Source organism: Mya arenaria, chromosome 5 (assembly GCF_026914265.1).
Source record: "Mya arenaria isolate MELC-2E11 chromosome 5, ASM2691426v1".
Classification (NCBI taxonomy): domain Eukaryota; kingdom Metazoa; phylum Mollusca; class Bivalvia; order Myida; family Myidae; genus Mya; species Mya arenaria.
The window spans coordinates 17,512,103-17,584,191 of record NC_069126.1 but is presented as its reverse complement, the minus strand read 5'-3'; the positions used below and the strand labels follow the sequence as shown (position 1 = coordinate 17,584,191).

Below are 72,089 nucleotides of genomic sequence, written 5' to 3'. Positions count from 1 at the left end.
TACCAAACAGTTTATGCTCAATTGCTTTGAGTTAACATACAAGATATGAAACTTGGAATACTAGATCTTGGTGGCATAAATAAAAGACCATGTTTTGTCACATTAACTTGTAATCAACCACTAACTTCCTCTAAATTCTCTTCAGGTGATGGTTGGGCACAAACAAGAAGACATAGATCACAGGCGTCTAGCCATATGAGTAGACAGGAGTTTCACACTCTGCCAGACTTACTTCATCAGACGAGCAGAAGGCTTCTCAAGATCCCGCACTGCACACTAACAAGGGGATGAAAGTACAGAGAGCTCCAATTGAAATCAATTCTGTGCTGCGTCATTTCTTCATTCTGGAGGTTGATGGACATGATTTATGGAATCAAGTGTGCAGTTTGTCAACTAACTATCAACACAGCAGTCTTGTTCACCAGCTGTGCAACTTGAGCTTTTAGCTTTACTTTATTGCTTAAAGCCACTGCATAAGAGGAGGGAAGGTGCAGGCTCATCAAAAAGTCTCCAAGTTGAAACTAGGAAAAGAAGTTTGTCAAGAGTGTGAAATTTTGCTTTGAAAACAATTGTTACAATGATTTGGTTTCCTTTTAAACTTGATACATACTATGTGTATGTTGAATGAATTGAGATGCTTAAATAAAGAACTGCTATTCAAATTCAGGAAACTGCATTTTTCATACTAAAGGGTAAATGATGTTGCCATTTCCGGTATGTATTTAAATAAGATATGTTTCCACAATTAATATTTTTAGGGACTATTTCTCAACCTAATGAATGAGCTTAATATGTGTTTTTTGTTTCCTTAAAATTGATGAAAAATTGTCAGGAGGTAATTGGACCAGTATCCATTACTGCAATCATACAATAAAAAATACAGAGACAAGCCCACTGCTCATATAATATGATTAAACCCTGTTTAGGGGCATGAGGCAAACAGAGTTACTTTCAAATGTTAAAGCTGCACTCTCACACTTTGGATGTTTTGACAACTTTTTTCATTTTTAGCTCTACTGGCCAAAGGCCAGAAGAGCTTATGCAATGGTAATGGTACGTAGTATGTGCGTCCGTGCGTCTGTAAACAATCCTCGTTAACATGATACAGCCTTTAATTTTGATCGTATCTTGATGAAACCTGTACAGTATCTACATATCCATTAGAGCTCGGTTCCTTTCGAAAACCAGCCAGATCTGCCAATGCATGCCTACATTATGGGCCTTGATAGTATAAAAAATTATGTAAACAATTGCTCGTTAACAAGATACAGCCTTCAGTTTTGATTGTATCTTAATGAAACTTGAACAGTATCTACATATCGATAAGAGCTCGGTTCCTTTCGAAAATTCTAGATTATGGGCCTTGATAGTATACAAAAATCAGTGTGTCAGTAGGCAATTGCTCGTTATCACGATACAGCCTTCAGTTTTGATTGTATCTCGATGAAACTTGTACAGTATCTACATATCCATAAGAGCTTGGTTCCTTTTGAAAACCAGCCATATCCGCCCATGCATGCCTAGATTATGGGCCTTGATATTAAAAAAAATTAGTGTGTCAATAAACAATTGCTCGGTAACACAATACAGTCATCAGTTTTGATTGTATCTTGATGAAACTTGTACAGTATTTGGATATCCATTAGAGCTAAGTTCCTTTCGAAAACCTGATCTGCCCATGTTTCCTGGATTATGGGCCTTGAAATTATTAGATGATGGGCCTCGATAGTATAAAAAATGCTATTTTGTAATATCATGCTTGCGAATATGATACAGTCTTCAGTTTTGAGTATTCAGATACCCATAAGAAGTTAGTTCTTTTCGAAAACAGTGATGTTGACCACACAAACCCAGCCAGTAGAGCATAGGCCCTTTTGGGCCTCTTGTTTGTTTTGGATTGGTACCATCCAATCTTTACGAAAGTGCATGGAAACCAGTAATATAAGACTACTAGCAAAATATTCAATCGCAGACTTTTCTATTTAAGTTAAATCATTGATGTTTTATGCACTTTTCTTAAACCGTTAGTAACATTAATTTTCGAAGGAAATATGAAATCTGCGATCTGATGTTTTGTCAGCAATCTTTTACCATTGGTTTGCAGATATTTACGCAAAAATTTGCTCATTCTAAGTGAAACAAAAATTGTTAAAACGGTATATCTGTGAGAATCAGCTCTAAATGTTTTGGCAAACATGTTTTTGATTTGGCAGCACAATCATTCTTGAAAATTGCTTGATTTTACTGCTGTATGAGAAATTACAGGGGTAATGGGGGATTTTTTTAGTGTTTTTATTGCTTTTTGTGATTCATACAGTCATACTTCATCCCTCAGGGCACAACTTACAAATAGACAGAACAGGAAAATGGTCATTTTAAAAGGTCAAGGACAATGCAAGTTGAACAATAATATTGTTCATGGCTTGTATTTTTGGTTTATTTTGTTGCATATGCTATAAAAAAGTTGAAAGTTAAAAATAACTTCATAGTTGAAATGATGGCTTTGAATGGTATTGTCAGATGAGAAACAGCACTATTAAGAAATATGTTAATGGTACTTTATTATTTTATTCAATTTTAGATATTGTATGAAAAATATTATCTTATTTTGTACATGAGACCTTTTAAACAGTTATTGACAATATAACAATGTGTTTATGAAGCCTTAGATCAAAACTTAAAACTGCACTTTCACAGATTGTCATTTTAGACACTTTGAAAAATTTGTCTCAAAATTAGCTGATTTGGTTATCATTCCCTTAATTCAGTCATATTAGATAATTCACAATAGAACCAATCAAAAATGTTTGGTAAGACTGCCGAAAAGTTCATTTACATTAAATTGTTCGTAATGCTATTACCCATAAAACATCATTTTAGCCATAAATATGACAAAATGCAATCTGATCTTTTTTCAGCAGTCTTATATCACTTAAAATTGGGTCTAGATATTTCTTAGACCAACAATAAAAGAGTACCGGTAGTCAAAACGATCAATTAGTGAGATTGCAGCTTTAATTACACCTTTTTAAGACCGCTGTAAAATTCCTATGGTTTGCCTCAATCTTTAAAGCTAGCATAGTGTTTAATTGACGACATACTTTTTGTTTATAAGTGTCATGATATGTTTGTACAATGTGTTTATATAATTCATTAAAGAAGTCAAAACAAATTTGTTTATCTTTTATTTCTTTTCTATTATTTAAATGACCCATGGGAACGTCAGTGCTAGTTCTGTTACTTTAAACATCCAATGCAGTTTCTATTGGTGTAGCAGCAAGGACTTGTTACATTAAGGATGCATCATTTAAACCAAATTATACATACATATGCACAACATACAGGCGTGTAGCCGCCTATACGTGAATACGCGGCTGCAAAAACATGGTTATGAAAAACAAAAAGTTGCAGTATGCGAACTTGACGTCATGATCCAAAAACTGGTTATTTTCCAGTACTAAATAATGCACATCGGAACGCCCAGAATGCACTAGATTGCACCATGGTTTTCAAAATTTTCTTAGGTGGGCATGCCCCCGAACCCCCCAGCACATTTATGAATCCACATGAATAGAGGGGTAGCTACGCCCCTCACATTATTGAAACCACAGTGTGGCTAAACAACACTTGTAAGTTTATCCTACGCAGTGATCTCCCATGGAAATGCAATCGTCAAAGAATCTGAAGGGGATGTTTATATGGACTAGATCTGAAATACACCAAGTGTTTAAAAAAAGTGGATTTCAGTCACGAAGAGAATCAACCATACTCCTCACTTGTTGGAGTAAGATGAAAAGTCCACTTTCCGCGGGAAAGAAAGTACATTGAAAATGTTCATTTGATTCAATTGACTTTATCTTTTTATAAATATGATGCAATACATAAAATACGTTATTTTTTATAATTGTTTACCCATGTTGAATTTTATTTGGCAAATTTATTAGAGATTTATATATTAAGAAACTCGGTTTTTTAGTACGTGAATGGTTTGGACGGGCTTCCTCAGCCGCTAAAGAGGATATGTTTATGACATACTTTTTTAAATCTTTCGAACTTGAGTTTTTGAGTGAATATAAGCGAAGCGTTCAGGGTTTTGAAAATGCATCTTTTACTTGGATTTTATAGATTGTTATTACGAAATAAAGTATTGTGAGTCAAACGAAGTGTTAAAGCTTAGCTATTGATGGCTGGAACCCTAAATGTTGTGCTAAAATATATAGTCTTTGAAGTCCAAAATTTTGAAATGCGTTACTAACAAGATTCAACAAAAAGCTGTTGCACAATCAGTTGATTGACATAATCTACGAGTATGTGTTATCTGCACCGGCATGGGCTTGCTCCCATCTTTAACCAGACTTATTTTTAATACTATAATCGTTTTTTAAAAATGCAATTGAAGAATAAAAGAAAATCAACTTGGTTACTATGATTTCTGCAATTTCAGTACCAAGGAGTAAAATAAATATAAGTGTTCAGATGCATTACGAGAAAAAAAAATGTCTGGTGCCAAAACATGAGAGAGTCTCTTTAAACAGAAAAGTTTTGGCAGATACTCAGTCAGTTAGGTGATCATAATTAATTTATAAATGGTAGCTTTTAAACGTTGTCATTCCTGTTCATCAGAGGTCGGATGATAAATATAATGCATAGCATCATCGCTCTGGGGTACGAGAACGTTGTATACAGAGTATGTTTAAACTGAACATGCGTCTGTTTATTTCGATGTCATAAAACGTTTAAACTGTTTAAAGGAACTATAACATTATGAAACAACAATTCTAATTACAGAAACTCATTGGCTCAATCTTTCCACATCCGCCCCTCCTTCAGAACAGAAATTGAATGGCTTAAAATGTTGGGCCGGGTAGGTGTACTCCTCTAATTTATAGTCCGAAATAGTGCATTTTTATCTTAATATTGTATTTTTCCCGATATTGACTGAGAATGTATAAACGGACGATTCAAAGGGGTGGAGGGCGGCGCGCGCGCGCTGGGACCGACCCCCTCCCCCTGAATCTGCAATTGAGTACATGCATTAATACCGTCTCCGTAGCCTATTGGTTTGCCTATGGAAGTCGTAGTCGTGGGTTCATTCCATGGTACATTTACCTCGATCCCTTTGCAGCGTGATGCCTGCCTCTCGGTACTTTAAGGATGAAAGTGGTTTAGTGGTGTAGGTTTCTGCTTCTAACCCACGACGATGTGGGTTCGATCCCCACCAGGGGTACTATCTCATGGATGGCCTCTCAAAAATGACACAGTAACAGTTTCTAGCCAGGTTAACGGACTCGTGAGTGATTTTATCAGCTATTCACCTTGAGCAAAATCGAGCTTGTTTATTTTAGTGAGATTTAACCAATGAAAGTTGTACCCGTTCATCGGTGCTTTGAAAAATAATTAAAGGACCCTGTTTGAAGCAAGTGCTTGCAAGCGTTTTCACGGGTAATCCTTGACCGAGTGGTCTAAAGGAATACATTCAGTGTTCTCTAACCTTTAAGTCGATTAAAAAGTCAATATTATAACCAAGTACCACCAGGAAGTATCTTTGGAAAATGCAAAATTAAGCAAACAGTTTGATTGTTTAGATTTATTAGTGAAATATGCATTTTGATCAAACAGTTTTCTGAAAAGGAATAATAAAACTACACATCTGACGCAGTTGTATATAATAAAACTGCTTTAGATTGCACACAAGTTGAAAATGCCGATGGTATACGCGAAATCAGGTAACAACTAACATCTTGCATTGGGGTGTTATTTTCTTGAACATTCTATCAATATAAAATTAACTAGCAATTATATGATGGCATGTATATATCCCAACTTTATTTTTCCCCAGCAGCTGTAATACTGTGGAATTCTCCAACTGGTGATTTCTCCAACTTCTGTGTTCTCCAACTTCTGTATTCTCCAATTGGTGAATTTTATCAATAGAAATTGACTGTGGAATTATCCAATTGGAATTTTCCCCAATTGGAGAGCCGTTTTTACAAAACCATAATTTTTTATTTTTTTTTAGATTTTAATAAAGGTAATAACTCAAGTACTCAAAACATAAATACTGTAGAAATGTAATTTTCTGTTCCAAATTGTAATATTTAATTTTTTTCAAATTGCTGATTTTTTCCCCCGTTTCGGCTCATATGGAAAATTCTCCAATTGGAGTTTGCCAAAACCCCGCGGGGGACCTAAAATCCAATTGGTGGCCAACGGGAGAAATCAATTTTGGAATTAAAATTTTCATATTTCTTAAAACTTTTTTTTTAATTTTACTTAAAATATTTCTTATTTAATGGGCAAACTTTCTATGTGTCACTTTTGAAGTTGATATCTAAGATAATAAAAAAACTAAGTTTGCAAGTAAACCAGATTTGCAAACTTATACCGGATGCTGTTCTTAACGCCCTTCCCTAAATTTGCCACGAATTGGACGTGGAAAATGGGTGGCAGTTGGTGGAGTATTGGAACGGGTGGCACTTGGTGTAAAACGATGAAAAACAGAATAAAATATGACTTTGATCTAATTTTCACCATTTTCCACCAAATGCCACCCCAACGTGGCACTTGGTGGAGTATTGGAACATTTTCCACCAAATGCCACGTGGCAATTTTTTTCACCAAATGCCACCCCAACGTGGCACTTGGTGGAGTTATGGAACGATTTCCACCAAATGCCACGTGGCAAATTTTTTCACCAAATGCCACCCCAACGTGGCAGTTGGTGGAGTATTGGAACGTTTTCCACCAAATGCCACGTGGCAGTTGGTGGCAAATTTTTCACCAAATGCCACCCCAACGTGGCAGTTGGTGGAGTATTGGAACAATTTTCCATCAAATGCCACGTTCAGTTTCTTTGATCTTTTTTCACCAAATGCCATGCCAATGTGGCACTTGGTGGAAATTACGTGGCACTTGGTGGAAATAAAATCATGGGATTTATGAAGTATGCATACAACAACCTAAGAACAACAAAAAACATTTCTTTGCAGTCATTTAGTTTCATATGTACACAAAATTACAAAGGATCACAGTTGATGGTGAAGAGCTGTCTGCATTTCTACATTTGGAGAAATCCTGAAAACAGTTTTAGTATTATTTATTTTTGAGGTTTCATTTTAGCTATCATTATTCAAAATATATTTTAAAATTAGATGCATAAATAAAATGACAACATTAAAAACATACTCTTAAATAAGTTTCTTCAGCTTTGGGCCTAGCCAGATTAATACCAAGTATAACAACAAAATGATATACCATAACTAATTATAGAATTCAGCCTCATACATTGAATCATTGCAAATATGTTTTACAAGAGCACTCGTCTGTTGTATTAGCAATGACAATACAGGTAAAAAATTAATTTAACTACCGGTTTTGGTATTTTCAATATTGAAATGTCAATAACCTGTTTCTTTTCTTTAGTGATGCAGTCATTCGGTTGTTGTTTTCTGCAAGTTTGGCTATACTTCTTCTGCTATAGAAGTCCCCTATTCATATTTCTTTCTGAAAAAAGCGATCATTTTAATAAATCTGTTCAATATAACAGGGTTTGCCTCACAGAAGAATGTTATTTGTTCCACAATTTGTTCTACAAATGTCTTGGAAACATGTGTACACCAAGATTCACTTTAATATCTTTATTTTTTCAAAATCATGCAGCCAACAACATGAATTACACCAAGGCTTTGTCAATACCTCAACGATTTTTCTTAAACACACACACACCCTTTAGATCATATACATCTTCTACATCTTTTCTTGACTGGCATTTAATATTGTTTATCTCACCCTTCATAGCACTTAGCACTTTTAAATAAGTATAAGCTAATGAAATATGATAAAACTATGAGGTCAGTCTTCATTTAAGTTATTGTAATATTCTAATATTTACCAAAAAGGTCTTAGAATGTTGTCCAAGTACATTGTCATCCTTATGGGGGGGTTTTGTCTGGAAAAAATGTGTATAACATTTCTTTATACATCTTCAACTTCATTGTACAAATTGAATGATAATTTTTAAACTTAGTACATTGCTTGACTGAGTATATTTGTCAATTATTTTAGAATAAAGTCAAACATACTTGACAGTACATGCATAAAGCTTATCTCTTAGTCAAACTTTAAACAAAGACAAAGAGCCTAATATGTGTAAAAATAAAATAAAATGATAAGTCATGATCTTTTTTGGATGTTAATATGATAAAAAAAATAAACATTTACCTTATAATCAATCCATTTTATTAAACAAAACAGCACATTTTTTTTCTCACTATTCAAAGTTCCACAAAATTAATGCTAGTAACTGTCAGAAGATTCAAATATTTTGAGGAGATTTTCCAGCAGAGAGGTCATTCCGAGTTTAAATCAAACATTAATGGGACCCTGTACCTTTGGGGAAATAGCAACAGAGCACATGTACACAGAAAACTTAGTTTAACTCATCATTATCATGATCATGATAATCATCATCACATTGTTGTTGTTGTTATTATCATCATCATCATCATCATCATCATCATCATCATCATCATCATCATCATCACCACCACCACCACCACCACCACCACCACCACCACCACCACCATCATCATCATCATCATCATCATCATCATCATCATCATCATCAATAACAACATGTTGTTGTTGTTGTCACCACCACCACCACAATCATCATGATCACTATCACCACCACCACAATCATCATAATCACCAATACCACCACAATCATATTCACCAACACCACAATGAACTACCAACAACAACACAATTGTTAAAATCAACCACCACCACCACCACCACCACAATCATCATAATCACCACCACCACAATCATCATAATTACCACCACCACCACCACCACCACCATCATCATAATCATTATCAATAGAACCACCAACATCATAATCATCATCAATAGAACCACCAACATCATAATCATCATCAATAGAACCACCAACATCGTAATAATTATCAGTATAACCAGCAACATTACCAGTTAGTTTTAAATAGTAGCATATGTAATGATGCTAAAACAGCAGCATGAACAGCAACTGTCGTAAATGCTATTATTATTCCATGATGATAAGTAATGGTTCCATTTTACAGAACTCTTGAGATTCTTTTTTCACCAAATGCCACCCAAAAAATTAACTAAGTTCATTTTTTCACCAACTGCCATATGAAAAAAAAACTGAGTTCAATTTTACACCAACTGCCACCTCCAGTTGGGTGGAAATTTCATGGCAGTTGGTGGAATTCTTGATATTCCACCAAGTGCCACCCATTTTCCACCAAGTGTATATTGTAAATATGTGATGAACATGAAGAATAATAAATAAATATGAATATAAAAATGGTAAACAGTAATCCCCGGGCGGCGAGAAAGTAAAAGAAAGTAAAAGAAAACGACATCTTTGTTGTGAAAAAGTCGTAAGCGAAGGGACACAATAACGCGTACGACCCAAAAATGGTAGAACCGAGAGCGTATGCCCAGTAGGTTAATACCGGAAAGGGCAATCAAGCAATACTTTAGGAAATGTATCCGTATAAGTTATGAATAAAATGTTGGTTTTATAGATCAAAACGAATATGTCAGCGATAGAAAGGGTCTTATTCAGGTGCCAGAGGTGCGACAAATTTGGCGCTGCTACCATGTTGTGGCAATATCCTGAAAACCCATATCCCAATAGAGAGTGTTGTTTTGCACGCGATGCTTCTTCATGTGCCAGGACCGGAAAAAAGTTGTGGAGTTATACTAAGGGGTACAGGGGGCACCTAAACGAGGTTCGGAAAAATGGGCAAACGGGGAACTTCAAGGACATTAGAGCTATATTGCATCAGTAGCATACTTTTTCATGATGGCTGCCATTTATTTCTTTAACGTTTTGCATTTTGTGGCGGTCGTTTTACTGCCATTCAAATTATTGGCACTGGAATTATACTGGTTGTCACAGCCAATGTTTTGGGTGCCATTTCCATCATTTTTCATGGCAGTAGCGTTTTGCCAACCAACGGTTGATGTGAGAGTATAAAAGCACCACGATGTTTGATGGCAGTCGGTCTGAGTCAGGCATTTGTTTATAGCCGAAACACGTTATGTTTGATAAAGAAATAAAGCTGAGTTTTAACCGAAAAAATAACAATTGTTACATTATTGTACGGCTTGATATAATAAATACTCAGAAATCATATAACTTAAGTGAACTTGCATAACTTATACGTTCATATATATTTTTACAAACGTTCAAATTTGATAAATTGATATAAAGTATTTACAGAACATACATGTATTGACGATAACAAGTTCAGATAAATATGGTGAGCATGTAGTGTCATATGTGTGTGTTATCTCGCTTATATTGCCATACCAGAACAATATTCAAATCCCGTTATACTGTATGAAATAACATCGCGAGATTCATGATTAATATAAAAATATATTATATATGATATAACATGGTTTTTAGGGTACGTGCGCACTAGCGAAGGACGTAGTTTAGGGACCCTTAATACATATTATGATTTAAATGCATAGTATTACTGTATGAACAAGAGATGTTTGTCAAACATTATGCCCCCCCCCCTCCCCTGAGCGCCATGTTGTCAGGATGTTTTGGAGAATTGAATGAAATGTGCATGAACCGAATTGACAGCTGATTTGTCATTGACATTGGATGTCTTTGAGGCAGTTTTAAGATTATGACCATTCAAAGTGTGAGGATATTAGGTACAGTTTTGAATCATGTTCAGATGATGACTGATATTTGCAGATAGAATTGTATAACTTCGCAGCATGGAATAAGTAAATATGACAATATTTTAATGATAAATATGAGTTATGACCATGACCTTTGACTCTATGACCTCAAAATCCACAGGAGTCATCAAATGGTCACCAAAAACCTAAATGTCAAGTTTGATGGTCATGGGTGCAGGCAAGTTATCCCACAGACAAGCTATCCCATTCAAGGTCACTGTGACCTTTGACTTAATGACAAGTAAAATCAAAAAGGGTCATCTACAGGTCAGACTCGACCCCCAGGTCAAATTTGATGGCCATGAGTACAGGCAATGTCGAGTTATCTCTCGAAGAACATTTTTGCATTCAAGGTCACTGTGACCTTGATCTTTGACCTGATGACTCCTAAGATCAATAGGGATCATCTACTGGTCAGGTTCAGCCTCTGTGTTAAGTTTGATAATCATAGGTTCAGGCATTGTTAAGATATCACTGGAAGAAGCTTTGTTAACTTTTTCGCGTTAAAGGACACCTAACCTCGAACTTTGGCCCGATGACCCCTAAAATCAAAAGGGGTCTTCTACTAGTCAGGGCCAACCTTCGTGTCAAGTATGATGATATAGGTCAATGAATTGTTAAGTTTGCCTTCAATGTCACTGTGACCTTAACCTTTGACCCGAAGACCCCGAAAATCAATAGGAGTCATCTACTGGTCAGGCCAAACCTCCCATTGAATTTTGACGGCCATGGGTGCAGGCATTGTCGAGACATCATTAAGGCGATCATTTATCATTTAAGGTCACTTTGACTTGACCTTTGGCCAAATGACATCTTAAATCAAAAAGGGTCATATTTTGGTGAGGCCCAGCCTCCATGTCAAGTTTGAGGGCCATGGGTGCGGTCATTGTCGTGTTATCACTAGGACAACGTTTTATCATTCAAGGTCATTGTGACCTTGAACTTTGACCCGATGACCCCCAAAATCAATAGGGGTCATCTACTGGTCAGGCCCAGACTACAAGTCAAGTTTAAGTTGCACCATGGGTGCAGTCATTGTCGAGTTATCACTAAGACAACCTTTAATCATCAAGGTCACTGTGATCCCAATAGGGGTCATATACTGGTCAGGCCTAACCTCCATGTCAAGTTATCACTCGGACAAGCCTTTATTATTCAATGTCACTGTGACCTTGACCTTTGACCTGATGTCCTCTAAAATATTTAGGGGTCATCTAATGGTCAGGCCCAGCCTTAATGTCAAGGTTGATGACCATTGGTCTAGGCATTGTTTAGTTATCACTCGGACAAGCTTTAAAATCCTTTACCATTAAAGGCCACAGTGACCTTTGACCTTTGACCCGAATCCTATCACCAATAGGGGTAATCTACTGGTCATGCCCAACCCTCTTGTCAAGTTTGGTGACCATAAGTTCAGGAATTGTTAAATTATCACTCGGACAAGCTATGGTCTACTGATGGACCGACCGACCGACTGACATGTGCAAAGCAATATACCCATCTTCTTCGAAGGGGGGGCATAACAATTGTACTCAGTTCTAGTGTTGTTGTGCTTCATATAATAAAACTTTCGGATGGGTAAAGACCATATAATTGTCTAGTTAAGATCAGAGTTGAGTAGGTCACCAGATATCTTAATTGAACTTGTTTGCAGAGCTCACAAGGAGTGGAAACTGAACATTTTGTTATAGCGGGTGTCCACATATATTTGTGTCAAGTACATTTCACAACATTGAAACTAGGGTAATCCTCAACAATATTCGTTTAAGTTGCATTTGATGTTTCTCAAAATGTAAGACTTGCTTATCAATATTTAACTGACACCGTACCTACAACCAGCATTACTAGGACAAATGTGTAAGGTGCACCACATCACACTGTGTTACATCATGCCTTTATAAGAATTGACTCTCGATGAAAAATGTCGCAAGTAAAATATAGAAACAGTATGATAATAATGGACAGAAAAGGGAATAATTCAAAACAGAGAGTAGGTCAAAGACTTCATTTTAACTGTGATAGAAATGTATGCATAAGTATTTAATTCTTCTGGTCATGTACAGGTATCATTTTGTCATATATAAAGCTAATTATATATAATGCATTATAAATAGACATATTAATATGATTATCATTTTCATTCGATTGTATAAAAATGAGTATTAAGATATAACGTCTTGTTGCCTAAATTTCCGATAATAACCATTATATCTATTTGTAGTGTGGGTTGTAAAATACGAAACCACTCAACTTCGGAGTTCGAATATTTATTAACGTTGTCGAATGAAACCTAAAACATATAATAAAACATATAAAAGTATCTGCTAACGTAATCATATTATTAATAACACAAAATACAAAGACAATGGACAGTGATCCGTAAATATATCAAGGGAGACTTCGTGGTTAAATACGTAAACATTCCAAGAACTATGAGTAATAAACGTACCAGGCACGTCTAAATAATAATTATATATAAAAGAATATTTCAGCTCAAAGATGAGAGCGAATATTAAATAAATAGTAACAACTGTTACAATTGCAATCTTGGCTTGCGTCGATGACGATTCAGAACGGAATGATATATGTGTATATGTAAATAAAGGCGTGTGCAATGAAGCGGGAAAAAGGGGAAAAGGCAATATGACATAGACGGACATTGACTAACATTGACGGACAGTAACGCAAAGAGGACAATAACCACGTAGCACAACACTAAACACGACGATACACAAACAATACAAGACAATATACAATATAGAACCATACCAAACACACAAACTGATAAAATACTGAAATATGCACCTTGCTACACATTATTATCAGAGCTGCCTAGGCACACTGTTTTCTTTTTAAATATATTACATTTGTATTGATATAACAACATATTACAAGTATTTTGATCAAAACCTTATGTGTTTGATATAAGAAATGCTGTCTCGACATTTCTTCTTTAATACTAAGTTCCTTACTTAGACGCAGATAATTTACTGAAGGACTAAGTTTCCATATGTGTAATGAGGTACGTTTAGGTTATGCGAATAGCTCATATCAGTCACTGAGTAGTTATGCGTATGTATGGTTAATTGTCCAAACATATAAATTTAATTGAAGTCATAAACTTTTACAGAATCCCGTTTGAATTTCTGACAATCCTTTGACTTTGCATGATGCCGCCAAAGAAAGATACACAAAAGGCTGAAAAGGGTGCCTCTTTAGAACAATCAACACATGGTCAAGCGAAACCTGTAAAAAATGATAAAAGGGGTAATAAAGATAATGTTGAAGGAAATGGACAAGCCTCCGATCAAGATCAAGTTGGCAGCACAACTGAGGAAGAAGGTCCATCTTTAACTGATATGGACATAAGTGATGCAAACGATGCATCGGTAGAGACCGATACTGACAGGTACACTCTTATTATTTACCGTGATTCAATAATTTTTATCTTGTTTTTGTTTTGAAGCGATACTTAGGATTTTGCTGGTTATTACAGATAGTATTGATTAGTATAATGATTCGATGAAAACAACAGGGACAAGCCCAATATTGAATAACAGAACCAAAGCTCTGAAATAAGGTAAAGCCCTAGGTTTCAATAGACGAGAGGAACAAAAAGTCTTAAGACATCACAGACATACTTGACATGCATCAGCATAACTTTCTTTTATACACGTTTGGGTTATTTAACATATTAACTGTTCACCAGTAAAAATCAACAATACGTTATATAATGTTTACATACACAGTCACTTTGCAGAGAGGCTATTATATTGGAGTACTGACTTATTTGGTCAAAATCCATATGAAGATATCAAGACATTCACAAACAACCTTTGACTCAAAAGAATTATTTGTTATCATTTCAAGTGATATGGACATTTCGATATAGAGGATATTTGTTTATTTCAGTGTAAGATCGTATTTTATATCACGAGTGTCATATAAAAACCTATTTCCACTCGCAGAAAAAGATTGTATATATGCATTACACATTTTGTACCTCTTGCATACTTATAATCATTAAACTAAATCAATTAGAAAAAGCACATAGTAAGACATAGTAACCTAGTTAAGGAATAGTACATGTATGTAAATTCTAATTTCAATAGGTTTAAAGTACGCTCCTTGTCGAAAATTTGGGGACAAATGCTAGCACAGAAAACATTAATGTATATTGACTTACACTAATCAGAAAATGCATGACCTACCAAGGCCGGATAGTCAATTTGGTAGAACACCTTATTTGCAAGCAGTGCCCCAGGTTCAAACCCTGGACTGGCTACATACTTTTCTTAGGCTATGATATCACCATTAGGTTTTGTATTACTTGCACACATTTTAAAAAGAAAAAACGTTTGACTCTATTTCCTAGTGAATAAAAATTATTTGAACATCAATTTTTAGAATAAAACCTATATTTTCAGCCCCTGAGTTTGCAGATAATTAAGAAGGCTTTTTTTTTCTTTTTTGAATCACTAATTGGTAAAATTGTATTCATAAAAGTACATACAAGTCATGAAAAGGAACAATATTGAACAAAAGATCATGCTATACAACCATTTCATCTTAAAACATTGCATATATACGAGATAAATATAACTTATTTTTTTACAGAATGTTCTTAGTTGCTTTTAAATTTCATAATGAATTTATTGAGAAAAGGGCAATGATTTTTTTTATTTATATAGTGTTTGAATAATCAAAATATCGCATTATAATAATGGGCATAAGTTAATTCGGGTCAATCCAGTGTTTGAATAGTAAACATTCATCATTGCATTTTATATATTTCCTTCCCCGTAAAACTAGAGTTCGAATTGAATAAAAATAATTCGTAATATTGTTTGACCTTGAAAGCGATTTGAATTGTATTCACGTGCTGATCAAATCTCGATAGAAAACAGACGGTTTGATGTTTTGACCAGATAGAGGTTTAAGTGAGTCTAAATTCATATTGAAGACAATGTAATTTGGTCTGAATTGATCAAGAAAGTATAATGCGATTATTTTCCAATTTGCATTTGATTTTAAGAAATTTAGTCATTAAAGTTTTATAGTTTTAGAATAGTATTGAAAGTCATGATATTCCAGAAACCTTCGAGTGAATTTCCTATTATAGTTGTACCCTTATTTTTTTCTCTTTTATCATTCAAAATAACCTAAAATTAAAAAGTTAACCGTATTAATTACATCATTTAAAGTAAAAATATGTAAATTTGGGCAGCAGCAATGATTTTATAACAGTGATTTTGCCAAAAAAGATTAAGTTTCGTTTGTTCCGATTGCTTTTTAGCTTTTGACATTGTTCAATATTCAACTCCCTGTTTAAAGTTATGCATTCAGTTTTGTTGTTTCCAAAATACATACCGTAGGATTTTATATATTTTGACGTAAAATTGATATTGTCATTGTACTTTTATTTATGTCATTGTTGTTTGAAGTTCCTATCTATAGACATTTTCTTTTATGTCTGTTGAGCCCGGAAAGAAATGCCGATTGTACCATAATATCGAGAGCTATGCTTAATCTTCAAAATTTTAAACATTCGCGATTGTTTAAAGGTCCGCCTTCCGGCACTTAACCGATTCACCTTACCTGTGTCATATAATGCACAATCCCTGTGTCAGATGATGCACAATCCCTGTGTCAGATGATGCACAATCCCTGTGTCAGATAATGCACAATCCCTGTGTCAGATAATGCACAATCCCTGTGTCAGATAAAGCACAATCCCTGTGTCAGATGATGCACAATCCCTGTGTCAGATAATGCACACTCCCTGTGTCAGATAATGCACAATCCCTGTGTCAGATATCGCGTTGACAATGTCAATTAGCTCACTCTGTCCATTTTAATCATCATGAGTTTACTTCATGTCACAAAACTTTTACTTAAACTAGTTCATGTTTCAATAAAATTCTAACACAACATTATAAAGTTTGTGGTAAAAAACTTGATTAACTGTCTTATTAGATGTTATATATTTAATCCGATTTTATAATTTTACCGTTTCCATCAAGGAAAATAATATGAAATACTCTTTGAATGATAAGGTGATAAGCGATAATTATCTGATCTGTCTTATAAATTTTAACGTATTTTCAATAGCTTAACTGTTAGTGTTGCAGCGGTAGATAACTAATATTGTTTCATCGCTTCTCTATTATTTGAGTTGATCTTCTTGACTAATGTGATTGACACCAATACAACATTTTGTTATATGAAACACTTTTAAAATAATAGAGTTAAAAACTTAATTATGTTCAGCATGCATCGTTTAGAAATAAAATATACTTATTCCGGTATAAACGAACTACTTTTGAGCATAAAAGTAGTTCGTTTCTAAATATAGTCCACTCTATTTTCCAAAAAGTCCATACTTTCGATTTTATTTAGAACATGTCGGAATTCAGTGATTGTAAAGGGTAAGCCTAAATAACTTGCATTTATGTGTTATATATTATAAATTTCAGTGATCTGTTTGTGTACAAAGAATTGCATTTCGATCTTGTGGCATTTACGTTAATTCATATCTATGACTAACCGTAAACCGCATATATTTATACATTAACACTACATGCATCATTGATTACTTCAGTGCATAGAAATGTTAAAGCTTTAACAATAAATGTTGAAATATGTTTCATTTCTATTCAGTTAAACTAATGCTTTGGAAAGTCTAAATCTGACATTATTCAATTATAAATGTGACTTATGTCATTTGCTTTAATTTAATTTATACTTTTCTCAGTTTGTTTAAATATATACTGTAGAGTTGACTCGTGTAAAAATGACCTATATGTTATTCTTTATCCTTGTTTAGGATGTACACGTTTATTTATCACCGTTGAAATAATCTTGTTTTTTTGTGTTATGAAAATAGTATTAAATCTTTATTTGTGAATGTAGTAGTTTAAGATGGTGATTGGACTATGGAAAGAAATCGGAAAAGGTTAAGTTAAAGAGCTGGAAAATCAACCTAGGGAATCACCAGCGGGTTAAGAGGGGGCTAAGCGGGCGCGCGCCCCCTCTTAATCGTCCAATTTTACTTTTTGTCATTATCGGAAAACAGGATAATTAAATACGCTCGTAAATACGCACCTTTTCCGAATACAAGTCACACTTATCCTTGATGGAGTAACCCCAAATCCTTACGAAAACATTTAATGGCACATACTTTCGGTTTTGAGTAAGGTGCGCTTGCCAAAAGGTTGCGCCCTGAAGTTACGCCCCTTCTAACGTCAATCCTGGATCTGCTTCTGGGAATCAAAGATTTTCTGTTGTTTCTTTTTTAATTTATCTGTGCGCCAAATACCCAATACGCAATCAATGTGCACATGTGTACAGACATGTTATCTTGCATTTGTTTTTATCGAAGCACAACCGATTCCTTTCCGGACTACATCCCAAGCCAGTTGTCAAAAGATAAACGTATGGAAGGAAGAGAAATTAAAGGCAAGAACGCACGGAAACACGTAACAGGACATGCATTGCCACAGTCTAGTGTACCAGACAGGTATTACATCTCAAAATGGAAATGACTTGCATTGTATGTTTAGTAATGATAGTGTTTTGACTGTCAAATCATGATAGATTATATTTAATAATTAAAACTGAAGGCATGCCTATTTTATTGTTACTAGTATACGCGTAACACTCAAGTTTCCTATTTGTATAAGAAAAATAAGATACGTCACGAGTCGTCATAGAAAACACAAATTTATCCAACGAGTTCAGAAAATATGTGAATAAGCGGACCTTTGGCGAGCTTATTAATATATTTCCTGAACTCGTTGAATACAATTTTAAATTTAAATGATGGCGAATGTCAGATACTTTTATCGCATGCTTATCCAGTTTAAATAGCAAATACAATCGATAGTGAGTATCTGTATAACCTGCTCCAATAATGTCATAAAGCAATGCCATTTCCCGCGCTACATACATTGCGGAAATGTAGTACCCGGAATCATTTAAAACTAGAGATACATCTGATCATTTTTATTATGTTTATAAGTAGAATGCATACAAAGATTATATCCAGTAGAATTTTAACAAAAGAGACTTAACTTAAAACGATATATGATTTCTTTAAAGTCGTGACGGCATATCCATTTAGATGACGTCATCATTTGTATTATGTTGCGCACATCATTTTCTTAACAAAAATGTTTTCACGAAATCGAAACGAAATACCACGCTTCTCGTCATAAAGCTGCACTCTCACAGATCGATTGTTTTGACTTACAACTGACTTTTTTATTTTCATTTTCGGTCTTGGAATGAGCCAAATTTTGTGACATTTCTGAAACCGGTGATATAAGGCTGCTGACAAACGAACAGAACGCAGTTTTAATAAAAACGTTTGAAAATTGATGTTCCATGGTTAAAGCGTTACTTACACTTTGAGGAAAATGACAATTTCTTCAGATCACCCAATTATTGAGATAATTTTGATTGAGAGTTATCTTATATGATTGAATAAAAGGCACTGATGCCAAAATGAGTTGAGTCTGTGACAAAAAAATATAAAAAGGTCAAATCCGTTAATTTGTTACAGTGCAGCTTACCAATTGAAATATAGCAATGTTATATGAAAAAAAATGTGTACAGCAAAATTTCTGATGGCTATGTTAAACCGGAAACAAGGTATAGCATGTGCTAACATGTTTTAGCAATGAGATAGTCACAGACGATGCTGAGAGTGAAGATGAGGGAACAGGGCGTACACACTTTAAAACAGTATGGGGACTACGTTTGGACCTCTTGTAAGTATGATTGTAATGTAATCTTGATTCTTATGAGGTTAAACTGTATTTAAATGCATCCACTTACAGTGTCACGTAGATCTCTTTTTTCGAGATATTTACTATCTTTGCAAATATAAACATATGATTTATGCTTAAAAATTAGCACATAACCTATATTATTACATGACTTATTGAATAATAGATGGTTGACCAAATGCCCCAGTGGGAAAAATAGTTGCCGGAGGGTTATTAATGTTCACTGGAGCACTTATAAACCGTAACCATGTTCAACATGCTTTATACTGTATTACGCATATATTTTGTCATTTGTCAATGATAAGTCTCACCTTAACACGGAAGGTGTCATTAACTTCAAACAATTTTCATTTTCCTTGCCCCAAAAGTTCCGTTTAAATCCCTTTGAAAGTTTTTCTTGTGTATTTTGCCTACAAGGTATCTGTCAGCAATTTTATGTCATACAAATGACAAGTGCCATAATCGCCCTCAACGGAAATCATATTTGCAGGAAGGGATTTCTTTTTTAAATAATGCATCACAATAATGAATACCTGAAAGTGGATCAGACTTCGACCTAGGATTTCGGCATTTCCTAGGTTGGCAGACTGGATATTAGCCACATACATGTTTACATTGAAGCTCTGTTTTATGATTTATGAATCGATAATTGACTGGCTGCAATTATACTGCTGCAACACAAACGATCAATATGTTTTTTTTTATATCAGATTGCTGACAATCGTCGTACTAATTGCTGCTGTTATAATTAAGCTTCCGCTCGGCGCACAGCAAGCCGAAGAGGTGACAGAAAATCCAGCTATGCAACAATTGAGCGGTCTTGTAAAGCAATTACATGCAGTTAAAAGCACAATGGAAGAATTGAAATCAGATGTAAAGAAAAATTCGGAAAAACATCGCAAACAAGCATCTAAGCTGAATGAAATAGATACTAACATCAACAAGATAAATGACATTCTGAATCCTTCTAATCCAAAGGGTATGTCGTATCCTGATATAAAGATTAAAGTCGACAAAATTGGAGAAAGCATTGCTGAAAGTCATAAAGACATTGTTGACACAAAAGACGCTGTTGAAAAATACCATGCCGCTTTAAAGGGTTCAATGGAGGATATACGACGTAATCTTTCAACATCCATTACCGAAGAGGAAGAAATATTTGATTACTATTTGACTAAAAATAAAAGCAAAATTCTTAAAGATGTGATTGCAAACATCGAATTAGCTGCAGAAACGCTTAAATCAGAATATAAAACTACTTATTCCAAGGCCGAAGCTATCGAAAGGGAATTGAACAAAGCAGACATACAAAAAGTACAAGAAAATGCAAAACATGCGAAAAAAATGGCTGATGAAGCAAATGTTAAACTGAAAACCGTGGAACAACATCTGTTTAACAAAGGTACGACTTTGGTAATGCTGTGGTTAAGTTTCCGTCTGTAAATAGTTTTAAAAGAAGTTGCAATACTATATTTGCTTGTTCATGTATGTGTTCAAAATACATACTATATATTAATTCAATAAGGTTCGTATTGTTTATCAATGTAATAATGTTGTTCAGATACCCTCAGTACTCTTTCTTTCTAGATGCATTGACAGCGGCAATTTTAATTCTATTCTTTTTGATAATTGGACTCATGCTTAACGTTTTGAAATTAAAGTCTTCGTTAGAATCAGCTTTAGCTGGTGGATCAACATATCGACCATTGAAGGTAAACTCTATGAGGCATTGTTCGGTACGTGTGTTATCAAAGGTATACTTGAACCCTTGCGTAGTTTATTTTCTTGAAAGCGAAAAGGTTCAAACTGCTTCGGTGTTTTACGTCAATTAGAAAGTTTCTCTTTCACCCAACCCATTGCATAGAATTTAAAGAATATAGTTTGTTAATTTTTAAACAACTTGTTATTTTCTTAATAAGCCAACAATACATCTTTATTTAAGACTTAAATCTTTGCCTTTGCTGAGCAATTCAATCTATAGAACAATTAACATCAATTTCTTATGTTATACCCCAGGTAAGCAGGGAAATGGAAGATGTCCTTCAGAAAATGCCTTACAGACCTACACTTGACAACGCCGTGTGCATTGTAAGTTTTGATGCAAGCAATTCGGATGAGTACAAGCGAATAATCAACGAGACTCTGGGTCAATTTGGAGGAGTTTCTCTCCGAACCCATGTCATCAGAAAGCACGCGGATATTACTGAACTTCCCAATTGCAGAATGTACATAATGTGTGTGGAGTTCACAAAAAGGTGAAAAACGGCACGTTTGAATATGTATTTTTGTAAATAACATACTTACATACGATTAAGCAATCAAGACGCATAATTCATATTATTTTGTAAAGTTTTGTCTAACAGCGATGATATAGTTTGCACAGTCTGTTTTCTTTTTTAATATAACAGACAAATACAGGGGTCAGTTTTGACTCACTACATCTATGCATAAGTCTAAATAAAACTTCGAATTGTTAAAAAGATATTAAAAGTTTATTTTCTGAGATGTTGACACACAGCACGTTTATATTTGTAAAAATAAGATTACTCTACATACGTGTAATTGCGAATATCCAACGTAATGCTAATGGGTTTTTTTTACAAATAGGCACGTGATAATAGAAAAACAGGGTTTGGGACTTGGCGATCTGAATCTTACTTTATATCGGGGTGTTAGAAAGCTATCAGGTAAGTAATGTATTCCTCAAGCTGCTTAATATCGTTTTTACAAATTATTGTGTCGTTTTGGGGGCGTGTTCATACTTCCAATAGTGAATATTTACCGCCTCATCGATTCACTTATTTGATGTTAATGTGGTTCTTTAAACTTGGAAGAAATCAGTAATACGTTCTTGAAGGGTGATCCTTCGGAAGCATAAACAACATACAATGAACAATGCAATACTGTCCAGTGTGAACGCCCCTAGCACCAGTATAAGTCGTACTATATTTTAAAGAGTGATTTAAAGTTCTGCAATGATCCCAAGGACAAGAAAAACAAATAACTACACTGGTGTGAAGTTTGATAAGTAAATATTTAATTATAGTAAGAAAATTTTATAGGAATAATTATTATAATGAATTAGTGTACATGGAAACATGGAAAAAAATAATATCAAATATGTTCATATTATTTTTTGCTTTCATTATTAATTATCTGTTTGCATATATATTTTGAAAATTTGTTTTTCAGGGGCTTTGGTGATATTGTACGTACATGACCCCGGCTCGAGGAACCTAACTGACGACCAGCTATACAGTGATGGTATTTATTGTGTGAAGAAACAACCGGAACTGAAGGAATTATGTGAAAAAGATCGATTCATAAGTGCACACAAGAAATTAAACACAGCACAAAAGAAGGCTCTGGAAACTGCTATAGGTAATGTGCTAAACATACAGGCCGCGAGTTACTAATTGATGTATAAACATTGTAATATCTCGTGTGCCAGCTGGTTTCTCGAATGCCATTGACATTGATGTATTTTTAGAAGTGACTTTTCAATGATTGTGCATTGTAAGTTTTATGTTTAGCTTCGATTTCGGTTTATAGTAAATTCAATTTTATCTCATCGTCTTAAAGCGTATGAAAACAATGTCAAGAAAGCTTCTGTAATACAAATTTCCTTAAGGCCAAACTATTGAAAACGGGGAATTGAAACAAATAAATGATTTGTTAAAAATAAAACATATTCGTTTGAGTACTCAACTTTTACATTATGCTATGTACTAAAGAAAGTATGTGAGATTAAATTTTGCGTTCTTGTCTACATTAACTTCATAGATCGCCTGACGAATTTTGGTTTAATTCTTTCGAAGTTGTCTGACAAAACAACCCAAAACAACCGTAATATAACGTGTATTCCTCAGTACAGTCATTTATGCCAATAGTAAAAATAATCATATGAATTATACAACTTTTTTGCTTCTCAAGACAATACATAAGACAAGTATTATATTATTTACATGTGTTTTATGTATGTTTAAATTGTTTGATGAATGCGTGCGCGTGTGCGCATGTGTGTGAGTGTGTGTATGTGTGTGCGCGCGCTGATATGAAATTGCGTAATAATATAGAATTGTTGTTATATCTTACTTAGAATGGTTATGAATGTGTTGATTTTAAATATATATGAAAACAAATGAGATTTAAAGTTTATAGTTGAGTAAAGCAACCGCAAACATAACACGTTCTGTTACTTATAATGCTAACGCAAACAGTAATAGAACAAAATCGTCCTTAGCCCAACACCAAAAGGTACTTGTGTTATACGTCGATGCGCTTTGTTCGACGTGTGCCTGAGTGCGTGTGTATGTGTGCGCTTAAATTAACTTTAGAATAGCATAGATCTGTTATCATACCTTACTTAGATATGGTTATTTACGTGTGTTGATTTGAACAGTTACTCTTGAATTTGAGAATTAAATGAGACAAAAGTTATATAGTTGAATAAAGCAACAGCAAAAATAGCACTGCTACTAATATCGCAGTAATCTAAACAGTAATAGACTAATATCTTCCTAATTCCAACACCAAAAGGTAGAGATATTTAATTGAATGGTACTGGTCAATAAGAAGCCGTATCCAGTCTGGGTCAATAGAAAAATGACACTGTAACTTGTAAACGGTATATGATGGTCAAATGGAGGTTTATATATATTTACAAATTATTCAAAACCTCAGGAATTTAACGAAAACTGGTCAAATTTGGAGCTTTCGTGCTGTAGCACAATTGGCAACCTGAAAATACATGGACATGCTCATCAGCCTTCTTGAAACCTTAAATGTACCAGTCAACTGCGAACATGGCGACAACTATTACACCTAATATGCTCGCCATTAGACGTGACATCAGATTGCCAGCAGATCTTGAGTTTCCACAAAACCATGTTAAGATAAGCAACACAGCCCTTGTGTCATCATTTTAACATGTGAGGGAACTCAAGGACCAGACTTTGTATGCACCTTGCGTCTCGCGCGATTATTTTTGTTAAACCAAAAAAAGAAAAGGCATACAGCGGTACATTCGTTATCTATAGCAATCCATCGAGCCAGGGCTAACTTTATTGTCCAGGTAGACAAAAGAGATGAAAATAAAGTATTTCTTCACGACAACCTGAAGGCGTACCAGGGAAGGTCATCCCCTACGTGGGCAATAAACCACTTAAGAAAAATTCAACAGTTTTGTTTTGTCAAATGAAAATGATACTACATCAGTTTAGATATTCTGGTAAGGGTGGTTATAGCTTACATACAAACAAACGCACAAAATGCAGGTATAATAAAGGCACGCACGCAAGCACGCGTAAAACGCAACACCCCCACCATCTCACACTTAAGTACGCGAGCACACGCATGCATGTATGCGCACGCGCTCGCTCGCGCGCACATACACACACGCTCACGCGCGCGTGTGCACACACACACACACACACACACACACACACACACACACACACACACACACACACACACACACTCGCCCATACGCACGCCCATACACACGCACACACACACACACACACGCGCGCGCACACACACGCACGGCAGAGACTTTGAGTGCGGGATTGTTGAGCTTTGTTGGCTTCTGTATCATTATGCATTTTTATGCTTTTTATTTAGTTTAGGGCCTTTTAACTGCAGGTCTCTACTGATACTTATAAAATAAATTGGTAACTAATAAAGTAGTAGAACTGTTTATTGTTGTGTGATTACTGTAGATGAATTTATATAACGTTTGTTGATTACTTACTAGCTGGGGATATGAGAGTCATAGCCAAGCCTGGTATAATACATAAATAAAACAAAGCACTAATCAGCATAGTCCCATGACTTGAACGATTATTGATGTGTATTATCAAAATATTATAATTCGGGAAATGAGATTGCTTAATAATTAATAGCCGCCAGATTTAAGTCATCCGTTGATTTATAAAGCTTGATTTCAGCGCCCGTCTTGTGGAATTAAATATTTTGTACAACAACAATAACAAATATCCCTAACATAAAACTGATCAGAAATTCTAAGATTTCTAATCTTTTCATTATAATTAACAAACACAATAGTTCGATTAACGTCATGCTAAACGTTTTGATACAATATGAAAAAGAAACATGTTTAGGGGTAAGATTATTTGATACTTCGCAAAAACAAAGTCGGTAAGGTACACTTTACTTTATATCAGGTGATTTGTAATAAAACATTGAATGCATGTATTTAAAAAAAATCAAACATTAAACGAGCCGTTTTTTTTCAAAAATTAGAGAAAGGCACACATTTTTAAGCGAAACACGACGCCGTTTTCCCCGCGAAAAATGACGTTATAGACGAATAAAAAAACGTAAAACAAGCTTAAGACAAAGAAAAATAAATGTGCGTGAAAGTTTTCACTAGACGCACTTGAGGTTGAAATTTCAAAGCAGTTAACGAAGATTTGATGAAAATACTGGTTTTTGTAGCTGGAACGCAAAAATATGACAGACGTCTCCAAATTGACGTCAGTGGCATATTTTGAAGACTCGTAGTTTCAAAACTGTTCCGATATTGAAAAAGTAAAAACAGGTCCTAACTGGCTGTTCTATTCGTATACCAATTTTCAGACATTAACTCGAAAATTCGCTCATAGTCGCGTTTCACCTTAAACACCTTATAGCGATACGCCCCCGCACAAAGACGATCGTATGTGTTGTATAACTTCCTTTTCATTTGTCATGAAATGAGTTCGATTGGACGCAGAGTTACCCTTAGATTCGTACAGTGTTAATACAAAATAAACTTGTTACTTAAGAGACAGTCGGTTTACGTTTACTGCGCACAATAATGCACCAGTTTAAAAAAAATAATGGTATTCTTTTAAACAGCTTCAAAAAAGTATTACGCATTATATAAAGGATGAAAAGAAATCTTACGACTATATTATAAAAATAAATAATAACGACTTTTTGTTTTGTTTATGGAGACTATAGCCCGTAACACTCTGAATAGATGACTCATACACTGTTGTAAACATTATTTTAGATTGAAAATATGTGTTTGTACAATTCTGTCTTGTTCTCAAATATAAGACGAGCATTTTATGGTGGTTAAATACCATCCAACGAAAACCTCATTTGACAAAAACATCACTTGAAGATTAATGAATACCAAGACTTACCTGGTATTTACAGAAGATCATCTATGCGTGTACGTTTAGGTGTTTATAACGCGAAGACTACTTACTGATAAGATTACCTGGCTTAGCTCACACTTTTTTTCCAAACAATCGAGACAAAGAATAGTATTAAATACTTCATGATGAATTCCAATTTTAAATCAATGTATGCGCAGTTGTTACAACACATGGGTTGCATGCAGGGGATATGACAACTGGCACCCAACGTGGGTCCGTGGTTTATGCCCAGGTCATGAGCTTCCATACAAATTATCAGAAAAAAAACTCAATCAGAAAAACAACACATAGTAAGACCGAGTTACGTAGTTAAGGAATAGTAGGTGTATGTGAATTCTAATTTTAATAGGTTTAAAGTATGATCCATGTCGAAAATTTGAGGACAAATTCTAGCAGAGAGAACATATGTCACGATATTGACATACACTCGACAGCATATGCATGGCTTAGCAAGGCCTGAAAGCCCATTTAGTAGAACACCTTATTTGCAAGCAGTGCCCTAGGTTCGATCCCTTGACTGGCTACATGCTAGTGAATGAAAATTATGAACGCTTAATTTTATCTCTTTTGTCGTTCAAAATAAAAATAAACTAAAGAGTTAACCGTTTAAATTACATGATTATTACAGTTAAAGAATTTGGCGCTAGATATGCAACATCAACGATTTTATAACAGTGGTTTTGCCAAAAGGACTTAAACCTCTGAAGGATAGGAGGAGGAAACATTATTTCACACCTTTTTACAAGATGTTTCATCTCCTTATGCCAGCCTATCTCACTTCACTTATTCCGTCCAGAGTTGGTGATACAACCTCTTTACAATCTTTAGAATTCTGTTAACTTTCGTAATATTTCTTGTAAAACTCAATTGTTATCAAATTCATGTCTACCAACTATAATATCGTCGTGGAATGCACTTCTGGAAACAGTCCGTTCCTCTCCATCATTGTCCTCCTTCAAGCTCAACCTTAACAGGAATACACAAACAGTTCCTCAATTTACTTTGAGGGTGAAAGCAAATTGAGTGTCACACATGCAAGGCTGCACATGCACTGTAGTAATCTTAATAAACATTTGTTCTCTAAAAACATTATCAATAGCCCAAGTTGCCAATGTGGTGAAACAGAGGACACCTACCATTTCTTCTTCAGCTGTCCCCTATATCATGCCGAAGGCATTACACCTTTTAGACCAATTGCCTGGTTTTAGGCCAAACGCCATGGACTTCATTTGCCAAAAAAACCCAAAGTCTTTTTATTTTCTTAAGATAGATTTGAACAACCTTGACTCTACAACTGAATTGACCAATCCATGTCCCCCCTCATCCTGGTCTTTACGTTACTTTCTTTCATACCCCAAGCGTATTATACCACCAACTACTTTATTTATTTGACATTCACCTTTCACAGCATCCATCAAATTATAACGATTACATAAATATACAAATAATTACAACATTTCCACCAATACAAGCAGCTTGAAAGAGTGACAGAAGCGAGGCATAATATAAGCTACCATAGCTTCCTTCTCAATTCTGTCGAAAATACTTTGTTTTGTGCATATTTCTGTCAACCTTTTAATATTGAATATGCTATAAATGTGTATATCATTATGTTTTCTTGAAATAAATTCTGTTTAAATCAAGTGAGCACAGCTAGGATCGAATAAGGCTAGAAGCAGTTTTATTAGAATTTCGGCTTGGATGACCATAGCCATTTCCCTCGAGCAATTAACATTTCTAGGCGGATAAAGTAAAACTAAACGTTTCAACAAAATATTTCCTTGTCTCACTGCTTTATGACCTTCACCCAATGTAAACATAACATGTTATGTTATGTTATGAATGTAATCATCCGATACGATTCCATGTAGTACTCGTTTCAAAAACACAGGTGTCATTAATGGTTAAACTTATTTAATTTTTCTTGCACCGATAGTTCCGTTTAAATCCCTTTAAAGCTTTTCTTATTTAAATGTTTGCCTACCAGGTATTCGTCGGCCATTTTTATTTTTATGAAAATGACATCATTTGGCACGTACTCCTCGGTCACTGGCAATTATGCAATTATCGCCCTCATTTGCCGTGAAAATCTCACGGGTGGAACCGATAATCATTTTTGCGGGATCGAATTTCTATGGTAAAATGTAACTTTATATAGTAACATATGTATTATGTGTTGTCATTTGTTTGTTTAGGATGTACAAGTTTATTTATCATCGTTTAAAAGATCTTGTTTTGTTGGTTGTTGTTGTGGATTTTTGAAATATGTATCTTTATTTTCTTATTGTCTTGTATTTTTGCTGTTATTTGAATATGAAAGAAGTCGAAAAAAGTAAAATTACAGAGATGAGCAAATCTGAGAATTTGATTTTTTGTTTTTTCAATATCTCTATACGACAAATACCCATTACCCAAGCAATGCACAAGTCTACAGAGATGTTTACATAATCTTTCTTTTATTTTACAAAATCCCTGACGATTCCCGTTCGGGCAACAGTCCAAACACGAGGATAAAATTTAAAGGTAGGAAAGGAAGAGCACATAAAGGCAAGAATGCAGGGGAACACGTACCACAACCGGACGGGGATATAAAAGAGATGGCAAAAGAAGGACGAGGACAAATCTCTGGTCATGGTGCAGCTGGCAACACAAATAAGCGGCCCCTGCAGCCACTAGATAACAGTGACGATGACAATACACACAAACCATTCTCTCAGCCTAATAGCTCAAACAGGTAGTAAGTTCGTTTTTTTCGAAAAGGAAAAATACTGAAATGTATGTTTAATAGTTATTGGGTTTTAAATGTCAAATTATGATATATTATATTTGACATATTAATTAAAACATAAGACATGCCTACTGGCCATCAAAATATGCAACGCGATGATATAAAGATTCATAAGTAATACGTGTAACACTCACCATGTTTCCAATTCGTATAAGAAAAATTGGATTCGTCGTATGCTACACAAACTTATCCGGATAGTTCAGAAAATTTTATTAAGCTAGCGTTTTGCAAATTAAATACAATTGTGAATTCATATGATGGCGATTCTTCCATCGTATGCTTCTCCAATTAAAATAACAAAAAACAGTCTACGCTGTGTTCCTGTTTCACCTGCTAAAATGATTAGCCGTATACGACAAAGCAATGTCATTTCACGCGCTACATGCATTGCATAAATGTAGTACCCGGAATCAGTTAAAGCCATAGTTACATCCGATCGTTTAAATTATGTTTATAAGTATAATGCATACAAGATTATCCAGTAGAATTTCAACAAAAACATGTCTATGTCTTTGAAGTCGTGCCGGCATATCCATGTCATCATTTGTTATAAGTTTATGTCGTCATTTTCTTTTCAAACACTAAGTATTGATCGTCTTTAAAATGTTGTCACGAAATCAAATCGAAAAAAAAACACGATTTCCTTTAAGCTTTTGAATGAAATCAAACAGATCTTTATGATAAAGACAAAATGAGAATTAACTTATGACTTGCTACAATATTGCAATTTTAGAAATTATTTTTTCCCAATTAATTTGTTGACGAACATGTGGAGTACTATGTATTTTATTACAAATGCGTAATACGAAAAAATACGTGATGTTTATATTAAACCCCCAAAATGGTACAGCATGTGATAACATTTTATAGCCCTAAAAAAGACACGGACGGTGCCGAGAGCGGATCGAAAGAGAAAGTTGAGGGAACAGGGTGTACACACTATAAAACCGTATGGGGACTACGTTTGGACCTCTTGTAAGTATGAAGTTAATGTAATCTTCTCTTTTATGAGGTTTAACTGTATTCAAGTGCATCCACTTACAATGTCACGTAGATCTTTTTTTCGACATGCCTTATGCTGTATTACACATATATTTTGTAATTTATCAATAATTGGAACCGGTTTTTAAAATTATATTGAAAATAATATTGAGGGACAATATAGGATTTGATAAGCAGGAAGAAAGGTAAGAAGATGAGACATAACAAATTTGTTTTGAATGACATTGGCTTTTCAAAATAACGAGTAATTTGAAATAAGAGTAGCATACCTTATCTCACGTGTTTTCGGAATTAGACGTCAATACTTCCATTCTTCAAATAGTTCCTGTCCCATAATTGCCCTCATGTGCTGAATATCATGGGTGGAAACGATGATCATATTTGTAGGCAGGGATTACATTAATAAAGATATACTGAATATATAGTAACGTGGGTTTCATCTTCAAGTTTTGCTTCAATAATGCATCACAATAATGAAAACCTAAAAATGGATCAGACTTCGACCTAGGATTTCTGCATTTCCTAGGTTGGCTGTCTGTATAATGTATATTAGTCGCTGATTTGTTTACATTGAAGCTCTGTCTTATGAGATTTGAATCGGTAATTGACTGCCGCTGTTTTACTGATGCAACACAAACGGTTAACAATCTTGTGTTTGTTTTTATCAGACTGCTGACAATCGTAATAGCTATTGCTACGGTTAGATTCAAGACTCCGCTCGGCGAACAGCAAGTGGTGATAGGAAATCCGGATATTCAAAAACAATTGGTATACCTTCACGAAGGATATTACAAAGTTAAAAATCAATTGGAACATTTGAAATCTGAGGTAAACAAAAATTCGGATAAAAATAACAATCATCGAAGCTGCTCACCATACATTATGATATCATGAAGATAAATGACATTCTGACTCCTTCTGATCGAGATGGCTTTTTATATCCTGATATAAAGACTCAAGTTAATGCATTTATAGAACACATTGCTTATATTAAAAGCATCCATAATGCTTTAAAAAGAGAAGTGGATAGCATTCAAAGAGTTGTTGTAGACGTCAAAGCAAAACAGGAACTAAGCGATTCTAACTGGTCAAAAGATATAACAAGCATTATTGAAGCTGTTACCGATACCCACAGTGCAAATTCCGATCTCTCTGATTATGTATCTCATATTGAAAAAGATTTAAATATTCATAAATCGAACTTCGATACTACTACTTCAAAGGTCGAGGCCTTAAACAAGGAAATGCAAAAAACAAACGATATGGTTTCAGAAGTAAGAGAAAATGCGAAAACTGCGGCAGAAATGGTTGGTAGAGCAAATGCAAAACTGAAAATCGTGGAACAACATCTATTTAACAAGGGTACGACTTAAGTCATGTTATGTTTCCATCGATTATAAAACAAAATATGTCGATAATACCATTGCTTGTTCATGCATGTGTTCAACGTGCATGCGTCTATTACTTTACATTCAATAAGGTTGGTATTGTTTATCAGCGTAATAATGTTGTGCAGATAACTTCAGGACTCTTTCTTTTTCAGATGCCTTGACAACGGCAATTTTAATTCTATTCTTTTTGATAATTGGACTCATGCTTTACGTTTTGAAATTGAAGTCTTCGTTAGAATCAGCTTTAGCTGGTGGATCAACATATCGACCATTGAAGGTAAACTCTATGAGGCATTGTTCGGTACGTGTGTTATCAAAGGTATACTTGAACCCTTGTGTAGTCTATTTTCGTGAAAGCGAAAAGGTTCAAACTGCTTCGGTGTTTTACGTCAATTAGAAAGTTTCTCTTTCATCCATCCCATTGCTTAGAACTTACAGAACATTGTATGTTAAATGTGTTAATTTCTTAACAATGTATTTCAACAATACATCTTTATTTAAGACTTAAATCTTTGCTGAATGAGCAATTAAATCTATAGAACAATTAACATAAATATCTTATGTTATACTCCAGGTAAGCAGGGAAATGGAAGTTGTCCTTCAGAAAATGCCTAGCAGACCTACACTTGACAACGCCGTTTGCATTGTAAGTTTTGATGCAAGCTACTCGGATGAGTACAAGCAAATAATCAACGAGACTCTCGGACAATTTGGAGGAATTTCTCTCCGAACTCATGTCATCAGAAAGCACGCGGATACTACCGAACTTCCCAATTGCAGAATGTACATAATGTGTGTTGAGTTCACAAAAAGGTGAAAGACGGCACATTAGACTATGTTTTCTTTTTTCTACTAACATACGATAATGCAATCAAGACGCACAATTCATATCATTTTATTTTTTAAGATTTGACTAACAGCGATGATATAGTTTTCACAGTCTGTTTTCGCCAAAGGTCAATTTTGGATCACTGCATCAATGCATAAGCCTAAATAAAAATTCAAATTGTTTAAAAAAAGATTTAAAAAAAGTTTATTTTCTGAGATGTTGGTAAACAGCAAATCTATATTAGTTACAATAAGAATACGTGTAATTGCGAATATACATTGTAATGCTCCCTTTTTTCTTTACAAATAGGCACGTGATAATAGAAGAACAAGGTTTGGGACTTGGCGATCTGAATCTCACTTTATATCGGGGTGTTAGAAACCTAGGAGGTAAGAAGTGTATTCATCAAGCTGCTTTATATCGTTTTTACATATTATTGCGTATTTCTAAGGCATATTCATACTTCCAATTGTGAATCTTTACCGCCTCATCGATTCACTTATTTGATGTTAATGTGGTTCTTTAAACTTGGAAGAAATCAGTAATACGTTCTTGAAGGGTGATCCTTCGAAAGCACAAACAAAATACAATAAACAATGCAATACTGCCCAGTGTGAACGCCCCTAGCATCAATGACATATTATATTTTAAAGAGTGATTTAAAGTCCTGCAATGACCCCTAACTACAAGAAAACAAATAACTACACTGTTGTTAAGTTTATTAAATAAATATTTAATTAAAGTAAGAAAATATTGCAGGAATATTTATTATAATGAATAAGTGTAATTATTGTGACATGGAAAATATGTTTAATATCAAATATTTTTATATCGTTTTGTTTTTTCAATTAATAATTTACGGTTTGCATACATATTTTGAAAATTTGTTTTTCAGGGGCTTTGGTGATATTGTACGTACATGACCCCGGCTCGAGGAACCTAACTGACGACCAGCTATACAGTGATGGTATTTATTGTGTGAAGAAACAACCGGAACTGAAGGAATTATGTGAAATAGATCGGTTCATAAGTGCACACAAAACATTAAACACAGCACAAAAGAAGGCTCTGGAAACTGCTATAAGTAATGTGCTAAACATACAGGCTGAGAGGTACTAATTGATGTATAAACATTGTAATATCTCCTGTGCCATCTGGTTTCTCGAATGCCATTGACATTTATGTATTTTTAGAAGTGACTTTTGAATGATTGTGCATTGTGAGTTTAATGTTAAGCTTTGATTGCGGTTTAAAGTAAATTCAATTTTATCTCATAGTCTGAAAGCGTATAAAATTAATTTCAAGAAAACTTCTGTAATATAATTTCCTTTAGGCAAGACTATTGAAAACGGGGAATTGAAACAAATTAATGATTTGTTAAAAATGTAACATATTCGTTGGAGTACTCTACTTTTACATTTTTCTATGTACTTAAAAAAGTACGTGATATTTATTTTTGCGTTCTTGTCTACATTATCTTCATAGACCGCCTGGCGAATTTTGAAGTTGTCTGACAAAACACCCTCAGCATAACGTGTATTGCGTAGTAGAGTCATTCATGCCAATAGTAAAAATAATCATATGAATTATAAAACTTATTTTACTTCTCAAGACAATACATTAGACAAGTATTATATTATTTACATTTGTTTTTTTGTATGTTTGAATTGTTTGATGAATGCGTGCGCGTGTGCGCATGTGTGTGTGTATGTGTGTGTGCGCGTGCTTATATTGAATTGCGTAATAGTATAGAATTGTTGTTATACCTTACTTAGAATGGTTATGAATGTGTTGATTTGAAATATATATGAAAACAAATGAGATTTAAAGATTATAGTTGAGTCAAGCAACCACAAGCATAACACGTATGCTACTCATAATGCTAACGCAAACAGTAATATAACAAAATCGTCCTTAGTCCAACACAAAAAGGTTCGTGGGATATGTCGATGCGTTTTGTCGACGTGTGCCTGAGTGTGTGTGTGTATGTGTGTGTTTAAATTAACTTTAGAATAGCATAGACTTGTTATCATACCTTACTTAGATATGGTTATTTACGTGTGTTGATTTGAACAGTTACTCTTGAATGTGAGAAATAAATGAGACAAAAGTTATATAGTTGAATAAAGCAACAGCAAAAAAAATAACACTAACTGCTACTAATATTGCTGATCTAAACAGCAATAGACTGAAATATTCCAACACCAAAAGCTAGAGATATTTAATTGAATGGTGCTGGTCAATAAAGGAGCCGTATCCTGTCTTGGTCAATAGGAAAATGACACTGTAACTTGTAAACGGTATATGATGGTCAAATGGTGGTGTATATATTTTCCAATTATTCAAGTCCTCAAGAATTTAACGAAAACTGGTCTAAACGTCCAACAAAAAAAGACAGTGACTAAATTTGGAGCTTTCGTACAGAAGCACAATTGGGAACCTGAAAATACATGGACATGCTCATCAGCCTACTTCAAACCTTGAATGTACCAGTCAAATGCGAACAGGGCGACAACTGTTACACCTAATATGCTCGCCATTATACGTGACAACAGATTACAAGCAGATGTTGTGTTTCCACTATTCCATGTTAAGATAAGCAACACAGACCTTGAGTCATCATCTGCACATGTGAGGAAACTCAAGGACCAGATTTTGCATGCACCTGGCGTCGCGCGCAATCATTTTTGGTGGTGAGTCATATCAAAAAAGTGAAAGTCTTGTGGACATCTTTCACAGAGTACAACGTCGGTGATTTGGTTTGGTGCTTACTTGAGGCCCGTCATGAGGGAGTTTAACCAAAACTAGAAAAGGCATACAGCTGTACATTTGTTATCAAGAGCAAGCCATCGAGCGAGGGTTAACTTTATTGTCCAGGTAGACAAAAGAGGTGAAAATAAAGTATTTCTTCATGACACCCTAAAGGCGTACCAGGGAAGGTCATTCCCTAAGTGGGCGGTAAACCTCAAAAGGGAAATTCAACAGCAGTGTTAAATGTTTGGTCAAATGAAAATGATCATACATAAGCAACGATTCAGTGTTTAATGATTTAAAAATGTTTAATATTGCTGTGAATTAACAAAAGTGTATATTGTAAATATGTGATGAACATGAAGAATAATACATCAATATGAAATAAATAAATTGGAAAAGAAAGGGTAAACAGTAATCCCCAAGCGGCGAGAAAGTAAAAGAAAACAACATCTTTGTTGTGAAAAGTCGTAAGCGAAGGGACACAATAACGCGTACGACCCAAAAATGGTAGAACCGAGTGGTGCGTATACCCAGTAAGTTAATAACGGTAAGGGCAATCAAGAAATACTGTAGGAAATGTATGCGTATAAGTTATGAATAAAATGTTGGTTTTACAGTTAAAAACGAATATGTCAGCGATAATAAGGGTCTTATTCATATGCTGGAGGTGCGACAAATTTAGCGCCGCTACCATGTTGTGGCCATATCCTGAAAACCCATATCCCAATAGAGAGAGTCATTTTGCACGCGATGCTTCTTCATGTGCCAGGACCGGAAACAAGTTGTGGAGTCATACTAAGGGTGACAGGGGGCACCTAAACGAGGTTCGGAAAAATGGGCAAACGGGGAACTTCAAGGACATTAGAGCTATGTTGAATCAGTAGTATTCTTTTTCAAGATGTCTGCCATTTATTTCTTTAACGTTTTGCATTATGTGGCGGTCGTATGACTGTCATTCAAATTATTGGCACTGGAATTATACTGGTTGTCACAGCCAACGTTTTGGGTGTCATTTCCATCATTTTTTATGGCAGTAGCGTTTGCCAACCAACGGTTGCTGTGAGAGTATAAAAGCACCACGATGTCCGATGGTAGTCGGTCTGAGTCAGGCATTTGTTTATAGCCGAAACATGTTATGTTTGATAAAGAAATAAAGCTGAGTTTTAACTGAACAAATAACAATTGTTACATCATTGTACGGCTTGATATAATAAATACTCAGAAATCATATAACTTAAGTGAACTTGCATAACTTTTATGTTTATACATATTTGTACAAATGTTCAAATTTGATGAATTGATATATAGTTTTTAAAGAACATACATGTATTGACGATAACAAGTTCAGATAACTATAGTGAGCAAGTAGTGTGACTTGTGTGTATTATCTCGCTTATATTGCCATACCAGAACAATATTAAAATCGCGTTATACGGCATTAAATAGCATCGCGAGATTCATGACTAATATAACATATTTATTATATATAATATAACATGGTGTTTACGTAACGCGTGCACCAGCGAAGGACCCTTAATACGTATTATGATTTAAATGCATAATATTATTGTATGTTCTCAGATCGAGAGCTGTTGTTCTTAATGTAATGGAACTGAAAAACTTACAAGCTGTTTTCAATAAGATGTTGGATTGTATACAGACTACATAATTGTATAGCTTAGATCAGAGTTAAGTCGGTGACCTGAGATCCAAACTAAACTTGTCCGCGGAGCTCACAAGAAGTGAAAACCAAATATTTTGTTATAGCTGGTGTCCACATATGTTTGTGTCAAGTACATTTTACAAGATTGTAAGTTTCATTTGATGTTTCTCAAAATGTACGACTTGCTTATCAATATTTTACCAAACACTGTACGTACAACCAGCATTACTCGGCCAAATATATAAGGCGCACCACATTATACTGTGTTACAAAATGCTTTTATATGTATTTCTTGATGAAAAATTTGCAAGTAAAATATAGAAACAGTATAATAATAATGTACGAAATAGAGATTGCTTCAAAGCAGAAACTGTCCTGTCATTCTATGGTCATGATTTCTGGGTTGTATTTTTTGAGGTCGCGGCTCATAGTTTTTACGAAATGTACTGGTTTTCCCGAATGATTTGGCAAACGGCGACATTTTATAGAGAAACAAATACATATATTGCAATCAACAATACAAAAGGTCATCTTCCAACGATCCTTGTGAAGAATAAAAAATAAATTTAAAGTTTATTGCTTTAAAGTTTCTTACGTTTGGTCTTGTTTTGGACAATAAACAGATTCGCCCACAACATCATTATTTACACCATTTCAAAAACTAGAGATGCGGTGCCAAAAACTACTTGCACTAATTACCTTTACAATATAAATACTGAAATACTACTGTTAGTGTAGTTGTGAATTTCCTGTACACAATAAGTGGCAGCGGTAGATAACTGACAACATGAAAACACTAATTTTAATATTGGAGTTGATCTTCCTTACTTCAATGACCGACCCAAATGCAGCATTTATTCTTTCAAACCGTTAAAAAACGATAAAAACATTTTTGTATAGAGTTCAACATGGATTGTTTAGATTTTAATGACAAGCTCGATGCTTTTTAATCTTGAACTACTTTTTACCATGTTTACATATTCTAATTATAGTGCACCCTAACATGTACTTTCGATTTACGTGTGTTTGCAAATGGCGGATTTTGAAGCGAGAGTAGGTAATAGACTTAATTTTAACTGTGATGGAAATGCACGCATAAGTATTTTATTCTTCAGGTCATGTACAGGTGTCATTCTGTCTTATAAAAAGCTAAATTCATTATGAATAGATATATAAATGTGATTATCATTTTCAGTCGATTGTATAAAAATGAGTATTAAGATATAACGTCCCTTTTCCTAAATTTCCGATTATAACCATAAACATTATTATCAGAGCTGCCTAGGCACATTTGTTTTCATTTCAAAAAAAAATATTTTTTTTATTCATATAACTACATATAACAAGTACTTTGTTCAAAACCTTATGCTTTTGATATGTCTCCACATTTCTTCTTTTAAACTAAGATCCTAACTCTATTTACTGACGGACTAAGTTTCCATGTGTAAGTTATGCGAATAGCTTATATCAGTAGTTATGCGTATGTATGGTTAATTTGTCCAAACACATATCATTTCAGGTATTTAATTGAAATCATTAACTTTTACAGAATCCCGTATGAATTTCGGACAATCCTTTGACTTTGCATGATGCCACTAAAGACAGATAAACATAAGGATGGAGAAGGTGCTAACAAAGGCGCCTCAATAGAACAATCAACACATACTCGAGTGAAACCTGTAAAAATCGATAAAAATGTTAATAAAGGAAATGTTAAAGAACCGGGACAAACTTTTGGTCAAGACAAAGCTGGCAACACAACTGAGGAAGAAGGCCCATCTTTAACTGATATGGGCATTAGTGATGCAAACAATGCATCAGTAGAGACCGATTACCCTGACAGGTACATCCTCATTATTAACTGTGATTCAATAAATTTTATCTTGTTATTGTTTTGAAGCGATTATTAGGATTTTGCTGGCTTTTACAGATAGTATTGATAATTATACTGATACAATGAAATCACAGAAAAACAGAACAAAACCTCTGAATTTAGGTGCTGCCCTAGGTTCAATAAAGGAGAGGCACAAATGGTCTAAAGACATCACCGACATACTTGACATGCATCAGCATAGCGTTCTTTAATACACGTATGGGTTACTTAACATGTTAACTGTTCACCAGTAAAATTCAACAACACGTTATATAATGTTAAAATACATAGTCACTTTACAGAGATGCTATTATATACGAGTACTGACTTATTTGGTCCAAATCAAAATGAAGATATCAAGACACTCACAACCAACCTTTGACTCAAAAGAATTATTTGTTATCATTTCAAGTGATATGGACATTTTATAGAGACCCATCTGAGCTGCTGTAATATGCTATCAAAATTTATCAGATCCATTTGTGTGATACTAAGTTCATTTCAAAATCCGTAATCGTACTGTTACGACTAGTTTGTCTAGAGAGTGTCAAGGTACGACATAACACTCGCCAGAAACTAAATGAGTTACCCAGGTATGTATGCTTAGTTGGTAGAACACATGGGTTACATTCGGGGGATCCCGAGCTCGATCCCCTGCGTGCCCACATACCTTTCTGAGCCTGTGCACCGCACGTGGTCCGTGGTTTATGCCCAGAGCATTAGTTCACAGTGGTAATGAAGACAGAAAGAATGATTATCTATTTGGATTAAACATATTGTACCTCTTCCATACAAATTATTATGACACAAAATCAAGCAGAACATCAAATAGTAAGACAATGTAATAAAGTCAAAGAATTGTATTTGTATATGAATTTCTAATTGCAATATATAGCTATACTGTATGTATGATCCATGTCGAAAATATTGAGACAAATGCTAGCACAGAGGACATTTATGTCACGATATTGACATTCAATCGTCAGGAAATAAATGGACATACCAAGGCCGGATAGACAATTTGGTAAAGCAAGCAGGGTTAAATCCCTGGACTGGCTCATACTTTTCTGATGCTATGAAATCTGTTTTAGGTTTTGTATTTTTATCAATGTCATAATAAAGTGATATCTAGTTATGCGTGTAAATAGTTCATTGTCAAGACATATATCAACATTTCTGTTGTAAATGTCATTTTACTGTAACAAACAGGAGCATAATGAATCGGTCAATTCTTTCCGCTTCAGCACGATTCAACCAAAGACAGGTCAGAATCAAGACGGAAATGGTGCTGAACATTTTCAAGTAGAACCAGATGATAAGAACGAAAGTGGTACTGATGAAAGTGTTGAAGAAGAAGAACAACCAAACCGTCAAGGCAAACCTGTCGACTCAACTGGACTTACTCCTTTAACATCACCTAACAATGACAATGACAAAACACTTAATACATCTGTACAAACTATTACCAGCAACAGGTAATATATGTGTGTGTGCATGTGCGTATGTGTGCGTGTGTCGTGCGTGTTTGTGTGTGTGTGTGTGTGTGCGTGCGTGCGTGCGTGCGTGCGTGCGTGCGTGCGTGCGTGCGTGTGTGCGTGTGTGAAAATATTAAGCATTTCAAGTACATGTTTACTATAGGTCAGAACCTACGTAAAGAGTAACACACAAACTAATGGTACTATTCCCTATAACAGCTCAAAGCGATATGCCTAGGCATAAAGGTGAGTTCGTTTGATGCTAAATGTTGCCTTTCATTTGGCATAACGTACGCGAGTCCATTGTACGGAGAGGATCGTTAATATATATCAACGGAAATGCAAAACAATCCTATTTGAACAAGAGACGGTCCGTTTTTATCACTCGTGCATACTGTCACTCGAACATACAGTTTTATGAAACATTTTTGAAAATTTATCAACGGTAAAATTGGCTTAGAATTAGAAAAAAAAACAAATAAAGAATGCGACGATCTGAGGGTTTCTTTAAAATCACATGTGATTTAAATAAGTGGGCACCGTTAGACAAAAACGGGTGTTATTTGGTGAAATGTACATGACTAGTGTTTTCAATGTGAAATATTATCTTAGTTGGAAGTAAGCGTTTTTAGCACAGTTAGAAACTCCGACCCTATAAAACCGAAACAAAAAAACTTCGTAGCCAGTTTTCACATGCTCGCTCGGCCCGAATTTGTATTCCATTTGTACAGAAAATTACTAATATTCTGTACCTGATGGCATTCCCTTGTATAAAATGTACAGGGAGTTTTGAAAAAGTGTCAGTGGATAGGTAATGGACTGATTAATGGATCAAATAAAATGGTTAGTTAGGCTTTGGATATAGAAAGGTGGTGATCGGAAGGCGTTGGGTATTTAGTCATCTCCCTGAGCAACTTGGTTAAATGTGAGCATATCCACAGAGGCGGGTTATGTACGTTGTGCTATGTATGCTTCAAGAAAAAAAGCGAAATTCTGTTTACAGGCCCCACATTCTCGAACGGTCTTTTATCTCTTGGAACAGAATCGAGCTAAGCTTGTTATTTCATTTTGATATAAACAGTGTAATATCCTTCCATTAAAGAGTTTATGACTCCTAAAACAAAGTACCAGGTATATTAAAGAATATCACAATAAACAGTTGTTGTTGTTTTTGTAAAGTCAAGTTTAAGTATGTTATTATTTTAGAGGAAATGAGATTTTTGAGATTGGACCTTTAACCATTAGTTCAAGTGATGTAATATTAAAGCTGGGCTTTAAAGCAAGCACAGTGCCAGGAGTGCCATATTTCCCGAAACCAATTAATAGAAATAGGACAGTAGTGTAGGCGCCTTATTACAGTCCTGACAGTATCCCTATTGAGAATGTTTTGAGTTGATAGCAAACAATGTCAATATATTTGACTCGCGTTGATTCAAGTATGCAGGAGGGAGTGATTGGTTTTGCCTTCGTTGATAGATACATAAATGGCCGGATTTCTCTGAATGAAGGACTCATGATACAGAGAAATTGATTTAAGATTGTAAATATGTGCCCATACTGTCTTTTTTTTTAAAAACTTAAGCCTGTGTATGTTTAGTTCTCAAAACATGAAACAGCATTTCATATCCGGTAAAATGTCATATGACAACAACATTTGAATATAACAAACCCTGAATATGTACTTAAAGGAAGTATTTATATTATAAAGACTTCTCACCGAATACTGGACTTGTCCAATAAGAATCCCCCCTCGCCAATTATATAGGTATGCGTATGATTTTATGATTGCATTTAATATGCTTTTTTTTACATTTTACTCTATTTTTAGTTAATAGAAATTATTTAAGTATCATTATTTATAATAAAACGTACATTTCCAGCCCATGAAATGGCAGACAGGAAATAACTACGTTCTATGCTTAATCATTAGATTTTCAATTTTCGCGATTGTTTAAAGGTCCACCTACCGATACATACTCCCTGTGTCAGATCATGCACACTCACTTGTGTCAGAGTTTGCGGTGACAATGTCGCTAAGCTCACCCCGCACATTCTTAATCACCAAGAATTTACTTCATGTTAACTTTTTCATTAAAGAAAATTTTGTTTAAATCACTTGAAAAAAAACGACATGGTATATTTCAGGGTTAAATATATGAATAACTGCCCAAATCTTATGTTATATAATTATGCTATTTTATCATTTTATCGTTTCAAACAAGGAACTAAATATGAAAGACCCTTTAAATACTAAGAAGATAAGCGCTAATTGTCTAAACAGTCTTTAAAATGTTAACGTATTTGCCGTAGCTAAACTATTTATGTGGCAGCGGTAGATAACTGATATTGTACAAACGCTTCTCTTATTATCAGGGTTAATCTTCCTGACGTAAATGATTGACATCAATAATTATTTTGTTGTATAAAACACTATTAAAATAATAGGGTTAAAAACTTAACTATGATGATCATGTATCGTAAGAAATAAGATGTACTTATTCCGACATTAACTTTAATACGAACTACTTTAAATGATAAATACAGCAATATTCTAAAAATAGTTCACTCTATTTTCCAAAAATTCCCTACTTTCGATTTCATTTAGAACATGTCGGAATTCAGTGATTGCGAAGGGTAAGCCTAAATAACTTGAATTTATTTGTTATTCATTGTAAATTTCAATGATCTTTTTTGTACAATGACTAGCATTTTGATCATGTGGCATTTACGTTAAATCATATATACGACAAACCGCATACCGCATACATTGATACATGTACACTCCAATCATTGACTACATTGACTGTGCCTAGCAACGTTAGACCATAACATTAATGATTAAAATGTGTATCATTTCTGTATAATTCGAGTGATGCTCTGGTAAGAATAAACCTGACATTATTACATTATCAATTTTGTTCATGTAATGCACCAGTCAATTGTGACCACGCCCCGGGTCGGGAGTATACCGGGGATAGCCGGGGTTTTACCTTCCAGGTGGCCACCCAGCAAACATTTTATATCGGCCCGATGTCGGGCCGATATGGAACACTACATCGGCCCGACATCGGCATTTACATCGGGCCGATGTCGGAGGTGCAACACGGCTCGACATCGGGCCGATGTCGGCATATTGTAAATAGCCGACATTGAGCCAGTATGATACCGAGGTCCTATTTCGTCCCTATTCTCATACAGCTGGATTGTCATGCTCAATGACAACAGAACATGATCGTTAAACACAAGATTCTGTCTTGGTTTGTCTTCAGAGAGAAACATATTAATGCGATGAAAACCTACCATAAACCTACAGGCATATTATATACTCACAAATTCCTACATGAGAAAATAAACTATTTGAACTTACAATTTTTTATTCATTGCTTTAAATATTCAAACAACAGAGTTATCACAGAATGTGGATAAACCCCCTGAACAGTTTTATCGAAATGTACAAGTTATGATACACAGACATGCCATAATAAACATAGACTGTCACTTTATAAATAAACAAACAAAATAAGACTTGAAATAATAGTTATTTCATTGAACAATACTTAAGGTTAAGCTCCTGCATTTAAACATAAAGGTGTTTTTTTAACATAAGATTGTTCTTTTCATCCTGGTGTTCCAAAGATGCACTCAGACATCTGCGCCTGCCTCATTTTCCTCTTTATTTCCCTTCCACCATCTCTGTCCGACGCTGTCTTCATTCAGGTGGCATACTATTAAAACAGAGGTAGAGATAAGCTTTTTTCAGGATATGGGTATTTACAAAATGCATTTACAAAGAATTGGATATTCATTATTTTTAATTGGGTTTTCGTTAAATGTTTATTATTTTTTTCTGTTGTTTGTATAAATTTTGCCATCATCCCTTCGTATATTTCTGGGCGATTATATACTTGAACTTATGATGCTTTAAAACAGGTAAAAATGGTATATACCTGTAGATATGGTGCAACTGTTGGGGGATCTTGTAGTTACTGTTCTGATGCTTGCAGAACAGTCCTGCCATTGCCACTGCATTATATAAAGGCCTTGGTGATGTTGTCACTGACATTTATTCATCAGCATTTGATTAAAACACTCTTCCTCTGAAAATGCATCACATTTTGTTACAGTAACAAATGCATTAATAGGTTATCCTGATCATTTCCCCCCTTTAGGCAAATTTAAACGTTGGCGTAGTGAACTTGCTTTTTCTTAAGTGTGAACTAGCCTAAATCACCTTCTATTCCACTCTTAATTCATGAACAGAATAATGTATCATAAATTAATTTGCTTCACAAAAAATACATAAATGCAGACACAACATCCTGACAGACTAGTTACTAACACAGTATGAAAAAGTTCAATATTAATGGTTACATAGCGACGTAAAGATATATCTCCCCTATGATCGCCTATATTCCTCATTTTCAGAATCTCAATTTGCAGTTGTCCGCTCTCTGCAACTTCGATCTTTCAACATTAGACGATACTGTAAAATAAAATGTGTATCAATTATGATAACAAAATGTTGTTGTTTTTTTTTAATTTGTCTACAATGGAAGCAGATAAATTAATTGTTCAAACCCAACCCAATCATCAATGTAATTCTTTGATTTTGTGTGCACATGATATAGCAGGCTACCTTATATATATATTACACAAATTTCTTTTCAACATTTTTACTCGATATAAAAGTATTTACTACTTTTGAGAATAAAACTAAATATAAAAATAATAGTACTATAATAATGCCTTATATTCACGCGCTCAACAACGATTCAAACAGTACTTACCATTGATAAAAACCAAAAATATGATTTGACTTTTGACTTCTCTTTGAAATGGCATAAGTACCGCAGTGAATATTAAACTGAATAATTTCGTAGATAATAATCAAATAATTTAAAACATGAACTGAATCTTTTAATTACAGAATTAATTAAAAATAACCTTATAAACTTAAATTGGTTTTATTATGTAATGATAATGAATTTATATATTTATTAATCGCAAGGGGAATGAATTGCTAGTGAAAGTTGCAACAAATGCATTGCTCTCCCTTGAAGCAATACTACGTATACATCGGGCCAATATCGGTATTTATAAGACGTTATTTTGTCCATAAACAACAAAAGCTATTGATTATGTAATTGTTTTTAAACATTCAAATCGTAACCGTATAGAATCATTACGCAACCAATGTTCCAGTCAATATGCCCATAACGGCAAACACTGGCCGATATGCCGATATTTAGCCGACGTCGGCCCGATATGGCCATGTTTGCTGGGCACGCAGTGCCGGGGAAAAGTGGTGTTTTTGTCGTCGCGCCAAGAAAAGCGGGGAATGAGTCTTCCTTGTGGGTCCTTAGGTTGCGGGGGCTAAACCTGACATTATTATATTATCAATTTTGCTTATGTAATGCACCAGTCAATGGTAGCCACGGGCTCGGTCCGGGGGTATACCGGGGATAGCCGGGTTTTTACCTTCCAGGTGGCCCCGCAGTGCTGGGGAAAAGTGGTGGTTTTGTCGTCGCGCCAAAAATAGCGGGGAATGAGCCTTACTTGGGGGTCCCTGGGGTGCGGGGATATTTGGCGGAGATTTTACCAGCAGTTCGTCTCCCTTAGATGGGGATTTTACCCGACCTTGGCTTGACCGTAAGTCAAAGTACCCGCTATTCCCCGGCCGTGGTTACAGTTGACTTGTGCATAATTGCTTTACTTTTAATTCATTCTTTTCTCAGGTTGTAAAAAATATAAAGTGTAGAATCATATAATGCATCAGTCAATTGTAACCCCCCCCCCCAACAACACCACCACCACCACCAGGTCCGGTGAATAGCGGGGACTTTGACTTTCGGTTCAGCTAAGCTCGGGTTAAATTGACTGTTTCATAAACATGATATATTTATAGAATGATACATGGTTGGTCATGACTTTTGGTTGATAATTGCCTCAGTGGGAAGAATAATTGCCCGAAGGCTTTAGCCCGAAGGTAATTATTTTCACTTGTGCAATTATCGACCAAAAGCCATAGTCAACCATGTTTTATCCGCTGTAATACATTTGTTTTGTCATTTGTCAATAATTTGAACTGGGTTTAAACATGATTTTGTGGAATAATGAATGATTTGTTTAGCATGAAGTCTGAAAATTAAAAAAATGAGATATAACAAATTGGTTTTGAATGACTTTAGCTGTGAAAAATAACAAGTGACTGGAAATTAAAATAGCAAACCTTGTCAGAAAAAAGACTGCAATACATTGTATTTTCATTCTTCAATATTTCCTGGTTTTATAATGTTACTATAGTTATATACAGTCGAACCCCGTAAGCTCGAACTCGTTTCGCTCGAATTACTCGTTGGCTCGAACTGGATGTTAAGAACTCATTTCATTAAACTAAAGGCCAGAATTCCCGCTTAGTTCGAATTTAGTTTTTTTTTTCTTTTTGGAATTACTAAATGGTGAAACTTGTATTCATATTATCACATACTAGTCATGAACAGGAAACATATTTAAGATCATGATATATAACGATTTCATCTTAAATTATTGCATATATACGAGATAAATATAACTTTTTTTAACAGAATATTTAGAAGTTGCTTTTAAATTTCATAATGAATTTATTGAGAAAAGGACAATGAATTCCTTCATCTTTTAAATAGTGTTTGAATAATCTAAAGATCGGCATATAATAATTCACGTAAGTTAATATATTCAATCCAGTGTTTGAATAGTAAAAAATTATCATTGAATTTTAATTATTTACTTCCCCATAAAACTTGAGTTCGAATTGAATGAAAACAATCATTCTTTATATTGTTTGACCTTGAAATCGGTTTAAATTGTATTCACGTGCTGATCAAATCTCGATAGAAAACAGACAGTTTTATGTTTTGACCAGATAGAGGTTTAAGTGAGTCTAAATTCATATTGAAGACAATGTAATTTGGTCTGAATTGATCAAGAAAGTATAATGCGATTATTTTCCAATTTTCATTTGATTTAAAGAAATTTACTCCATTAAGTTTCATAGTTTGGAATAGATTTTAAAGTCAGGAACTCTCAGACAACCTTCGAGTGTATTTCCTATTATAGTTGTATGCTTAAATTTTTCTCTTTTGTCATTCAAAATAAAACTAAATCTTAAAGATTTAACCGTTTTAATTACATGATTGGGACTTAAAATATTTTGCGCTAGATATGCAAGTTTTTACAAGTTGTAAGTTATAACAATGATTTTGCCAAAAAGTTTCGTTTGTTCCAATTGCTTATTAGCTTTTGACATTGTTATCTTTTTTGCTCCCAATTTAAATTTAAGCATTCAGTTTTGTTGTTTCCAAAATAAACACCTAAGGATTCCATATATTTTGAGGTGAAATTGGTATTGTACATTTTATCCATGCCATTGTCTGTTGAAGTGTTTTAAGCTTCATCCCGAAAAAAATGCCGATTGTACCATAATATCGAGAGCTATGCTTAATCTTTAAAATTTTAAACATTCGCGATTGTTTAAAGGTCCGCCTTCCGGCACTTATCCGATACACACTCCCTGTGTCAGATAATGCACAATCCCTGTGTCAGATAATGCACAATCCCTGTGTCAGATAATGCACACTCTCTGTGTCTGATAATGCACACTCTCTGTGTCTGATAATGCACACTCTCTGTGTCTGATAATGCACACTCTCTGTGTCAGATAATGCACACTCCCTGTGTCTGATAATGCACACTCTCTGTGTCAGATAATGCACAATCCCTGTGTCAGATAATGCACAATCCCTGTGTCAGATAATGCACAATCCCTGTGTCTGATAATGCACAATCCCTGTGTCAGATAATGCACAATCCCTGTGTCAGATAATGCACAATCCCTGTGTCAGATAATGCACAATCCCTGTGTCAGATAATGCACACTCCCTGTGTCAGATAATACACAATGCCTGTGTCAGATATCGCGTTGACAATGTCGCTTAGCTCACTCCATTGTTAATCATCATGAGTTTACTTTATGTCACCAAACTTTTCCTTAAATCAGTTCATGTTTCGGTAAAATTCTAACACAACATGATATAGTTCGTGGTTAAATATCTGAATAACTGCCCAATTAAATGTTATATACTTAATCCGATTTTACTATTTGATTGTTTCCAACAAGGAAATAAATATAAATGACTCTTTGAATAATAAGGGGATAAGCGATCATTTTCTGATCTGTCTCGTAAATTGTAACGTATTTGCAGTATGTAAGTTTTTTGTGTGGCAGCGGTAGATAACTGATATTTTTCAAACGAATCTCTGAATATTTGAGTTGTTCTTCTTGACTTATGTGATAAACACCAAATCAACATTTTGTTGAATGAAACACTTTAAAAATAATAAGGTTTAAAAACTTGATAAATTTTGAACATGCATCGTTTAGGAATGAAATGTATTTGATCCGGTATTAACTTTCTTGCTATACGAACTATTTTTGAGCATTCATATAGTAATATTCTAAAAATAGTTCACTCCTTTTCCCAAAAATTCCCTACTTTCGATTTCATTTAAAGAAATGTCGGAATTCAGTGATTGCGAAGGGTAAGCCTAAATAACTTGCATTTATGTGTTACATATTATAAATTTCAGTGATCTTTTTGTGTACAAAGACTTGCATTTTGTTCATGTGGCATTTATGTTAAATCATTTTAATGACTTACCGTTTACCGCTTACATTTATACACTTTTGTACACTCCATGCATCATTGACTACAAAGACTGTGTCTAGTCTAAAATAAAAGAAGTGTTATACGGGATTCTTCCAATCACAGGAATGTGCAAAAACGGGGGTGTTTTAAAAATTAAAAATATTGAAATTGTTTTAAGTGAAGTATTTATGGATATATATTTATTTAATGCATTAAAACAAGTTGTTTTCCTTTCCAATAAAACGAAAGTTGACTGACACAGATAACAATTATGCGAAGGGGAACAACTCGATACAATCTTAATAACTCGGCCTCCTCCGATAAAACTTCGAGATAGACCTCGTTATGCAATCATAACAACTCGGCAATGGCCGAAATGTTCCGAGCGATTTAAAACTGTGCCCTGAAGCCTTGCAGGTGCCCTTCATGTATATATCGTTATGTTTTGACAGAATGAAATGAAGAAAAGCCGTCAAACTCATAATTATAAGTTGTATAAAAAAATTGTGTACGGAACTAATATAAAATAACATTATCTGGTAATATTTCTTGTTTTTATGATATTTTATAGACGCTATATGCTTTAACCCGGAATCCTGATCGGAACAACTACCCACTTTTGATACTAAACAATTTGTACGTGAAGGATTTGCCATATCAAAAATCTAAAAAAATCCGTCAACGTACAATTATTTGGACTAAGACTGTGTCTAGTAATAGTAGATCATAACAATAAATATTAGATTTATATCATTTCTGTACAGTTAAACTGATCTTATGGATATTCTTAACCTGACACAATTCAATTATCAGAGTATGTAATTGCTTTAACGTTAATTTTAACTGTTCTCAGTTTGGTAAAAGGGATAAATATAAAGAGTAGAATCATATAAAAATGATCTATGTGTTTTTCATTAACCTTGTTTAGGATTTACAAGCTTATCGCCGTTTAAATGATCTTGTTTTAGTGCTGTGGGTTTTAGAAAAAATATATATGTCATCTTTTATTTGTGAATGTTTTAGTTTTAGATGGTTATTTGACTATGGAAAGACATCAGAAAGAGTAAAGTTATGTACAGAGCTGGTAAATCCACTTAGAGAATCACTAGCGGATTGAGATTGGGGCGCATCCGGCGCGCACCCCCTCTAAATCGTTCGCATTATTAGTATTGGGTTTTAAATGTCAAATTATGATGTATTATTTTTGATATTATTAAAGAAGATATATGATATAAATATTAATAAGTAATACGTGTAACACTGACCATGTTTCCAATTCGTATAAGAAAAATAGGATTCTATTATGTATCGTGTTTGAACTATTGAATCCATATCTAAAAAATAAAACAAACTTATTCCTATTTTTTTAGCATTAGAAACAACCTTTCTCGCATAAATGATATATATCGTCTAATCGTCAATCATACGCATTTTTCTGGAAATGAGTAATTTAATTCCTTTGCTTTCGTTCCAATCCATTTCAATATTATAAACAACTTGTGTGTGTGTGTATATTCTGTGTAGTTTGTTTGTATATGTTGAATAAAATATGTTTAAATCAAAAATAGGATTTGTCACAAGTCGTCATAATGACGTATATTACTCAAAATTATCCAACGAAATCAGGAAATATTTCATTAAGCTACCGTTTGGCGAGGTTACTATCATATGCAAGTACAATATAATTGTGAACTCATGTGACGGCGTGTGTCAGATTCTTCCACGTATGCTTCTCCAGTAAATATAGCAAAAAACATTTACGCATAGTACCTGTTTTATATGCTCTAATGATTAGCCGAATACCACAAAGTAATTTCATTTCCCACGCTACATGCTGTGCAGAAATGTAGTCCCCAGAATCAAAACCACAGATACATCCGATAGTTATAAAAATGTTTATGAGTCGAATGCATATAAAGATTATCCTGTAAAATTTCAACAAAAACACCATGTCTTTTAGATCGTGCCGGCATATCCATTAAAATGATGGCATCATTTGTTATAAGTTGATGTCGTCATTTTCTTTTCAAATTCTAAGCACTGATCATCTTTAAAAATGTTTTTATAAAATCAAAACGAAAAACCACGCTTACTACTTAAGCTTTTAAATGGAATCAAACAGATCTTTATGATAAAGACAAAATGAGAATTTACGTATGACTTGCTACAATATTGCAAATTTAGAAATTATTTTTTCCAATTAATGTATTGACGAACATGCGTAATTACAAATGCGTAATACAGAAAAATACTTGATGTCTTTATTAAACAAAAACAAATGGTATAGCATGTGATATTTTTTTAGCCCTGGAAAAGAGACGGGCGGTGCCGAAAGCGGATCGAAAGAGAATGTTGAGGGAACAGGGTGTACACACTTTAAAACAGTATGGGGACTACGTCCGGACCTCCTGTAAGTATGATTTGTAATGTTATCTTCTCTTTTGGGAGGTATACGTATTTAAAAGCAACCACTTACAGTGGCACTTAGATCTTTTTTTCGACAAGCCATATACTGTATATTACATATATTTTGTCATTTGTCAATGATTGGAACCGGTTTTGAAAATGATATTGAGGAACAATATAGGATTTGATAAGCAGGGATAAAAGGTAAGAAGATGAGACAAAACACATTTGTTTTGAATAACAAATTGGCTTTTCAAAATAACGAGTAATTTGTAATTAGAATAGCATACCTTTTCTCACGTGTTTTCGGAATAAGACGGCAATATTTCCACTCTTATAATAGTTCCTGTTCCATAATCGCCAATATATATAGTAACATGTGCTTCATCTTCAAGTTAACAGTTAATTTCAATAATGCATCACAAGAATGAAAACCTAAAAATGGATCCGACTTCGAACTAGGATTTCTGCATTTCCTAGGTTGGCTGACTGTATATTAGTCGCTGATTTGTTTACATTGAAGCTCTGTTTTATGATATATGAATCGATAATTGACTGCCGCAATTTTACTGATGCAACACAAACGATAAATGTATTGTGTGTTTATATCAGATTGCTGACAATCGTCGTTGTAATTGCTGCGGTTATAGTGAAGTTTCCGCCCGGAGCACATCAAGTGGTGACAGACAATCCAGTTATTCAACAACAATTGAGTGACATTGCGAAGCAATTTATTGCAAAGAAATTTGAAGATATTGAAAACAAAATAGAAGTTTTGGAATCTAAGGTAAACACAAATTCGAAAACAAATTGCGAACAACCATCTAAACTGGATGAACTAGAAAATAACATTATCAAGATAAATAATATTCTTAGTCCGTCTGATCCAGATGACATTTTGCATCCTGTTATGAAGACTAAAGTCAGAGAAAATATACAAGACATAACGAAAATTAAGACAGACATTGCCGATGTTAAAAACAACCACAACGCTTTAAACCGTAAAGTGGATAGAATACAAAGTGAACTTTCAGAAGTCAAAGAAAAACACAAACAAGACGATTCTAACTTGTCAAGAGATATAACACACATTCGTGAAAGTGTTACCAAAAACAGCAATGCAAATTCCGCTCTCTCTAATAATGTATCTCAAGTTGAAAATGATTTAAAGGATCTTGAATCAAAATTACATGATACTACTTCCAAGGTCGATGCTATCAACGAGAAAATGAAACCTACAAACGATACGGTTTCAAAAGTTAGAACAAGTGCAAAAACTGCGACAGAAATGGTTGATAAAGCCAATGCAAATCTGAAAATCATGGAGCAACATCTGTTTAACAAGGGTACGACTTAAGTCATGTTATGTTTTTTGTTTCTATCGATAATTATTTAAAACAAAATATGTCAATACTATATTGTTCATGTATGTGTTCAAAGCGCATGGGTTTATTACTTTAAATTCAATAAGGTTGGTATTGTTTATCAGTGCAATGTTGTTGTTCAGATACCCTCAGTACTCTTTCTTTTTAGATGCCTTGACAGCTGCCATCCTAATTCTATTCTTTTTGATAATTGGACTCATGCTTTACGTTTTGAAATTGAAGTCTTCGTTAGAACCATCCTTAGCTGGTGGATCAACATCTCGACCCTTGAAGGTAAACTCAATGAGGCATTGTTCGGTACGTGTGTTATCAAAGGTATACTTGAACCCTTGTGTAGTCTATTTTCGTGAAAGCGAAAAGGTTCAAACTGCTTCGGTGTTTTACGTCAATTAGAAAGTTTCTCTTTCACCCATCCCATTGCATAGAACTTAGAGAACCTTGTTTGTTAAAATTATAAACAACGTGTTATTTTCTTAATATACCAACAATACATCTTTATTTTAGACTTTAATCTTTGCTGAATGAGCAATTCAATCTATAAAACAATTAACAAAAAATTCTTACGTTATACTCCAGGGGAGTAGGGAAATGAAAGTTATCCTTCAGAAAATGCCAAGCAATCCTACACTTGACAACGCCGTTTGTATTGTAAGTTTTGATGCAAGCCATTCGGATGAGTACAAGCGAATGATCAAAGAGACTGTCGGTCAATTGGGAAGAGTTTCTTTCCGCACTCATGTCATCAGAAAGCACGCGGATATTGCTGAACTTCCCCACTGCAGACTGTACATTATGTGTGTGGAGTTCACAAGAAGGTGAAAGACGGCACGTTTTGACATTCTTACACACGATGAAACAATCAAGACAAATAATCTATATTATTTGTATAGTTTTGACTAACCGTGAAAACTATTTTCACTCTGACGTTTTTAAATAGTATAGACAAATGCAAGAGACATTAAAAGTTAATTTTCTGAGATGTTGGCGCACAATACATTTATAATAGTTACAATTAGAATACTCTTCCTACCTGAAATTGAGAACATACATTGTAATACTCCTGTTTTTCTTTACAAAAAGGCACGTGATAATAGAGGAACAAGGTTTGGGACTTGGTGATCTAAAGCTCACTTCATATCGGGGTGTTAGAAAGCTAGGAGGTAATGTGGTGGTGTTGTTGTTTTCGAGGTTATACTTTCAATATTTATGCCCCCATACCTTCGAAGAAGAGGGGGAATATTGTAGTGCTTTGCACATGTCGGTAGGTCGGTCCGTCGGTAGACCAACGCTTGTCCGAATGATAACAATTCCCAGACCTGTTGTCATCAAACTTGGCACGAAGGTTGGGCCTGACAAGTAGATGAACACTTTTGATTTGAGGGGTCATCGGGTTAAAGGTCAAGGTCACAGTAACCTTCAATGGGGAAAAATTGTCAAGCTTGTCCGAGTGATAACTCAACAATGCCAGGACCTATGGCCATCAGGCATTGAGCCTGACCAGTAGATGAGCCCTTTGGATTTAAGGCGTTATCAGATAAAAGGTCAAGGTCACAGTGACCTTGCATGCTAAAGGGTTTTCCGATTGATAAATAGACAATGCCTGCACTCAAGGCCCTCAAACTTGATTTGGGTGTTGGGCCTGACCAGTATATGACCCCTTTTCAGGGGTCGTCGGGTCAAAGGTCAAGGTCACAGTGATTTTGAACGCAAACTCGACAATTCCCAGACCTTTGGGCTTCAAGCTTGACATGAAGGGTTGGGCCTGACCAGTCGATGATCCTTATTGGTTTTGCGGGTCAAAGGTCAAGGTCACAGTGAGTGACCTTAAATGCGATAACTCGACAATGCCTGCACCAACGGCCCTCAAACTTGACTTGGAGGTTGGGTCTGACCAGTAGATGACTCTTATTGAAGTCAGGGGTCATCGGGTCAAGGGTCAATGTCACAGTGACCTTGAACACAAACTTTGCAATTCCTGTACCTAAACTCCTGGTCACTAAACTTGACATGAAGGTTGGGCCTGACCAGTCCATGACCCCTATTGATTTTAGGGGTCGAAGGTCAAGGTCACAGTGACCTTGAATGTGAAAAGGTTTTCTGAGTGATAACTTGACATTGCCTGCACCCATGGCCCTCAAACATGAATTTGAGGTTTGGCCAGACCTATAAATGACCCCTATAGATTTAAAGTGTCTTCGGGTCTAAGGTCAAGGTCACTGTGACCTTGAACGCAAAAAGCCTGTGTGTGTGACACCTTGATGATGCCTACACCCATGGCACTCAAACTTTACATTTAGGTTGGAGGTTACAAGTAAATGAGCCTAATGGATTTTGAGGTCGTATGGTCAAAGGTTAAGGTCACAACTCATGTTGGTTATTCAAATCGAATCATACTTACTTATTCCCTGTTGCTAAGAGGACGCATGTTTATATGCAGTCATCATCTAAACATGATTACAAACTGCACTTACGATCCCCAGACTTTGAAATGACATAATCTTTAAACTTTCCCAAAGTCATCCAATGTCATTTCGGTCCATGCATAATTAATTCAATTACCAAATATTCTTGACAACATAATGTTTGACAAACATATACTGTTTAATTATATGTACCGGTTTATCGATTTGAATCTTTGAAGACTCATTTGTACATCTGCAATGATCCTTACCATCTAGAAAATATGACTACATTGTTTTATTGTATGTGGTATGGAAATATTATAGAAATCATTCGAATAAATAAGTGTCATTATTGCACCATATAAGTAATTCAAGTTCGAATATTTCAAGAAACTTGTTTTAAATAGATGATGATCGTTTTTGATCGTATTATGTTTTAACAGGGGCTTTGGTGATACTGTACATACATGACCCCGGCTCGAGGAACCTAACAGACGACCAGCTATACAGTGATGGTGTTTATTGTGTGAAGAAACAACAAGAACTGAAGGAATTATGTGAAATAGATCGGTTCATAAGTGCACACAAGAATTTAAACACAGCACAAAAGAAGGCTTTGGAAACTGCTATAACTGATGAGCTTAAGATACAGGCCGCGAGGTAGATATTGATGTATAAACAATGTTTTATCTCGCGTGCCTTCTGGTTTCTCGCATGACATTGACATTTATATATTCTTAGAAGTGACTTTTTGTATTAGCACTGACAATGAAATTGTAGTAGAATTGTTTATTTTTTATTTTTATTTCGCTGTATTGCAATTTTAAGTAACTCGTATATTGAATTACATATGTAAGTAAGCGCGTAAGAAAACGTAAAGAAATCTTACAGCTTAGCGGCGAATTACGATCGCGCAGGTTACTTTACGGCATAAACGTTCAAAACGTGGAATTGGAACCTAGAAATAATTTCGTTAAGTTCAAAAGCTTACATATCCGTTAGAGCTTTACAATTGTACAACATTATTTTATGGGATCACATATTTGGCATAATTGATTCTAAAGTTTCTTACAAAGCTTCTTAAAACGTGACGTGTAATTCGTAGTAAAGCGTCATTCATGTTAAAAAGAATATAAAATGAAATTTAAAACATAATTTGTTCTTCTTAATACAATTATTTCGACTAGTCTTTAGTTGTACGTGTGTTATGCGTTTATGCGTTTTTATCGACGTTTTCCTGCGTGCGTGTGTATGTGCGCGCTAAGATCAACTTGTAGAATAGCATAGAGTTGTTACCATACATTACTTGGAAATGATTATGTATGCGTTGATTTGAACTCTTGATTGTGAGAAATAAACGAGAAAAATTATTCTATTGTTGAATAAAGTAACTGCAAAAGTAGCACTAACTGATATTTTATTAAAGCAGTAATAGACTAAATTTGATACAATTCAAAGCGTTCATACGATAGCACAACGGGTAACTTGGAAATACAGGGACAAGCTCCTCAGCCTGGTTAGAGTCGCAAGACTCAATGTTAAAACACATGATATGAGTATAAATCACCTAACAATTAAACTTTGATCAATTGTTTATTTCACAATATTTATGCAAAAAGCTACAGAAACATGCTCAGTAGCAAAAAGTTTAAACATAAACCCAGTTTAGTGGCAATGGGCAAACGCCAAAGACATAGAACACAAAATCACAAACAAGAAACATAGAACATACTTATTTATAAATTAATTTATAATTCTAATCGTGGCTACATTTACATTGTGTGCACACCACTTGACATTGACATCATATGTAAATTAAACTAATACAAGTAACTGTTCATCTCATTATTCCATAATGCAATGTATACGATTGGGGCAAGCTCAGCATTAAAACATTCAGTACTAAACCATGTTTCGAGGGCTCAAACGATACTTAACGAGATACACACACGTGCAAATACAACCAGGCCCACAAACGAATCGTTTTGGCTTGATAAGAATGGTCAGTGGAACATGAGTTCGAGATTAAAAACTAGTATGCCTTAACGTTCAGCCGGAGCAACCCTCCAGGGTACTGTATATTTAACGACACATCACTAACGCGCACCTTTAAGTATAAACGAAAGACTGAAGATATATATCAATTTAATTTTAATGTATGGTTTGTATGGTATATGCTGATTAAAGCTGAATTTAAACTACAGCTGATAAACATCTCCATCAGATTCCGGTAATCTCAACATTTAACTTTAATGCAGTCAGTGACATTCAACACCAATCACACATAATAGGCTTGTCTCACTGAATATGTATTGTATCAAACTATTTTTAAATCTAAGCACTGAAAGTGCTGATGGACGGTGCCATTGTTCGGTCTGCTGCAAGTATAGAACTAAATCCTTTCTCTTATAAACACAGAAAATCATCGGGACCTAATCTTGAATATAGAAGCATCATTTGAACACTCTTAGGGGAGGACAATTAGACAAACTAAATATCTAAGCTGGATATTTATTTTCCAAACATAATTATTCATCTTAATGCTGTAGCTTTGGAAAGATGTTGAAAAGGTCACCTGGCAATATCATCGTTAATGTTTATTTGCAGAACTACATCATGGTCAATATTCCATTCCAGTTGCATAACAAATACGCCAAAAGGACACAATCAAGATAACTGAAGAATTACATGAACAGATGTTTTTAAAACAGTACACATGGTCCAAAATTCAATGTTGTAATCAAAATTAAAAACGTAGGCCTTAGTTGAAGCAACTGTGCACAAGATGATCAATTTGCAAGAAATAAAATGTCGAAAAATGACATAAACTTGGTATTAATGTGTACAATGCATTGAATCTTACTTACTGAAGTACCACATAGTTTACAATTTATTTTAGCTAAGCAGTTATTTCGTATTTTTCCATAAAAAATATTACTGGGTATGTCAACCAAGGTATATAGCTTAAATATACCACCTATTTGGAGTAAGCCTTCGTAGCACAGTGGATACAACATTGGACTGCTATTTTTGTTTTACATTTTGGTCCTTTCTCTGTAATTATGATTCAAAGCTTAACACATTCTATTAAATAATTGTCCTGAGTTGTGTTACAGGGAAAAAATGGTGCCAATCTGGTGTACAGTCCCTTTAAAGTAACCCGAGAATAATAATGATTAATTGTTTTCCAAACATAGCAACATTTTATTGCAGAGGCCACAAAAATAAAATAGTAAGTGAAAAAGGACAACATTGATAATAGTTTTGAAAAACTTATTGAAATTTCGTTGCAGTACCTTCGAATAGAAAAGATGTTCAAACGGTAATTATCAAGGTTATCCAAGTACAATATTGATATTTCTTAAAAAAATTATACACATGGTCTAAATTTCTTTGCTGTTGCTTCAAAAATAGAATGTATGTCAAAAAATCATATTCTATGTCATCAAAGCACAGCATTGTTTTTGTTTTGAAAACTGTACAAAAAACTTTCATTGAAGTAGCTTAAAAATAGGGAAGTATGTTGGAAGGACAACTTTATCCAAGCACAATTGTGATTTTTGATTTCGAATAAATGCTCTTAATTTCATGGCTGAAGCTTCATATTTAAATGTGTGTCAAAAGGCCACAATCTAGGTCATAAAAAGACAACATTAAATATTGTTTTCAAAACTGTCTAAAATGCTATAGCTCTAAAAAATAATTAGGTCAAAAAGGTCAGGGTCATCCAAACATGACATATATAAATATATATGATTGTTTTCAAAACAGTACATATGACTGTATTGCTGTAGCTTTAAAAAACATATTCAACAACTTCAGGAAATGTGTAAATAAGTTAGCCTTTGTCGAGTTTACTAACATATTTCCTTGACGAATTGAATAATACAGTCTACTATATGATGACAATTCTTAATATCTTTTTATCCAAATATTCTTTAAGTAAAGACAGCAAAAACAACCAACCTGTTTTACTTCTCTAGTTAACAAGAGCTGTCACAGAGACTGCGTGCATGACTATTACGCCGCTGTTCAGTGTAAGGATTGAAAAGTTTTGGCGAAACATGGATCACTGTAAAATTAGATTAGATTTCAATGCAATACATTTTGTTTTTGTTGAGATATTAACATGAATGTGGTTACATGGAAAATTTTAAGCAGAATTTCTAAGTTCAATAATAATGGGTCGTTATTTGCAAAATATAGTTATCTAACTTGGTTATTCAAGTAGGTTGGGTGGTTGAGTACCATTGTCTAATGTCTCAATGCAATACATGAGTAGTTGCTGAGATATTAACCATGTGTGCTAACATGCAAAATCTTAACCAGTATTTCTAAGTTGCATAATAAAGGGGCAAAAATGATAAAATATAAAAGATAGAGTTATCTTTCCTGATTAATTAAGAAGGTTGAATAGTTGGAAGCCTGTGTATAAAGTTTCAATGCAATACATGATGTATTTGAATTTATATGTCAAATAATAAAGCAAAACCTTAACCAGAATTTTTAAGTCGAATAATAAAGGGTCATTATTTGCATTAAATGCAAACTAGAGTAATCTAACTTGGTTAATTAGGAAGGTTGGATGGTTGAGTACCATTATTTGCATTAAATTCAAAAAGTGTTATCTAACTTCATTAATTTAGTAGGTTAGATAGTTGGGAATACATCTCTAAAGTTTTAATGCAATACATGATGTATTTGCTGAGATAATGACATAAAGGTGCTTACATGCAAAACCTTAACCAAGGTGTGACGCCGACGCCGACGCTTGGGTGAGTAGTATAGCTCTCCATATTCTTTGAATAGTCGAGCTAAAACAGGATACAATTAAAGCGATGCTATTCTCTGCACTACATGCATGCATTGCAACAATTTTGTATTAGGAAACAATTCAAACCAAAGAATCATGCGATCATTCTCACACTGTTTGTAAGAATAATACATATAAAGGTGAGATCAAGTACAGCAGAAAGGAATAACAACAAAAAAACTAAACTCTTTTTAATTGCGACATCATAATGGTCACCGGTAAGATGAAGTCATAGATTATTATGTGTTCATGTCGTCATTTCCTATTTAAACCAATATAGTACCCCATTCAGTACCCAACGTGATTGAAAGTTTTTTATCAGGAGATAAGATAAATATCACATTTTCCTCTTAAGAATTGGTTAGAAATTTAATTTTACCTTTTTTCATCACAATGAATACAAAATGACAAATTGTCATTTGAAAAAAACTATTCTTGTCAATAAATTTGTTTAAAAACATGTGGAATGATACTATAAAATCCATGGTCAGTAGGTAACCCGATATGGAATATTTAATGTAAAGGAAACCATATTGCGGTGGAATGAAGCTCGAACCTAAATATGGATTCGTGCCCCCCATATTTCCATTACTATGTCACCTACTAACCCTGTAATATAAGTATTACGTTGACAACCTGTTACCCTGTTAAAATGTTTTATTTATTCAATGAAATATTCGTCAAGTCCGAATTAAGACGCCATTTTGGTGTAATATAAATTTGGAAAATGGAAAAATGTGGTGTAACCGCGTGACCTGTCCTTGACCAACAGCGGTGTTTCATAAATTTTGGAGTCGTGATATTTATTTGACCAATAGAAATAGACCAATGTTATATTGATATCCCCATGTGTATTTAGGAGAAAAAAAAATATGTGATGGCTGTATTTAACTGGATACAAAGTATACAAGTAAATAAAAAAAACAAGAAACAAATTCTTTATGAAAAAAACATTACTAAAAATGGGTGGAGTGATTGTGAGCCCTTCTTAATCATTAAGCTAGTTACTTTAGGTCATTTAATTGACTTAGAATACAACCTCATTGTCTAATTCATTGTCGACGTAAAATCTTATGCAGGGATTGTGCATCAGGTGAGTGACAGTAGGCTGAGGATAAAACAAACTTGAAGAATGAAATTGTTAATGATTAAGGATAGCACTTCATTTATGCCTATCTGAATATTCATTTGCCTAATTGTAGGCTTATTCTATTTTTGTTGTTAAAGCTGCACTCTCACAGAATGAAAGTATTGACAACTTCTTTATTTTTTTGTCTTGGAACGAGCCATTTTTTTGCGAAAATTCATGGAAACCAGTAATATATAAGACTGCTGACAAAAAAATCAGATCATAGATTCTTATACTTATGTTCAAAAATTGATGTTTTATGTATTTTTTCTTTAACCGTTATTATCAGTTTAAGCCATTAAGCATCAATTTTTGAACATAATTATGAAAATTTAAGATCTGATATTTATCAGATATCTTATTATTGGTTTGCTCATATATATTTACGCAATAATTTGCTCTTTCCAAAACAAAAAAAATAAAAGAAGCTGTTAAAATAGTCAATCGGTGGGAGTGCAGCTTTAAGGGCTCATTATTTCTTAGTCTTAACAAGTTCATGTTCAAATTAAGAGACTTCTTATCCATAAACATCTATTAAAACAAGTTTTTTAAAAAGAGGGCGTTTTGAAAATATCAAAATTGAATTAAGGAAAAGAATTTCATATTAGTCAGGTTTGAACTGACATTTCAAAATGCTTTATCCTTTGGAACAGGCCATGCGGTAACTAAGAAATATGTCAAGTCCAAGATATACGCATTACCACAAATTTAACCAAGCACAATTTTGATCACAATTCACTCACTGTGCAATGTTAAAATTGCAAAATTTCCTTCTGATTGAAAAAAATCATAGGCTGTCAGACTAAATTACTGACACTCCTTTTCTATAAAAGTTCATGCTGTCTTCAGAAATAAATTGAAATAACGAATAAGGGTAATGTAACATTCTGCCAAAGGGGAAGTGCATTCATAGTATGTGGATGTCCTGGATTAAATATGCAAATTAACATACCAGGTCTCTGTTTGGAGGGAGAGTATATGTATATAAAAGGGTTAAGCATGATTTTCTCTGAAGGGATCGGTTGGCCTTGAACATTTCGGTAATATGGCTTATTTTTATTGATCATTTTTAGACATACATGTTTGATGCTTGATAGGCATACCAATGAGAATAATTTGCCCAAAATTGCAACAGAAAAAATTCAGGGGCGTAGCCAGCGTTACACACTTACGCACATGCGTAACATCAATTTGAAAAATTGGCCAAACATGGCATCAAAATCGAGGGTTAAGCTATTTTTGACATCAGAATAAAACCTTAAAGGGAAGATCAGCTATAGAAAGCATTGTTTCTCTGTGCTAGATAGCTAACAGAGCCTTAATAATCACTTGGTTACTACAGTCGTCGGCCTCGAACCTATAAATCCCGACAAATACAAATCAATGCTAAACATGTTAGTTCCATTTTTCCGTGGGGAGCGCCCCCCACCCCCTTAACCTCCTACGGTTACAAGGATTCCCCATCCCATAGCCTCTCACATTTAGAAGAGCCTGGCTACACTCTTGAATTTAATTAAATGCCAAAAAGTTCAAAATCCTGTCTACATTCTAGTATTTTGATTTTTTTTCATTAAATGAGACCCTTTTGGGCTATTTAAACACTGTAAAAGCTATATACATGTATACAATATTGATATCTCCAGAATGCACAATTAAGTTATGCATTATCCTGTACCATTGTTAATTTTAACATACAAGAAAAATACTGTAATTTACACTTACCTGAAAAATGTGTAGTCAATGATGGAGAAAAATAAGTGGCAGATTTTAAATCAAGGCATTTAAGGCTTACCAGCGGCTTAGCACCGTCCAGATAATACAGACAGGCTAGCTCCGTGTCCTAATGCCAGGATCATTTATAGTAACTTTATCTTGTTAAAAAGTTTAATACTTGACTAGTCCAAATAAACAGCAACTTCAGAGTCTTTGACAAGTTTTGTTTTGGCGATTCTTCATGTCCACATCCAACTTTTTCTCCTAGCCAAGAATCACATTTCAAGCACTAAGTTTATTTAGTTCAAATAATTGTACATTGAATGATTTTTTTACCATTTTTGATATGGCACGTCACGTAGTGAACACATCTATAATTTTCGACTTGATACTGAGCTTCAAGATGACCCGCAACAGCTAGATAGTTCCAAAATGGCAATGTTATGTTGACAGAAGCTGATTGGAATTTAAGTGTTTAATGAAACACTTGTGTAATTATACACACTTGTGTGATTAAACAATGACATTGGCTCAAGATAAATTATGTGAAACTTTCGTGTTTCTATTTTGCAATGCAGTGTTTAATATTGAAGTGTTGTTACAGAAAATGTTTTACTATGGTATGAATCAGATCAACATGGCATAAAGGGAACCAAATTATGCACTGGTCAGTCAATTGTAACCACGCCCACTCCCGCAGATCTTGGGAATAGCGGGGACTTTGACATTCAGTACAGCCAACACCGGCTAAATTCCATGCCGTGTGGGGACGAACAGTTGGTAAAATCCCCACCAAAGTCCCTGCACCCCGGAGACTCTAGGTAAGGCCAATTACCCGCTATATTTAAAGCAGACAAAACGGGAGCAAGCAAATCGGCCCCTTACCAAATCGGCCTACTACCAAAACGGCCCCTAAGACGTTTCGGCCCTGCCATTTCGTCCCCTTAATTAAAATGACTCGAGAGGTTTCGGCCCCTTAGTGATTTTAAACAGAAACATTCCGGCCCCTTTTATTTTAATTTTATTTTATTTTTTATCTTGAGTATAAAGAAAAACATTGTAGGTCGTCTTATAAATGTAAATGAGATCTGTAAATAAGTTGTAAATAAAATCTTTAAATATACAAATATGCATGAAAAATATTGATATGAATGATTTAAAAAATATAATTAAAATCTAAATAACTATTAACCCTGATTTTTTAATATAAAATGTTAGAAAATCTAAGAAAGTTTATTTGCTATAACTGTTAATTATTAATTCATCATTAAAGACTTTAAAGAAAATTTGTCTTTGAACCATGCGTTCTTTTTTGCAAGGCAAACTGTTAGTGTTGTGGGTGTGAAAAAGACATTCAAAGACGTGTGAATGAATAATTGTCTTAAATATGTTAATATTATTTACAGTTGATTAAAGAGGATTTGAGTAATATAAACAACGTCAGTATATATATTAAATCGTTTCTAAAAGTGGGTACCATTTGTTTTAAACGTGTTGCGTTTTTAAAAATGCCTTTACGTTTCAACCATTAATTTGTTATCTATGTGGTATACTATTGCTCCAGAATAATTATTAATCATTATTTTTGACAATTAGAGTTTTATCTATACATAATTAGAAAATAATGTTTGTTTTATAGATATGAATTGCAAACAAGTGACAACTTGATAGTTCTACAGATATTCTACAATAAATATGCATTTTAAAAAGAGTCAAACAATATATCCGTAATAAAAAAGTGAAATAATAATCTGTTCAGGTGCGAAGAGATAATTTGTAAGTGTGAGAATTAGCGGTTGGGAAAGTCGGAAAAAACCTTGTAGACGTATTTATAAACTTGTAAACACAAAGTGTCACAATTCCAACGCCTGATACCTCTGTGGAATGTGACAATTCGCCATAAGACCGTTTGTCTAAAAACACCGTTTATTTAAGCCAGTGTGGTTTTGCATACGTATTCAATATTAATAATAGTTATTTTCATCCCTACCTGATTTGAATATAAATAACTGAATTTCATAAAATGTATAACTTATGTCGAGAGCATTACAGAGACATCAACGCCAGGATCATGTATGATTGGAACTCATACGATTCGCATAAGGTCACCTGCGAGGAGTTCCTGAAAAATGTTGGTGCCATCTACGGCGGGCGATAGGTGTTTGGGCAAGACTGATGTTAGACAATGAACATGTCATTATACATAATATTAGCAACATAGTTATGTATAGTATTTAAAGATAATTAAAAAAAATGAAGTTTAAACATTTCTTCCTCAACTCTATTTCGTTTTATAAAAATATCCCGTGAATAAATCTTTACATGTTTTCAAGTGTACAGATATTTTCTTTAAATCTATTTTTATCTATACCTTTGTATGCATGTAAAAAGCTTTGTCTATTAAAATAAAAAAAATGAAATTACATGTTTTTTACTTACATTTAGAAATAAAATAAAAATAACGGCCGAATCGTCTCGGTAATCAGGGACCGAAACGTCTACGGGATGGGGATGATTTGGTAAGGGGCCGAAATGGTAACCGTTTGAGCTAGGGGCCGATTTGGTAAGGGGCCGATTTGTCTTGTAGCCGACAAAACCACCGCATTCAACCGGCAATGCGGGGCCACCTGAAAAGCATAAACGCGACCCATTTCACCGGCTATTCCCAGTATATCCCCGGACCTGGGGTGGCCGTGGTTACAATTGACTGGTGCATTAATATCACAATTTTAAAGAAAATCTGAAATACCCCACTGTACTGTAATATATGTTTTATGTAGAGAGATGACAACTGTGACGCAGATGCAAGTTGTTTCGAGTTATTATCATTATTTTTCATATCAATATTTGCAACAATTATTAACATCTACTAATGGCACGAAGCAAAACGACGTTATTGTTTTTTGGATTTTCACTAAGTTTGTATTTCCGTGTTTTACTGCAACTTACTTTTAGTAGTGGGTGACCTTTCACCAGATGTATTTCAGTCATTAATTGTATTGCGTTAAATTCAGCCAATATGACCACAAGGTGAAGATGTTATTTAATTAATTATTATTATTTCTCCTTTTTAGCACTAACAATCCATTGTAAAACTCTAGTGTGATGCCATAAATCCCATTTGACATCGGAAATTCCACGGACATGTGTTGATTCGTCCGCCATCTTGGATAAACCGGGTCATTTTGGGTCATGCCATTAACACATCATATTTTGATGATTCTACTTAAAGAGTCTACATTATGATATATATTTTAAAATATTTCGATAGTTCAAAGTATTGAATTAATTCTGTTTAGCAACAATTTACTTCAGTATTCAGTTCGAAACATATACGGATTTATTTTAATTGGTTGCAGTAAAATGGCCGAGGAGTTCCGAATGCAGTTTGATATTAATGTAGTGGAACTATTTCTTCCATGTAGTTGTCGATATTAGCGAAAGGATATATCAATATAAATATTTGATTTGAGTACCAATTGTCAATCAATTATTCATGACCCACTTCTCTCACTATTAGCCCAGATGTTTTAGAAAAAACAACAACTATGTAACAGCCACTTTAAGTCAGCTGTGTATTCAAAACAATGATACGAACTATTTCTGAGCGCACTGATGTTCTTTGGCTTGTAGTTGGATCGGCTGATGTGCCTACTTAGGGCGGGCCCTGAGGGGCACCGTCCAAAAAGCCAAAGAACTGAAATAAGATACTGTTATTTGCTTGCAACTAGTTGAACATCCGTCCAGTGCATGAATGTTCATTGAGATTAGGTTTAATATGGTAATCTGTATGAGTTACCGTGTGGGCTACGCATTATTCTGTGTCTATGTGTGCTCGTTACAAACTAGGTTTATTATACCAGTGTTTTGAACAAAATAATAATACACATTTAACGGTGATTATTATATCTACCTTTTTAGGGGACGGAGTCAAATTCTTATTGTTTTGACCATTTTTGTATGCATGTTTATCTGCAAGCAAACTCCAAAACTATTTTGATAAAACATTACAGGAATGATACAAGTCAAGAAGTGCAGAAACATCAGCATGCTCTTCTCGGTTACTTGTTCACGGAGCACTAATACTTATATATAGTACATGTGGCTATCCTTGTCTACATGTAATCTCAGTGACATGATAGAATGGACTCATTTCTTCCTTGTTACAGGTGCGATTTACGAATAACTTTATATAGAAATGTGTTCGGTAAACATTCGAATTTGCAGACTTGTCGCCGTATTGAATAATGATTACAAAATTTGTCCGCGAGAAATCTCCAAAACTGCTAAAGGGATTTTGATGACACTTCAGGGGAATAATAACAATTTTCAAGCATATTTGTGCATCATCAAGGTCACCTTATACTACTGTCACATTTTAAAATAATACATATGCACACCTACATTCGTGATTTGTTTTCAATTCATCGCATAATTAAATGGTTCGGCTATTGTCGTGGTTTGATTCATTCGTTCGAGCGTAAAATTAATATGAATTTTCAAGAAATAACAATAACCAAGGCAAAAAGACACACAGTAAATAAAGGTATTCCCGTTTGAAGCAGGATCCGATAGCGGGCATTTTTTATCTTTATTCGCAGCTGTTAGCCAGGATTCACATCCGACGTAGCTCTTAGCGCTGGACCGCATCAGGCGAAGCTGTTAGCGCTTGATTATGATTACAGCTCTCAGCACTTGATCACATCAGGTGCAGCTCTTGTGCAAGCTTGTATCGCTTGTATTCAACTTAGCCCGATTCAACAAAAACACTAACGCCCCCATTATTTCGAAAACAATTAAATTGATTTGTTCTGATAAGGTCAAAGTGATAATAATTGTGCAAAAATTCATCAAATTCACTTTTAAAATTACTCCTTGTTTCAAGTAAAACATTATGCCAAAGCTTTGTAAATATTATTGGTATATTTATGTAATCTACATATATTCCATGTACAAATAGACAAGTTTGTATCGTCATTTGTTGTCACTGAGCTTCGGCCGCGTCCCTAGTCGATTCTTCCACACCCGATGGCACTAAGAGTGGTTTCATCCGATGATTTATCGTCGTCCTGCGAAGTTCGACTCCCATTACGGTATCGTGGCTCGTCGCCTCTAATAGTAAACGGTCGTGTATCTGGATTCCGGTTTACCGGCCGCCGACGAGCAGCGCCGATGCGCACTGATTGCTAACTTCCCTTCGTCATATTTATACACGCTGTCAACAACGATCAATTTATCGAAGCTTAGCCTTGAGGCTCGCTCATCATTGCGCTCAGCAACCAAACGTTTTGAAAGTTCTCGCCTATGGCGCATTACACGTTCTGTGTAGTCCTCGTGCACAGCGTATCTTGAATCTCGGTTGAGTAAATTCTGGCTTTGTTCAAAACGATATATTTGTCCGTGTACTTTCCGAACTTCACAATAATACTGCACTTATTTTTATTCTTCCCTTTGATTCTATGAGCCCTTTCAATCTCAGCATTTTCTAGCTTAGGCAATGATAAATCATTCTTGATAAAGTTTCTGATTCTGATTTCGCTCGTTTCCCAATTTTCATTCATTTCGCCATCAATACCAATAAAACGTAGATTATTCCTACATGAGGCCCCTTCAACGTTATCAACTGTTATTGTCAAGTTCTTCAAAATTGATTTCATTTCTAATTTTTCCGTTTTCATGAATTCATTTTCCTTCTGTAGATTACTAATAGTGCTATTTATATTGTCGATATTACTGTTTATAGACATTAAATCATCACTTCTCACCCCTGTTTTCATGGTACGTAAGAAAGGCATAATATCCTCATCATCATTTACCGCCTTGGCATGACGGGCCTTGCACGCTGGATCCTAACCACGACCCCTCGGCGGAGAGAGGTCATAATCCTGACTACCGGCTCTGTCGAGTAGCCCGCTGTGACCCTGGGGCAGGCCCTGGTGTAGGTCCCTGATTGAGTTCCACGTCTCCACACACCATAATAAGTATTGTCCACGCCAAAACAAGTCTTTATAATCCACTTCATGTACTTCTAGTCACAATAATACCCTTGATTTTTCACCTTACTTTATACGGCATCACAAAACATCCACCCACTATAATTATTAAATTAAATATTGAATATCTTCTATGATTTTTCGAATAGCGGATCAAACAATTGTTTGCGATATTTTTAAGTACACTCACATCTACGGTTTGTTTACATTTTCGTCTGTTTCTTCCTTCTTTTGAAGAGTAAATCGTAGATCAGATCTAGTTCGTACGAAGTTTTTAATAAAACTGGCCCTAAGAGTGTATATGTGTAAAGAGGTATGTGTAGGCTAAACGTTATGATAGCTCATATCAGTCACTGGTTAGTTGTTAATTGTCCAAACACATATAATTTCAGATATTCAATATATGTGAGTTACTTTTACAGAATCCCGTTTGAATTTCGGACTATACTAAGACTTTTAATTATGCCATCAAAGAAAGATAAAACGAAGGATAGCAGGTGATCACAAAGGTGCCTCGTTAGAACAAACACCACCTATGTAAGTGTAACCTGTAAACATCGAAGAAAAGTTTAATTAAGGAAATGTTGAAGGAACGGAGCAAGATTTTGGTCAAGGTCAAGCTGGCAACACAACAGAGAAGGAACGTTCAACTAATTCTGGCATTTGTAGTGCAAACGATGCATCGATAGAGACCGATAGTCATGTAAACGATTATTATTTATTGTGTTTCTTTTTTCTTTTCTTTTTTGAAGCGATAAATAGGTATTTTGTTGACTATTGATTTTACAGATAATATTAATTAATATAATAATGGAATGAAAACAGAAGGGGCAAACCCAGAATTGAAGTACTGAACCAAAACTCTGATGAGGAGGTAAAGCCCTAGGTTTTAAATGACGGGAGGCACAAAACGTCACAGGACAACATAGACATACGTCACATGCATCAGTATACCATTCTTTAATACACGTTTGGGTTACTTATCATGTTAACTGTTTAACCAATAAAATTTAACAATACGTGATAAAGTGTTTTTAAACATAATCACTTTGCAGATGTGTGATTTTATTTCAGTACTGACCTATTTGGTTTCTCAAGAGCGTGAATCGAAGGGAGTGAGCTATCTATTACCGAATGTGCTTGTAATTGTTTGCAATAATACGCGACATCTCGGTCAACGTGCATCGCTTTATTTTGATGATAAAGAAACTAACAACCGAACTCGAACAAACACTATATCGAAATTTATTGAAAACCAAAAGGGTTACTTTTATGAATCAAAATAGAAAAACAAGTTCATTCATTTCTGTATCAAAACCAATTAATAACATCTGACTATCTTGTTAACATTTCGAGAGATAACCGGTCAAGAGAGGTAGGGGATAAAATCAAAAATCCAAAAACTCAGAAAGGTGTTATTGAATGTTTAGAGATGGAATTTCAATAAGAAATGTGGCACATCCAGTAAATCTCGTTATTACCGAGTGTGGACACCATTTGCATGAATGCATGCAATGATCCTACGCCGCATCGACGTAACGTAACGCAATACAAGTGCGTTCCTCCATTCCTGTTGTAACGCCCGTGTAAGATCGCGAACATTGTCAATCTGATGGTTAGCTCGTGCTTTGCGGCCCAGCTGATCCCATATGTGCTCAATGGGGTTGAGATCCGGGGAAACCGCGGGCCATGGCATGACGTTGACATTGTTTTGCTGCAAGAATTGAGTGGTGACCCTATCTACATGAGGGCGGGCATTGTCATGCATCAATGTTAAACCAGGACCATGCTGACGAATAGATGGTAAGGCATATGCATTTAGCACGTCTACAACATAACGCTGTGCAATAATGTTGCCCTGTACAACAACCAAATCTGTCTTCCGGTTTCCCATGATCCCACCTCAGACCATTACGCTCCCTCCCCCAAACCTGTTCTTCTCAACAATGCAACAATCGGCGAATCTTTCATTTTTACGCCTGTTACCCGTAATCTTCCGTCAGCATGACTAACTGTGAACCGAGATTCATCGGTGAACAAAACTCGGTTCCAGTCAGCCCTTCTCCAAATCAGCTGACGTCGCGCCCATTACAGCCTGGCAGCACGGTGACGTTGGGTCATTATCTGACCAGTGTACGGGCGGCGTGCCCTGATTGATTGGGCGTTACGACGCAACCGGTTGCGAATGGTCTGCCCTGAGACACCGTATTGCCTAGCAGTGAATGTGGCTGCCAATTGACGTTGACGTTAGTGCATCAACGTAATGAAACGATCTGCTCTAGCCGTCGAAACACGAGGCCTACCAGGTCGCTGCCGATCGTGAACAGCCCCAGTCTGCTGGTACCGGGATGCAAGACGATTAATCGTCTTCCGACAGCACCCGAACCGACGCGCGACTACCCTGGCGGACATCACACCCGCAAGCATCCCGATTGCCTGATTTCGCTCGTTTTCGGAAAGCCGTGGCATATCGAAAACAGTGAAAAATTAAAGAAATAGCCCCTATCGCATGATTGGTACGACATGAACTGAATCAACATATGGATGGCATGTAGAGCGTACACGTGCATTACGTACAAATGACTGTTGCGGTTACTGGCCGATATGTAAACCGTTGCGTATCGGGTAAACTGTACACGATCGTATTCTGGACATCGCCAGGGTTTAAAATACATGAACATTGAACATGTAGCAACTGCACAGACAAAGCTTCACCGGCTATAAAACAGGGACGTTTGTAGTTTTCCTGAGTAGCTTTGTGATTGCGTAGGGTAAGCCTTAATGACTTGCTTTATGTTTTACAAATTATAAATTTCAGTGATCTGTTTTTGAACAAAGACTAGCATTTTGTTAATATGGCATTTACGTTAAATCATGTCTATGACTAACCCTATACCGCATATATTTATACATGCACATTCAATGCATCATTGACTTCATAGTCAGTGCATAGTAATGTTAGATCATAACAATACAGATTAGATTGTGTTACATTTCTGTTCAGTTCAACTAATGCTAAGGAAGGTCTAAACTTGACATAATTAAATTATCAATGTTACATATGTCATTGCTTTAA

The 72,089-nt window shown here is 34.8% G+C and overlaps 4 protein-coding genes across 7 annotated transcripts; all 4 read left to right on the top strand.

The window, feature by feature from the left end:
• The first annotated feature begins 14,036 nt into the window (after nucleotides 1-14,036).
• On the top strand, nucleotides 14,037-53,105 carry LOC128234448 (uncharacterized). Of its 3 annotated transcripts, none has more exons than XM_052948695.1 (5): nucleotides 14,037-14,097; nucleotides 38,914-38,983; nucleotides 40,258-40,488; nucleotides 51,478-51,582; nucleotides 52,191-53,105. In XM_052948695.1, the coding sequence occupies exons 2-5, from the start codon at nucleotides 38,931-38,933 to the stop codon at nucleotides 52,933-52,935; spliced, it is 1,134 nt and encodes a 377-aa protein (XP_052804655.1). In that variant the 5' UTR covers nucleotides 14,037-14,097; nucleotides 38,914-38,930; the 3' UTR covers nucleotides 52,936-53,105. The 3 variants fall into 3 exon arrangements, with proteins under 3 accessions (XP_052804655.1, XP_052804653.1, XP_052804654.1); XM_052948693.1 differs by lacking the exon at nucleotides 14,037-14,097 and adding an exon at nucleotides 38,120-38,197 and having other exon boundaries at nucleotides 38,690-38,983; XM_052948694.1 differs by lacking the exon at nucleotides 14,037-14,097 and adding an exon at nucleotides 38,127-38,193 and having other exon boundaries at nucleotides 38,690-38,983.
• Nucleotides 17,110-56,735, top strand: LOC128234446 (uncharacterized). Its single transcript, XM_052948692.1, has 8 exons — nucleotides 17,110-17,183; nucleotides 18,137-18,274; nucleotides 19,434-19,526; nucleotides 20,255-20,946; nucleotides 53,112-53,236; nucleotides 53,540-53,778; nucleotides 54,044-54,123; nucleotides 55,809-56,735. The coding sequence occupies exons 1-8, from the start codon at nucleotides 17,158-17,160 to the stop codon at nucleotides 56,027-56,029; spliced, it is 1,614 nt and encodes a 537-aa protein (XP_052804652.1). The 5' UTR covers nucleotides 17,110-17,157; the 3' UTR covers nucleotides 56,030-56,735.
• LOC128234456 (uncharacterized) lies at nucleotides 27,859-32,338 on the top strand. 2 transcript variants are annotated; one of them, XR_008260944.1, is made up of 4 exons: nucleotides 29,077-29,450; nucleotides 30,372-30,476; nucleotides 31,172-31,865; nucleotides 32,047-32,338. XR_008260944.1 is itself a non-coding variant. In XM_052948706.1 (3 exons), exons 1-3 carry the CDS (start codon nucleotides 29,311-29,313, stop codon nucleotides 31,395-31,397), a joined length of 468 nt encoding a protein of 155 aa, XP_052804666.1. In that variant the 5' UTR covers nucleotides 27,859-29,310; the 3' UTR covers nucleotides 31,398-31,412. The 2 variants fall into 2 exon arrangements, 1 of the variants encoding a protein (XP_052804666.1); XM_052948706.1 differs by lacking the exon at nucleotides 32,047-32,338 and having other exon boundaries at nucleotides 27,859-29,447; nucleotides 31,172-31,412.
• Nucleotides 32,473-34,361, top strand: LOC128234453 (uncharacterized). The gene is made up of 3 exons (XM_052948702.1): nucleotides 32,473-32,707; nucleotides 33,033-33,112; nucleotides 33,619-34,361. Exons 1-3 carry the CDS (start codon nucleotides 32,481-32,483, stop codon nucleotides 33,840-33,842), a joined length of 531 nt encoding a protein of 176 aa, XP_052804662.1. The 5' UTR covers nucleotides 32,473-32,480; the 3' UTR covers nucleotides 33,843-34,361.
• Nucleotides 56,736-72,089: the final 15,354 nt, after the last annotated feature.

Coding starts and splice junctions, on each gene's coding strand:
- LOC128234453 (XM_052948702.1), top strand. CDS start 32,481: ATGGAAGTTGTCCTTCAGAAAATGCCTAGCAGACCTACACTTGACAAC. Junction 32,708..33,032: donor TGTGTTGAGTTCACAAAAAG/GTGAAAGACGGC, acceptor CTTTACAAATAG/GCACGTGATAATAGAAGAAC. Junction 33,113..33,618: donor GGGTGTTAGAAACCTAGGAG/GTAAGAAGTGTA, acceptor TTTGTTTTTCAG/GGGCTTTGGTGATATTGTAC.
- LOC128234456 (XM_052948706.1), top strand. CDS start 29,311: ATGGCAAAAGAAGGACGAGGACAAATCTCTGGTCATGGTGCAGCTGGC. Junction 29,448..30,371: donor CAGCCTAATAGCTCAAACAG/GTAGTAAGTTCG, acceptor AACATTTTATAG/CCCTAAAAAAGACACGGACG. Junction 30,477..31,171: donor GGACTACGTTTGGACCTCTT/GTAAGTATGAAG, acceptor TGTTTTTATCAG/ACTGCTGACAATCGTAATAG.
- LOC128234448 (XM_052948693.1), top strand. CDS start 38,727: ATGATGCCACTAAAGACAGATAAACATAAGGATGGAGAAGGTGCTAAC. Junction 40,489..51,477: donor CAAACTATTACCAGCAACAG/GTAATATATGTG, acceptor ATATTTTTTTAG/CCCTGGAAAAGAGACGGGCG. Junction 51,583..52,190: donor GGACTACGTCCGGACCTCCT/GTAAGTATGATT, acceptor TGTTTATATCAG/ATTGCTGACAATCGTCGTTG.
- LOC128234446 (XM_052948692.1), top strand. CDS start 17,158: ATGTCGGAATTCAGTGATTGTAAAGG. Junction 17,184..18,136: donor GAATTCAGTGATTGTAAAGG/GTAAGCCTAAAT, acceptor TTTTTATCGAAG/CACAACCGATTCCTTTCCGG. Junction 53,779..54,043: donor TGTGTGGAGTTCACAAGAAG/GTGAAAGACGGC, acceptor CTTTACAAAAAG/GCACGTGATAATAGAGGAAC.